Source organism: Dromaius novaehollandiae, unplaced genomic scaffold (assembly GCF_036370855.1).
Source record: "Dromaius novaehollandiae isolate bDroNov1 unplaced genomic scaffold, bDroNov1.hap1 HAP1_SCAFFOLD_31, whole genome shotgun sequence".
In the NCBI taxonomy this organism is placed as follows: Eukaryota; Metazoa; Chordata; class Aves; order Casuariiformes; family Dromaiidae; genus Dromaius; species Dromaius novaehollandiae.
In genome coordinates, this window is record NW_026991289.1 from 1,713,526 (window position 1) to 1,783,530 (window position 70,005).

Genomic DNA, 70,005 nt, shown 5'->3' on the forward strand with positions numbered 1-70,005 from the left:
GCCGAGGAGCAGGACCAAGGACACCACAAAATCATTCAGCTCAACAAGCCGGATGTCCGTGCAAGCGAGGTGCAGGAGAGGTGCGCTGGCACAGAAGTAGTGGTCGATGATGTTGGGACCACAGTACGGCAGCCTGGCTTTCAGGACCACTGATGGCAGGATCAAGACCAAGCCACCCACCCACGCACCCAGTACAAGCTGGCTGCACACCCTTTCCATCATGATGGTGGGATACCTCAGGGGGTTGCATATTGCCACATACCGGTCATAGGACATGATGGCAAAGAGGATGAACTCCGTTGCAGCTAGGAAGAAGTAAAAGAAGAGTTGGCTAAAGCAGCCAGCAAAGGAGATGGTTTTCTTCTCTGACAGGATGTTTGCCAGCATTTTTGGCACAACAAAGGAAGTCATGGCAATCTCAATGAAGGACAAATTAGTGAGGAAGTAATACATGGGAGAACGGAGGCAGCAGTCTGTATAGACCAGTATAATGATTAGAGCATTTCCCAGGACAGTCACTACATAAGCAAGCAGGAACACCACAAAGATGATGATCTCCACTTCATGGCTATTAGGAAATCCCACCAGGACAAACTCTCACAGCTGTGACATTCCCCATCCAAGTGTGTTCTCTGTCATGGTGAGAGTAGGAGAGCAACATAGTGTCTTTGAATATTGAATTCATTGATTTCAAAAAGATCTTTCCTCCCCACTTGGGTCTCCATTCCTCCCCATCCAGCAGTCACAAATATTTGTTATAGCTCTTCACTTAAGAAAGAAGATGGAATAGGCAGGCCTTTGCAGCCAAGCTCCTTTAATCTCTCTGCTGCCATCAGTCAAAATTACCATCAAATCACAACATACGATGGATTATTTTCATCCTACATTTCTTATGTCTGCATTTCCATGTCATGCATGCATGCACAAAGTAACCAAAATTTATATTTGCAAAGGAAATACCTTTCCTCTTACGTCTGCGCTTTTGCACCTACCTTCTGCATGAAGGGCACCCCATGTATTTATTTTTGGTAGCTTGCTGAAGATAGTTGTGTCCAAGTTCCTGATGAGAGCTTCAGTTCCAGTAAGCAAGATGCAAGTTGTGGAGAGACAGAGGGAGCAAAAGTGGATCCTGCATTCCCAGTTTATATCGTAGCATCAGAGGAACTCGCCTTCTAGCTGAGTTACTGCACAGCCTGCAACAGGACAAATACAGAGGAGCAAATATAAGATAGAGCGAGTGATAAGACTCAAAGTATTTGAATAAAAAGAAGTTTTCACTCCTGCTGATGGCATAACCATGGCTATGCTGCAGGCTCTGATAAGCTGAACTCCATGTCATGAGAACTGAGCAATGCTTTCTGTGGTCTGTGTAAGCCTTGGCTGCTGATTGCCATGGGAATGAGCCTAGTCATCACAAGAACACCTAAGCAATTTATAAATGCAGAACCTCCCATGGAAAGAGGTCCAGAAAGTAATGTTCAGGAGAGTGCCAGAAGTCTTTTTTTTTTTTTTTTTTTTTTTTAAATGAAGACAGCACATTTCACAGTGGGCCAATTATACTTGATAGACTGAGAAATGACGACGAGAAGAATAATTGGCTGCCTTACAAGCATTTGCACCTTGAAAGCTGGTGATTTCTGACTCAAGGGATTCAGGCAGACGAGTCTCACCTCAAGTTTACACAAGTAGGGAACCTTCTCATTTTGAAACTCTGCAGTGCCAGGGACTCAGGGGGGCCTGGGGGAAGGAGGGAGCTGGGGGGAAGACATGCAGGAAAGGACAGGACTGAGACTAAGGTATCATCAAAAATTTCAACTGTGTAAAAACTCATCAGGAAAATAAAGAACACGCTGACTTACCTCAGGACATCGAGCACCAACCTTCAGCATGAAGGGGTGACTTCTGCGTTGATGGTGCCAGACAATGACGATCAAGGTCAGGGTTTCACCCTCTGCCTCTTCCCCACCACACCCTTCTTTTCCATGAACTCTCTGCAAACCACCACCCAGGACTCAGGCATTACTCTGCCCTTGCTATTTTCTTCTGGCAGCACCTGTGGCGCATGTCCAGCAGCAGCTGAATGTCCTCTGCCCTCTGGTGTGTCCTGAGGTTTAAAGCACTAACAAGTCTCAGAAGGCTCCTGCTGCAGCTGGTCTCTCCCTAGGGACTGCAGAGAGTGAGCAATGCATAATTGTCTCTCAAAGGAGACTGAATCCTCTGAACCGCTGGAAACTTTGCAAGTTCCTTTGGCAAGGCTTTCTTTTCAAATAACTCTGGGGCATTTCAACTTTGGGTTATACTCCACTTGGAAAGGAAACCGAGGCAGGCAATGGCTAGCACTCCTCCAAACTCACAAAGTAGAACCAGTAGAGATCCATGAATGGGATTCCCCTCACCTCCCTGCAGACGACTGTCTGTTCACTGACTCACTCAGGTTGAGAGCGCCCTGCTTGTCTAAGCTGGTCCCTCCAGCCTCTTGCGATGGTCAGGGAGGAGGAAGAGGCCAAGCCACATTTCCTCCCAGCCATGGAGACTTGCCCTGGGTGATGGGGTGAGTCCACCTTGGGTGCCAGGCTCTGTCCCCTGGGGGGAAAGGGCCCCAAACCTCTCCCTGAGGCACAGGGGCCTGGCGTGTCGGGGGCTGAAGGGAGCAGAGATACCGATATATCCTTGTGGTTCAGGTCCATATCTCCTCCCTGGGAGGTGCTCTGGGGCCTCCTTTGCTCCTGTTGTGGCACAAATAGGTGCCATCGGGCATGATTCCTCTTGGCCCTGTTGGACTTGCATGTCATGAAATGCTGTCTCCTCAGCCTCTTCACTATCTGGAAAAGCAGGAGAGGGCAGCCCAGTGGACACAGACATTGGTGCTGTAGCTTCTAAGGACAGGAGACCTGAATCTAAGCGGGAGGACTGATTTTTTTAGGACAGTCACTGTCATTTCAATATAAGTGACAACACAGAGGTGTGCGCTTTGGAGCTTGACATGAGCGCTCCTCACCCCCTCAGAAGTGCTGGTGTGTGGGAGGCCTTTCCCTGTGCACGGGAAGGCAGTGCAGCTCAGCTCTTGTAGTGTGTCTCTGGCCTCCAGCTGCCTTTTTGAAAAGATGAAAAGTCACCTTGAAACTCCATGTCACATCTCCACACTTGCTCAGTCTTTCTCAAACACCCAGGATGATCAGAAAGGGCCCCAGACACAAATATCATAAGATCAAAGGATAATTCCTGTTGGAAGGAACATCTTGAAGCTTCTACTTCCAGCTCCTGCTCAAGGCAGGGTCAGGATGACATCAGACCACTTTGCTCAGAGCTTTATCCATTGGGTCTTGAAAACCTCCAAGGATGGAGACTGCGCATCCTGCATGTTTAGACAGCCTGTTCCAATACTTGACTATCCTCATGGTGAAAAAATATTTTCCTGCTCTCTGTTGTTCAGTCTGCACCACTCTTCATTCAACTTCTCCTCTCTCTTTTCCACCCACAGAGCACCACTGTGAAGAGCCTGGCTCTACCATCTTTATGACCATGTCATAGGTATTGGAAAACTGGTATAATTTCTCCCCAAAGTCGACTCTTCTCCGGCCTGAATAAGCCTCATTCTTTCACCTGTCCTCACAGGGAAAATGCTGCAAACCCCTGAGCATCCGCATGGCTCTCCACTGAACTCACTACAGTTTGCCAATGCCTATTGTATATTGGGGGCCCCAAACTGGACACATTAGATGTGGCCTAGCAAGCACTGAGTAATGGTGGATGACACCTTCCCTCAATCTACTGGCCGTGCTCCTATTCATACAGCCCAGGATGCTATTGGCCTTCCTTGCTGCATGGGCACTCTGCTGGCTCCTGTCCCCATCGCTGCGCACCAGGACCCCCAGGACCTTTTCTGCAGCACTGCTCCCAGCTAGTCTGTCTCCTCCTTGGATCATTGCAAGAGCTCCTCCTTCGCAGGGGCAGGATTTGGCCCTTGTCCTTGATTGAAATTCATGAGGATCCTGTTGGCTTTTCCTGCAGCCTGTCTAAGGCCTTCTGCATGGTTGCCATGTCCTTGAGCATAGTGACTGGTCCTCCTGATTTCTTGTCATGTGCAGGCCTCTCCCAGGTGACTGCTAAAGATGTAAAACAGGTCAGGTCCAAGGATATGCCCCTTGAGAGACTCCACTTTTTAATGCCTGCCAGGTTTAGTATGACCCATAATCTCTCTGTTCTGAGCCCCATCACCCAATCAGTGTTTTATTCATCTGGGCATCCACCTGTCTAGGCCATCACATCCTGACTTGGATACAAGACTATTGTAGGAGACTGTGCCAAAGCCTTGCTAAAGATAAGCGTAGTGAGAACACCTGCAGGAGATCTGGCGAGGAGTCAGGGGACTGGCAGAGTACATGAGAGCAGCCCCAGAGTGTGTTCTCTACACACTGACTGAATTCCCATCAAGGCCAGACATGCACATTCCGTTTTGCCAGCAACGTCTAGCTGCTTCGCAGCCAGCAGCTACTCAGGCTTAGCACAACTGATATAAGGAAATAGTTCTAGTAGCTAAAAGGGCCCTTAGGATAGACAGAGTGAGTCTTGCTGGAGCTTCCAACCCGTGCGTCCAGCAGCCTCCCATCAATGGCCCCTCCACAAAGTGCCTGGGCTCCCCGCGCAGTTTGGAGTGTAAGTCCTTTGTTAAATCTACTCTGTCTAAACCGCTCATGAACCTTGAACCATGACCCCTTTCCTGCCTTAAGCTCACATTCGGTGTTGTTGGCAGGATACCAATGTAGAAATGCCTCTTTGGGGGCGAGAGGAGCAGGGTTAGATTGGAAGCTGCATTCCGGGGTGGTCCATGGCGGGTTGGTGGGCACCCATGGCTGGCAAGCTGATGGGGTGGGTCTCCCCCACAACATGGACAGAGCTAGAGAGTGAGCCAGGGGCATCCTCAGAGTAGCTCATGGAACTGATCTCCAAGCTCCGGCTGAAAAAAATCAGGGCTGGGGGATCAGCAGGGGATCTGAGGTGGATCCTACTGACTGCGCTCCTCACTTTGGACAAGGTGTTGCTGACACAGTGCCAGCGAAAAAGGCAGTTGGAAAGTGATCTTCAAGCTTCTAAGGAGGCTTACAAGGTGACCCAGGAATCTGTGACTGCAACCATGGATGGAGCTGAGAAGCTGAAGCACCGATGTGCTGATGTGCCATTGTGGCTGCCTGCATTGCAAATTGCTGGCAGTGAGGGTGGGGAGGGGGGCAGCGAGATGTCCGTCCCCTGGTGGTGTGGGCACTGGTGCAAAAAACGGACTGGGAGCTGGAAAGTCGGGATGGGACTATCTGGAACCCCAACCAACCCCCCAGTTCAGAGTCAGACACAGAGCCTTAAGGGTGGCAGATGTCCGGCCGGTGTCAGAGCAGTGGCTCACTGGACCGAACACAGCCACTTTGCAAGGGACCACAGCTACTGGCGATTTTAAAGCATCAGAGCTGCAGGATGTGCAGGGGCACTGCAGGCAGCCACCCTGTGAAGGGTTATACGAGTGGCTGTTAAGGCTGTGGGACGACGGGGCAGAGGCAGTTTATTCTACTAGAGAGAAGCTACTAGAAAGGGTTTCTAGGTATCTACTAGAGAGGATGGGGGCTCTGCCCCAGGATCCCAGGAGATCACAGGTGGTGACCCATGACACCCACTGCCCTGCCAGCAGTGTGCACAGAGGGGGAGCTGCCAGAGGCACAAACAGAGGCCAGTCAGTGTTGCCCTCATTGTACTCACTTAGCTCCACAGTGGTTGCAGACCAAAAGTGTTATATCCACAGAGGGCAAAAGCCTGGGGAGGTGTGGCAACTTGATTATACTGGACATTTCCTGGAGAACCAGCAGCACAGATACGTCCTGACCACTCTGGTCCATACCTGCTCTGGTCTATTGTACACCCACTCCTGAGCCACAGCTACTCAGCTGGTAATTCCATTAAACTAGAACCTCCTTTTATTACTTGGGGTGGCCTGCAGTTCCTCATGCTGTTATCTACTTAGAGGCACCACAAGTCAGGGGGAGCCATCTGCACACACACCCATTAACAGCTGACACAAGAGAGCTTCAGTCTGGAGGACCTTGAGAACCTTGGGAATTCGGCCAACAGGAACCTCAGGAAGTTTTACAAGGAGAAGGGGCAAGTCCTGCACCTGGGGAAGGATAACTCCATGCATCAGGGCAGGTTGGGACCTTACCGGCTGAGGAGTAAAACTGAGGAGAAGGGCCTGGGCATCATGAGAAATGTCCTATGAGCCAGTGGGGCGCACTCCTTGTGAATAAGGCCGAATGACTATGGGCTGCATCAGGAGGAGTGTGGCACCCACACAAGGGGAGCCATTATCCCCCTTGACTCAGCACTGGGGTGGCCATAGCTGGAGTAGTGTGTCCCAGGGTGGGGCTCCCAGGAGCTTCTCTTGGTAGTGGGAAGCAGCACAAGAAGGGGAAACAGTCACAATCTGCAGCTTGGGAGGTTCAGACTGGACATCGACATGAATCAATGTCACTCCAGGAGTAGTGCTGTGGTGCAAAAGGTCACCAGAGGGAGTCTATGATCAGCCCCTGATTCTGTGTTTCAAGGAACAGCCAGTGAGGATGGAGAGACACCAGTAAAGGGAGGGAGATCCCAAGGTGAGAGCAAGGTGGGGAGCAGATTGGGTGTCTACAGTCTCCAGGCACCCAGCAGCAGGCACGAGACAGTGTAGAACAGTCTGTGGTGGACACAGCCAAGGACACTGGCATACTGTAGGGCCTGAAAGAACAGAAGCCTTTGTCCTATGGCTGTTGTCCCTGTCACTGAGGCCTGCCAGGAGACACCAGGGCCTCACTGTCCCCTTGCCCACCAGGGCATCCCAGGAGGTGTTGTGGTGTGATCCTGCACTTGGCATTGCACACCCCCACCTGCACACTGCCCCCAGGGATAGTACTGGGCAATGCATGGGGGAAAGGATCTCCCTTCTCAGGAGCTGAGTGTCTGTGCTTGGCCATTCTGCTTCATAAAGCACATCGAGGGGTGACTTGGCATCACAGGCACCTGCACATTGCCTTCGCCTACCTGTAATCAGTGCCTCCAACTTTCTGCTCTAATCAGTCCCCAGGTAGCCTTGTTGCTAATTGTCCTCAGTGGGACCCATTAATGCTATATGGAACTTTGGGCTCTGCCTCTGACTTTGACTTCTTGAATATTTTCTTCAATCACCTTTCACTAGCTGTAGTTCATGGACTCAGCACCAAATTCACCATGGGGCTCATTAAAAGGCAGAAATCCCTGATAAACTATGTCTCTCCCTACAATTTTCTGCAAGTCTTGTGTGGCTAGTGGGAGAAGTGTCAGGGGTGTAGCTGAAAGATGGAAACTTCAGTAATATACAAGCATTTCTGCTTTTCAGGTGTTTTTTAGGATTATTATTATTCAGCTTTCCAATTCTCTAGTTGATATTGATCCAGAGTGTCTCCTAAGGAAGTCAGGACATGTAGGAAAAGCAGTGTCCCGGAGGTCACACACTGTATGGACAATCTTCCTCCCCATCTCCCCAACCCTGCCATTGCTCTCCTCAGCCACCTGGGACTTGCATCACTCCTGTTAAAAGCTAACCTCATTCCACTCAAGTCTGCAACTGAATGTTACAGCTCATAGGCCCCTATTCCCACCTGCTTTCCTTAGACAACTAGCTGCAAATAGACACAGAAAGCTTTTCATTTAATTGCAAACATGCAAAAATAAAGCATGATACAGTTTGATTAAAAAAAATGACACCCCTTAACAGTATGCTAAGTCCAGCCTGCCTCCAATGAGGTCCACTTTCCACAAGGGATAGCCTGACTAGAAACCTTTTGGATAGCTAGGAAACAGTAGATATAAACACAATAAAAGACTTGGCTAAAGGGACAGACTACTGAAAGACAGATCAAGCTTTAAACTCCCTGAAGTGTAAACCAGCAGCTCAGTATGGGAATAAAGAAAGGGTAATGAAGGGAGGCACAATGTGACAACATCCAGCTAGTGTGCTGTAAAGGTGAGGTTAGAAGCTGTCAATTTAATCAGGACATGTGGAAATACAAGAGAGAACCATACAGCTCCTGGGGGTCCCAGGCCGTTCCATGGGCCATGCTGCTCTTGGGGATCCTGGACTGGGCTGTGTTCCTGTACAAAAGTCTGGAAAAGCCTTGACGCGAGGTCCTAGAGAAGAGGGACTTTCCTGGGTGCTCAGAGACACCCATGCAGGACTCAGGACATGTTGAGGGAAAACCCATCCCACATGCACCAGACCCACTGCTCTCCTTCCTGGGACCTTCCTGGGTGCTTGGGAATGGAGCAAGAGGGAGTGTGGGGCCACAGCGACATCCCAGACTAGCCTCCATCAGGCCTTCATCTCCACAACATGTCACAGCTTCAAGTGAGCTCCCTAAAGCAACTTTTCTGTCATTTGAAGCCATGCCCTGGTGCGTAGAGAAGACTTTGGGTAGACACACAGGAGATGGGAGAGAAAGGGCAGCAAGCCAGAGTGCAGAGCTGGGGCTCACAGCATCACAGAGGGCAGTGCCTGAAAAAGCAGCCCAAAGAAGGAAACGAGTCCCTCCTTTTACAGGGACTCAGAAAACCCCATCTTGGACAGTCTTCAAGGGGGATGGGGGTCTTCCTTCTGGAGGAGTCACCCCAGAACTGTGCAGAGACTAGGAAGAGCAGGAAGGCTGGTGGTAGGGATGTTCTCAAACTCCAGCAGCTGCAGAGCTGGGACATGGTCATCTCACAAACTTCTGAGTGAGCCAAAATGCGGAACCTGAGGCATTGCACTGCCTTCCAGGCTCTGCACCAGAGCCTGCACAGCAGCACTGCAGTGTGCGGGCATGTCCCGAGAAGCCCAGGGTCCAAACTGTGGGACATCCAGGAAGCCAGGGCTGTACAGCCCTGAAGGAGAGCCAGGATGCCAGGGACTGTACCCAGGGGAGAAGCACTGCCCCAAGATGATCCTCAACAGCCCAAGGACCAACTGAGGGCCAAGATGAGAAATGGCTTTCCCCAGGCTCAGCATGAAGGAAAGCTGGGCAAAATGAATGGGAAATGGGAAAACTTCCCCAGATTTTCTACCTGGTCTGGCCTATGGCTTTGGAACCTGGCAGGAACCAGGGTCCCAGATAAAGCCCTCCAGACGATGTGTGTTCAGGGCACGTTTGCTCTTTCTCGGCATCTCATCTCTGTCTTAAGCACCGCAAACCGAGAAACTTCGCTGAGGACTTCTAAAAACAAAGAGCCTGCTTTGGTGCCTCAGGGAGGAAGACTGCGCTCTCTCCCATATGGTCCTACATCCCCCTTCTACAAAAAAAGCAACTCAGAGTAGAAATCAGTTTTGAAGCTCACCAAAGCATCTGAGCTCTGGCCCGGCTTTGTGCTGTTTCATCCCACACAACTTTGATCTCGTCTTTGAAAAATGCCAAACCCCAAACCAACCCCCATACCCCAGCTTCCCACACAGGTCTGCCCAGTGCAGAGACCTGACAGTGCAGGGGCACAGAAGTGACCTCTCCAGGGCCCCCTTTTGATATTTCACAGCCTTTACCACATTCTGGAGATATTCCTGAAGAATTTATCAGCAAGTTTTTGGAAAATACCTGGGGTGAAGGAGGGGGAGGGGAGGGGAAATCTGTCTGCTCTCTCCCTGGCTCTGCCATCTCCATGCCAGTGTCCTACTGAGCCGCCTGATGACACGAGCTGAGGTCACAGTGGGATGTGCCGTATCACAGGGACATCTCCGCAGTGCTGCAGCAGTGTCCTCACTTCCCTGCAAGTCCCAGGAGCTGCTGGGCACTGCTCACATGCTGCCCACTGCTGCCCTTTGGAGCTGCTCCACGGCAAGGAGTGGGGACAGGAGGCAGCGGGGCCATATTGGGTCCCCTCGCTGAAAGGCAGAGGAGCAGGCTGGAGAGGAGTTTGGGTTATGAGTTGTGAAGAGCATCCTTTTTCCCCAGATGGACAGAAGAGCTGAGCGCTAGGGATCAAGCAAGATGGGGGACTGCTGGACCAAGACCATCAGCCCAGAATGCAGTTCCTGGTTCACAATACTCCTGCAGCTCTCCACCAAGGGTAAGGGCTTCAGGAGCTCCTTGCTGACGGGTCAAACAGAGACCGTTAACTGCAAAAATGGCTGTGGATCCTGGGCTGTGGGGGTGGCTGGAGAGGGTGGGGGCTTCCATGAGAGCCCTGCCTGAGCATCCTGTCTGGCTCGGGGCACAACGTGGCAGCCAGGACAATGGAGACATAGGGCTGAGGCTGCCCTGAGCCCCAAGGCTCCTGTGGGGCTGGCTCCATCCCCTCATGGCAGGGGGCAATCCATGGCCAGGCTTCTCTGGGAGTGGGTCCCCCTTTGGGATCTGGCTCTGGCAGGAAAGGGGTCCTGTGTCCTGGAGCTGAGGTGTCCTGCAGCTCCCGTGGGGCTCTCAAGAGCCTGCTGGAAATGCCCACATGGGAAATGAACCCTTCACCCTGTAATAACCCCAAGGTGTCTACTTGTTTGGGAGAACCTCTGTTCCTTCCCGCTGAATCCTTTTATGCTTCCAACTTGGCAGAGCATGTTTTGGGCTCAGAGATGTTGTCCTCCGATGGCCACAGCCCCTGTCCTCCTGCAAATGAGGGTCCAACCTCTGCACCCAAAAGACAGCCTGTTTGGGGGAGCAGCTTGGAAACAGGTGGGGTGCCATCGCCGTAGACCAAGAAAATTTGCTGAGGACTTTTAAAAGCTTAAGAGCCTGGTCTCTTGCCTCAAGGAGGAAGGCTCCGTCCTGTCCCATACTGTCCTACATCCTACTTCTACAAAAAGAGTGGCCCACAGTAGATACCAGTTTTGAGGCTCACCAAAGCATCTCAGTGTGTGGTCATGCTTTGTGCTGTCATGTGGGTTGCCATGTGACTTTGATGCTGTCTTTGAAAAATGCCAACCCCCAAACCCCAGCTTCCTGCACAGGTCTGCCCAGTGCAGAGACTTGTCGGTGCAGGGACACAGAAGTTACCTCTCCAGTGCCTCCTTTTAAGTATTTCACAGTCTTTGGCACCATCTGGAGATGTTCCAGAAGGATTTAAAAGCAAGTTTTGGAACATAACTGGGAGCTAAAGGGAGGTGGCTGCTTTCCAGAACATGAGGGAAAATGGCTCTGCTCTCTCCCTGGTTGTGTATCTCCATGGCAATGACCTACTGAGCCCCCAGATGACACGAGCTGAGGTCACAGTGGGATGTGCTGCATCACAGGGAGGTCTCCCCGGTGCCACAGCAGTGTCCTCACTTCCCTGTGAGGCCTGAGTGCTGCTGCACACTGCTCACACACTCCCCACCACTGACCTCTGGAGCCGCTCTATGGCAAGGAGCGGGGACAGGAGGGAGCAGGGCTGCGTAGGAGCCGCTCGCTGACAGGTGGAGGAGCAGGGACATGTTGGAGAGGAGTTTTGGGTGACAAAACGGGAAGGGCGTCCTTCCTTCCTGGCTGAAGAAGCGAGCCGAGAGCAAGGGGTCAAGCGAGATGGAGGGCTGCTGGAGCAAGACCATCAGCCCGGAACACAGTTCCTCATTCCCAGCACTCCTGCAGCTCTCCACCAAGGGTAAGGGCTTCAGGAGCTCCTTCCCAAGGTGTCGCCCAGAGACTGTTAATTCCAAAAATGGCTGTGGATGGCGGGATGTGAGGGTGGCTGGACAGGGCTGGAGGCTGCCACAACAGTCCTGCCTGAGGGTCCCCTCTGGCTCAGGGGACAAAGTGGCAGCCAGAACTCCTGGGCCCTGAGCCTCAGGCTGGCCTAAGCCCCAGGTGGGGCCAGCTCCATCCCCTCATGGCAAGGGGCAATAAAGGTCCAGGATTCCCTGGGAGTGGATCCTTCTTGGGGATCTGGCTCTGGCCAGAAAAGGGTCCTGTGTCCTGCAGGATGGGGTAACCTGCAGCTCCCGTGGGACTCTCAAGAGCCTACTGGAAATGCCGCGTTGGAAATAGATGATTTACCTTGTAATAACCCCAAGGCCTCTACTCATTGGGAAGAACCTCTGTTCCTTCCCGTTGAATCCTTTTATGCTTCCAACTTGGCAGAGCATGTTTTGGGCTCAGAGATGTTGTCCTCCGATGGCCACAGCCCCTGTCCTCCTGCAAATGGGGTCAAACCTCTGCACCCAAAAGACAGCCTGTTTGGGGGAGCAGCTGGGGAACAGGTGGGGGTGCCATTGCCACCCCACAAGTCCCTGCTGACCCCAAGCCTGTTTCTCTGAGCTGTGGGGGGCAGTGCTGGGGGGAGCCCAGCAGGGCCATCTCCCCTGCCCCCTCCCAGCCCCACACCTCCGCTGCCCAGCACCGGCAGTCCCAGAGCTGCTCTGGCCCTGGCTGCCCCATGGGCCCCGGGGCTCCTCAGCCCTGCAGAGCAACGCGCCAGGGCCCAGCCCGGCCCCGCAGAGAGCAGCCCCTGCCTGGCCGTGGCCCAGCCCTGCTGGACGCAGCGCGAGGGCTGCCGAGCCCTGGGGCTGCCACCCACAACATGGCACCCCACCGAGGGTTGGTGGGGGGGGGGATCCTGCCGGGTCATACAGGGCCACAGCGCTGCCATGGCACCTCCCCCAGTGCTGCCCTCCCATTGGCCAGCAAGGGGAGGAGGGCGGGCTGGCCTTGACTGATGGCTCCTTCAGCCAATGGGAGTGCAGCAGGCTGGGGGGGCCTCGCCAGGGCCTTGCCCCAGCCTCACTTTTGTCCTGAACAGTGCGTTTCCCAGGGCTCACAGAGAGGCTGTCCCCGCGGGTCCTGCCGGGCCCCAGCCGCTGCGGCTGCTCCGTGCCTCTTGCTGGGCTGCAGCCCTGCGGCCCTGGCAGCAGCCAGGAGGGTGTTTGCAGAGCAGCTCTGTGCTGGGAGCTGCTGGGCTCCTGCAGGCCTTGGCAGCTGCTGGGCGGCCAGTGCTGCCCTGGCCGGTGCCATTAGCCCTGCTCCCAGGTGGGGCTGCAGAGCTGCTGGATCCCGGCTCTGCTGGTTCCACCCGCTGAGATGCCCTTGCCGCAGTCCTTCCCCGTGTCTCAGAGTGTCAGGGCCCCAAGCAGGAGAGTGCTTGTTGTCCTGGGTGTGTGGAGGATTTGCTGGGTGTGTTCAGCACTGGGGCAGGAACCAGACTTGTGAGCTGCGGGAAGGCTTCTGCCTCTGCCTGGGCCATGAGGCCCTGCTGTCTCCAGCTCCATGGTCGCTGCTCCCATGCAATCCTCCTGTTAGGAGATGTTGCCCAGAATTACTTGCAGGCCTTTCTGCAATTGCTAAGTTTCACGGGCCAGGTGGAGGTGCTACTTAAGCAGGAGGTGATGTTTTCTTGGGGCAGTAACTGGTGCGTAGTGGGTGTTTTGCTGCATTGTGATCATGGTGAGGCCATGGGGTGAATCAGGGTGGCTGCTCAGGAGCTGGCTGAGCCTTAGGGGAGTCAGGGGCAGCTGCAGGTGGCAATAGCCGTGTGGCCGGGCTGTGGGCAGGGAGGTCGTGGCTGTCTGCGAGAGCTGGGCCAGGAGATCCCCTGTGTGAAATCACCTCTTGGTCAGTAGCTGACAGACCAGCAGAAGGCACGTGGCTCAGCTGTTGATGATGAGGTCAGTTCTGCCTGAGTACCTGGTAGGCCAGCTCAGGAGCAAGGCTTGGATGTTGATTGTGAGGTAATCACTTCTGACTGATGAACTGATTGGATAGCAGCAGAGCTGTGGCTGGAAAGGTGCTTGTGAGATCACTTCTGGCTGAGCAGTTGATGGGGCGGCAGCAGGTGCACAGCAGGGATCTGTGCTTTGGAGCTCGCTTCTGCCAGAGCAGCTGATAGGTCAGCATTTGTGTCATGGCTGGGGAAGTTGTCATGAGAGTATTTCTGTCCCAGAGGCTTATAAACCAGCTACAGACACATGGCTGTGAAGTTGACTGTGAGGTCACCTCCTCCTGAATCCCTGATAGGCCAGCAGCAGGCAGATGGCCGTTGATTGGGAGGTCTCTTTTGTCAGAGTACCTCGTAGGCCAGCACTAGCAAATGGCTGGGGAAGTTACCTTGAGGTGCCTTCTGACTTGGAAGCCCATAGGCCAGCAGCAGGCACATGCTGGGGGTACGCGCTTGTGAGGTCACTTCCATCTGAGCAGCTGATAGGCCAGGAGAAGGCACATGGCTTGGCTGTCGTTGGTGAGGTCACTTCTGGGTTTGCTGCGTGTGCCCAGAGGAGGGATTGATGCCGGCAGAGCTCTACAGCAGAATAGAAATGCAACTAATAAATGAAGCAGAAGTAGATGATAATGTCCCACACTATCATCTGACACAAATGTTATTCCACTCCGTCGTCATGAGTTAGTAGTGCTACATTTAAAATGAGGACGATGTTCTCTGGTAAACATAGACACGGAGTTTGACTTTGTACTTCTTGCTAGCTGGAGGCTTACAACCTGCTTCCAGTGTCCAGGGAGTTCAGCTCAATTTTTTAGGCTGCTGAATGAATCTAGCACTGGTGTGAGCACTGAAGTCGGTAATCTCTGATTTCCAGTGTCTGTGTGCTGTAGAAATTCTGCCACATCAAAACACCAGGGGTTGTGAAATTTCCCTTCAAGGTCTGAACGGCATCTCTGTGCTTTGATTCTTCAATGGGGAAGCTGAGGAGGACTGAGGCCATGAGTGGCTGTTCAGAGGAAGTGCCTGTTGCAAGGCCTTGGAGGACTAGAAGGGAATGGAAGGGCTGGAAAGTTGGCCTTTGTGTCTTTTGGGCCCTTTGAGGGTGGCCTGGCTGCTGCCATGTGTGGTGCTGTGCCCTGCATGTCTGTGATGCAGTAGCACGTGTTGGCTGGCCACCTTCTGTGAGGTGAGGGGCAGGGGGTATGGGGTGTCATACTGGCCAGGTCCCCTGCAGTGGGGACGAGTGTGACCTCAGTGTTTTGCTGCTTGGCACGGGAAGATGTTCCTGGAGAGAGCAGTGCTGTGCGGGGAGTGCTGCCAGGCTGGGGAGCTGGTGAGTGGGGCGAAGTGAGGAGGTGAGTTGGATTGCAGGGCCCAGGCTGCCCTGGTGGTGTGGGTCAGGGGTGCTGGCAGCCTGCTGCCTTCTGTGCACTGAGGTTCAGGCCTTGAGTTTCCTCACCTCTTGCCAGGATCTGCAGCCAGGTATGCCACACAGACTGTGAAATACATAGAAATATGCAGCTTAGAGTATTTGGAATGGTCACCTTTCCAAAAGGCTTTCTTTTTGGAGATTCTTGAAGTTAACGCTTCTGGGATCTGTCCAACCACAAGTGTTTTTAGGCTAGAGGCAGAGCAGTTGCCTCTCTCTCCTATTAGCGAAGGCTATGGGGGGATACTGCCCGTATACAGAATTGGTGCAGACACTCTTTTCTTCTCATGTGGCAGGACCTTAGAAACTCTTTGCTTATAATGCAGTAGTATCCCCCAATCAGCCCTTAATTTAACCTTCCAATTAACACCCCTCCACTCCAGGGAAATATAAGAGGTAGGAGAAGGTCTTCAACTCTTCCTGCTGCTCTCTGCTGCTCCCTGCACCCTGCGCACTGCCCTGGGCTCTGACACCAGACATCCAGGGTCTGACATCCAGCAGGAGCAACAGAGAGCAGTTTAGATCATGTGGGACTTTTTTCACCCCCACAGTTAACAAGGAAATGGTCTTGCCACAGTGGAGCGCTCAGAGGCACCCTTTCAAGTGGCAGTGCCACAGTCATTAGCTTTTCAAATGGGCAAAATAAGGAAAACTTCCACTGACCAAGTATTTCTTCAGCAGATAGTTGGTCTTTAAAACCACTTCTCCCAGATGCGCAGTGATTACAGTGAATTGTGATGCTCAAGCACTTTCCCACCTTAAAATTGATGAGCTCTTTCCTTCCCTGAAGGCAATATTAAAACCCAGGGCTCGCATCCTGGATCTCTGATCAAGCAGCTTCCTTCAGACTGCCTTCCTTGCATAAACCGAAACACTGCCCCGCTGCTGTTGTGCTGCGGCAGGATCAAAGCGAAGAGGAAAGGTGGTGGGGTGTCAGTGCGGGGCCAGGGCAGGGGTCTGGCCCTTTCCTCCCTCTGTACTGACTTCTGTCATACCGCTGCTTAATTCTGGCTTCAGCACTTCAAGTGCAGCATGTTCAGTTTGGCGGAGGTGGGAGAGGACCAGGTTTGGCGAAGTCCCTGCAGGTACCAATTTACCACTAGCTCACGGTCATGTGGTGCCCATCCCCCAGTGCCCAAACCTCTTCTGCTCCCTGGAGCTCTAACGGGGAGTGAGGGCTGTGAGCCTGAAGCGTGGCCGTTCCCTCCAGCAGCTGCCGGTGCATCCATCAACTGCTCATAGCTCACTTCTTAGGTACAGCCACGGTGCTTGCTTCAAGTGTTGGCAGTGCTGTAGCCCTGCATCATGCTCCACGTTACACGGCTTTGCCATGGGCTCGCAGGAGCGGGGGCTGAGAACAGTACGGCAAAACAGACAGGGGCCTCACGCTCGGCCACAGCTGGCAGGAGGATACATTGCTCCAGGCTTTGCTTGGCTTTGGCTGCCACTGCTGCTGCTGGAGGCCTGGCTCCATCATCTTCAAACAGGGCTCTCCTAAAGTACTGTAGAAAACTAGTACTACTTCTAGAACCTAGTACTAGTTTCTCCTTTTTTAGGAGCAAGTCTGACACCTGGTGGGGGGGGGTTAAAAGGCAAAGTGTTGCTACCTTTGCCAGAGCAGGGCCAGTTTCCGAAGATGAGGATTTTGCTGGTTAATGGTGCTAACTTGGCCCCATGATTGGCTCTGCTCTCATTAGCCCTACCCCTCCTCTTCCTCGCTGTGCTGCCAGCTCCCTTCTTAAAGCACACAGGCTGGCTCTGTTTCCAAGGAAAGCCTAGCTTTCCCTCGCACCAGTCCAGCCTAAGGCAGAGGTTTCCTGTTCAGCCTCAGATGAGCTGCAGGAGAACCTGTGTAGCTGCTATCACCTTCCTCTGTCTCTCTTCTCTCCCCTCCCCTTTTTCTTTTCCTTCTTTTTAATTAAAAGTTATCTCCTGTCCTGTGCTGTTGAGTCTATCTTGTGGAAAGATATCCACATCTCCAGCTCTTGCTACCTGCACAGGAATGTTCCCAAACATCTGTATTAAAGATAACAGCATTGTCCATAATGCTGCTCTACTTGAGGGAGTCCAAAAAAACTTGCTAAGACTGTGTCTCTGCTCATGAACAAGCTGCTGCCCTTGCCCCAGCGGTGGGAGAGGGACCTGCCTTACAAACTAAAGTAAGTCTTGTCCTGTTTCCCTGGTCCCTGTGGGGCCTTTTGGCATCCACGGTGCATGTTGCAACGCGTGAGCATTGTTTCTCCTTCCCTGCTTTTTGTGATGAAGTAGGTCCCCATGGAGCTGGGAGGCTGGGGAGGGAGAAGGGGCAGGAGCTGTACTTGCCTGTATTTGTGTGTCCAGTGTTCTTTGCTTTTCTTTTTGTTTTTAAATGCTCTGACCAATAAATCCATCCAAATCACCTGCTGTGTTCTCTAACCTCGCCCTGGCTGCTGGCATCAGCCCTTGTATCAACTTTCAGAGCTGTCTTCTCTGCCAGCCCTCAGCAGAGGAAGAGGAGACCGATAGCTGCTGTGCTTCATCCCCAGTGAGCCTGAACCGTAGCAGAGAGGGAGGTATCTCAGGGCCATTTTTAGTGCCCCCAGCTGCAACGCTGGGGCTGGGGGGGAGGCTCCGAGCCTTTGCTGTGCTGCAGGACTACGAGTTTCCGCAAAGCCTGTCCTGCCGCTGGCCAGCCCCCAGGCTAGGTCACAGCAGCTCACCTTTCAGCATCTCCTCTCACCCAGCTTCGCCAGGCACCCATGCTGGGTGCCCACTTAACCGGGGACCGTGGGGACATTCAGGGTGCCTTTGGCATGAGTCAAAGGCTGCCAGGTTAAGTAGACCGAAGAGGCCAGGCATGGAGGGCCCAAGTCACCATAAGGTCACAGTAATAGCACACGTAACCACACGCAAGTCACAGCTTGCCCAGCCAAAGGAAGACTTAAGTGACACATCTCTGCTCTCTCTACCCCACCTCCAAGCTCCAGGCAGGGAGGACAAGTGGATTCACAACTCCGGCTGCCCCTGCAGCCTGGCCTTCCCTCCAGCCCACCTCTGCTGGGGCCCGGGCAGCAACAGGGCAGGCTTGAGCCTGCAGCCACCCTGCCCTTGGCTCTGCTTACTGTGGTACTGGCACGGCAGTGGTACGTCTTCACCGTAACAGCTCTCACTGGTGAGATGAGCATGGTCATGGCACAAGGAGCAGCTCGTCCTACATCCTAATCACACTCTTCACTCAGGTGAATTTCTGCCTGGGGAACCTCTTGCTCCACCAGAGCAGGGAGCAGGTCCTGCTGCACACGTGCCCCATGACCGCTGCAAAGCTGGGGATCTCGCCACACTTGGGGCACGCGCCACTGGGTAACTCACCATGACGAAGACTCTTCCTTCAGTAGCTTCTTCAGCTCAGGTGACACTTGGAGCAGCACAGAGTCAGGAAACTGCCCCAAATCCCCACCTCACTGTGGAAGTGAAGTGCTGCAGTCTCAGCAGAGCCCAGGGCCTCTTTCTCCCTACCCCCATCGTCCCACTGCTGCAAGAAGGGCCCTCTCTTGTCCCCTGGAAGTGTGACTGAGGCTGGACTGGGCACAGCCTTTGTCCCATCTGAAGCAAGTCATTTCTGCACTGCAGGTTTCAGGATCCTCCACCACCCTGCTCTGCTCCCAGGGACACTGCTCCAAGCAAGCCACCACTGCTGCCCACCTCCTGCTCTGCAAGAGCCAGCCTTGGTGGGCACCAAATGGCTGTCCCACCACCAAGACCACCACTAACCTTGCTGCTGGGCACCCAGGGGCCTCCCACCCCAGCCTCACTGGCTCAGAGCAGCCAGCCCTGCTCCGTGCTGAGGGGCTTGGAGAGCTTCTTACCTAGTGTGGTCCTGCTACAACCCTCAGCAGGGCTGGTGGCACATGCACAGAGGGGGAGCTGGCTACCAAAGGCTCATACAAGGAAAAGTGAGCTTATTTCCAGTTTGTACAAAACTGCTTTAATGACAAAACAGCTGCAAGAAAACGTTTGGTGTGTTTCAAGTACCATCCAAAAGCCTCGTGTGATCCTGTGGGAGAGAGTCCCCTCCAGGCCTGGGTTCAGGCCCTGGGGAAGCAGGGATCGCCTCCAGCTTGGAAGGGCAAGAGACTCTTCTCCGGCACCTTCTCCCAGTGCAACACTTCTCCAGGGAAGGGTCTGTCCTCAAGTCCACATGGAAGCCTCCTTGAAGACCCTCCACTAAGGACCATTTTCCTTCCATCCACACACATGTGCTGGAAATACCTCTGTGAAGTGCTCTGGCATTAAGGCTCCTTCTTGGTTCAGGAGTGCTCCTGCTGCCACCACCTTTCCCAGCATGGACATTCCCGTTGCACCCCACCGCGAGAGCTGGGGGAGACGACAGCGGCAGACTCGTCGCAAGCAACACTTCCAGACTGGAGCCAGCCCAGCCAAGTCCCTGAGACACGAGATGCGCCCTGCGAGGCGCTGACCCAGCAGGAGGGCTGGAGAAAGCAGAGTCCAGGCCTCAGCAGCTACTGGGTGAAGGTGCAAAGAAATACACAGCCAAGAGGATGAAGTAGACCATCACCAGCACAGTGCCTAGGGCAGAAAGACCAGTTTGGAAGGGGATTATTTGCTGGAGCAGGAAGGGAGTTTGCATTTAAGCCCTTAAGAGGGAATAGCAGTGATTTCCCCCTTGGGAGCTGCTCCCTTTTCCCACCGCGAGCTAAGCCCTGCTCTTGTATTTGGTTGCAGGGTGGCAGCTCCAGCCCTGGCCCAGCACCACCTAGATTGTCATCAAGACCCCAGAAATGGCTAAAGTCACCACCAGCCAGGAGCTACAGCAAGTGGGTGACCCCAGGGCTGTCTCCAGGAGGCCCCCTGGTCCTTGCAGGGAAGCTGGGTACATCTGGAGCCCCACAGCATTACCTTGGAAGTAGTCACACTTGCCATTCATGAAGACGTAGTTCATGAGAACCACACTGAACATGCTGGCATAGACGTGCGGGTCACTGAAGACCGATGTGAAGTTGGTGGGCTGTGAGGCAGAGAAAAGCTGTGTTCATGCCTGACCACTGACTTGCATGTCACCCCCCCTCCCCAAGCCCCACCACCACCACAACATGTCCCTCAGTGTGGGAGCAGCATCAGCCCAGGGAGGAGATGTCTGATCCCGCTTCCCCCTGCAAGTGGCTGTGTTGGGCAGAGGGTGCTAAGCCAGCAGCAGAGATGATGGGGACAGCGGCTGTGCCCTTGCTGTGCCTGGGCAAGCACGTGTGCGTGGTGTGTCCCTCGCCCAGGGCTCTCCTGGGCACCACTTACGTAGAAGATGGTGAAGCGCACCAGGATGGGTATCTGCAGCATGCACACCTGGACAGCAATACAGTTCCCGATCTCAATGCTGGGGAGGAGCAGAGGGGTCACAGACACCAAGTGCTAGATCTCCAGCCACAGGAGCACCAAGGATCTCACCCGGGGCAAGGTCAGAGCCCCGGCAGCCCTTGGGGCACCCCGCAGGAGATGGGGGACATTGTCCCACTGGAGCATCTTAGATTTCACTGTGTTGTAGCTGTTTCACAGCTGGGTTAAGCAGCAGTTTGTACCACCTGCAATGCCAGTCCAGCTTGGACAGCTCAGCTCAGGGTGTGGACAAGGCTGCCTTTGAGGACCAGAGGAGCAGAATCTGCTTCTGGCCCCATTTTCCAATGATTTTTAAGTCCAGTCATGGCCAAGTACCAAGGCCACAGGGCTCACTGCCTCGTCACTGCTGCAGGCTGGAGCCGAGCAAAGGAAAACTTGGCCCCGTTGTTGCACACCGGGGCAGGGGGACCACCCTGAGGAGGACAACATCAGGCGCCGGCCCATCTGGGCCACCTCACCTCAAGCTCAGGTTGTTCTGCAGAGCAAACTGGATGTCGTTGACGATTTCAGGCAGCTCAGGCACCATGACCAGCACAGTGACCCCGATGAAGTACTGCCAGGAAAACGGAGGCATCGGTGCATGCATAAAGCCCCGTCCCGGCCGCGTCCCGCCTGCGTGCAGAGCATCTCCCACCGAGGATCAGCTCTCAGCATCCCAGCCCTGCTGGGCAAGGTCGCCCATGGCCGGGGTGGCTTCCTGGCCCCAGAGGGCAGGTCTTGGCCTCACCACACTCACCTGGGAGATGGTGGAGTTGGTGAGGATGGGGCTGATGTGCTCCGTGGCCAGGTCAGCGCAGGCCGACATGCAGAGTATGGACAGCAGGAGGATGACCAGCGCCCTCCACTGAGACCAGTGGACCACAGCGCTGTGGTGGTGGCCGGGCACTGGGGGAAAGGAGCAGGGAGGTGGTCAGAAAGCCTGCGTGGGCCTCCCGGGGTGCGAAGGGGAGTGGGGGACTCGCCGAGCCGAGCCGGGCCAGCACTCACTGTGGCAGTCGCTGATGTGGATGTTGTAGATGTGCGAGCGAGTTTTCAGGGTGAAGAAGAGGCCGATGAGGTAGGCGGCGGGGAGCAGCAGGGACACTGTGTACACCAGGGGCCTGCAGGACACAGTGCTCAGCCCCACATGAGAGGCTTTTGAAGGCCGTGGTGGCTCCACCGTGCCCCATGGGGCTGGGAACACCGGCGGCTGTCCCGGGACGGAGGGAGATGGACACTGCATGGTCCAGCCTTGGGACCAGGTGGGCACAGCAGTGCCATCCCCAGGCTGGGGGACACCCTGCCAAGGACCAGGCAGCACCCTGAGGAGCCACAAGCCAACCCAAGAAGATCCACCTCAACACGGGGACCGGGGCCACACTGGGACACTCACTGGACATGGCTGCAGTAGAGCATGCCATTGTTCTGCATCTGCAAGGGAGAGTCCATCAGTGGCCATGCCCCAGGCACCCGCTGCCACCCATCCTGCGGCACCCTTCGAGGGCTGCTGGTGAGGAGCCCCATAGGCTAGAAACACCCCCGAGCCCCACATCCTGGCACGGGTGGCCCTGGCATGGACCCACCAGGAGCACCGCGGTTGGGGGCTCACCAGGTCGAAGTGGCAGCTCTGGCAGAGGTAGCGGCCCAGCAGGTTCTGGGTGACGTGGCACTCGCCACACACCAACTTCCCGTATACCTTGGAGAAGAGCGTTGGGGCGAAGACGCCTACCGACGGGAGAGATGGTGGTGGGCACGAGGCTGCGGCACGGGACGTCCCCCACCACCAGCATCGCGCCCGGGGCGCTCACCTCCCACGGAGAGGAAGAGCAGAGCCGAGCTGATGCCCGCCGAGCGGCTGTTGAACCTCTGCTCCTGGTGCCGGATGCCTCCTATCACCATGCACAAGCCCTCAGAGGGAACGGGGCCATCAGCACGGCCCCAGCGAGGAGGTCCGGGTCCCCCTCCCCACCGGGCTCACCGGGACGAGGAGGACGCAGCCCACCAGGGTGCCAGTGAGCGCGGCCTTGATGATCTCCTCGTAGCAGTTGTTGCCCTCACGGATGCCCTTGATGAGCTCCGTGATGTAGAAGGTGAGCTCCGTGATGGAGCCAAAGGTGGCTGGAGACAGGGCGCTGGGGTGCGCAGTGTATCGGGGTGCCAAGGAACCAGGAGTACCTGGTGCATCGAGGTGCCCAGGGATCTGGGGTGCGCGGGGGACCGGGGTGCAGCGGGGGGCGGCGGCCCCGGCACAGGGCGGCTGCTCACCTGGCGATGGCCATGCCGATGTAGTAGGAGAGGGGCATGATGGAGAGCAGGGCCAGGGCGAACTTCAGGGGTGAGCTCGTCAGCCGGTTGCGCCCATCCACGCAGCCCAGCACCAGCGTCACCACCACCAGCGGCAGCAGGTCTGCGGCAGCCGTCAAGGATGCGTCCAAAGCATGGGGTGGTTTTCTGGGGGGCAGCACCTCGGGGAGGTGCCCGGGTTGGTGCATCCCCCCCCCAGAAAAGAGGGATAAAGGATACTGACGGTGAAGACATTGATGCCATCCACGGCGTACTTGTAGTAGTAGGCGTTCACGGCACGGTAGCAGCACAGGATCACCTCCACATCCAGCGGCACCTCTGTCTGCGGTGGGGCAGGGACACATTGGTGACACTGCTCTGGGCATCCCCCCCCCCCGACCCAGCCCCCCAGGAGGGCCCGGGGGCCACCCACCATGCACAGGCGCCAGATGCACACCCGCTCCGGGGGCAGCAGCAGCACCCGGCAGGCCGTGCGGGCGCTCATCTTGGCCACAGGGATGAGGAAGATGAGGAGCCAGGCGACAAAACAGACCAGCTCGTGGGCCAGTGCCAGCACCGGGTAGCCCAGGCAGAGCCAGGCCACGGCGGCAGCGTGCTGCTGCAAGATGGGGGGGAGGTGGCACTTTTTTGGGGGTGGAAAAACCCCAAAGAGGAGCTCAGCTGAGCTCCATCCACCCTGGGCTCCATCTGTGCTGGGTGCTCACCCGGTGGCCGGGGTCCACGGGGTGCCAGTGGCGGGGCGCCGGGCCGCCGAGCAAGGCCGAAGTCTCCTGGGCGCCGGCAGCCTCGGGGGACGCCCGGGGGCTCACTGTCACCTCCACCCGCTGGATCACTTTGCCAAAGGGCCAGAGGAAGTAGCCGGCCAGGTCCCAGCAGAGCCGCCCTGCGGCGAGAGCGGTGTCGGGCAGGGATGTGGGGCGGGAACCCGTCGCCCCCCACCTCGCGCTGGCTCAGCATCTGCCGATGCAGGTGGAGACCCACTCCGGGAGGACCTACCGCAGGGAGCCGCCACCACGGTGAGGAACATCACGGCGGCCACCAGCAGGTAGAGCAGCGCCAGCCACCAGCCGAAGAGCAGCAGGTAGAGCACATTGCCGCACGTCACCGTGGAGCCTGCGGGGAGCGACGGGCCCTGCATCACCACCGCTTTCTTCCCAAAACCCCACTCAGGGCTTCCCCCAGGGGTCAACACCACTTGCCCATGGGCTTGGCCAAGGCAGAAGCGGCCGTGTCCCACCAGCGGCTGCGGGATTTAAGCGGATGCCTCCAGGCTTTGCCGCTGGTGGAGCCAGGAGCCGCTGTCTTCTCGGTGCCCGGTGGCCACCCACCTCCGGGGCCCTTGATGACGTTGAGGTCAGAGTAGAGCTCCTTCACGATCTCCAAGCGGTCCTCCCACGGCCAGGCCGTCACGTGGCTCTTCCGCTTCTTGAAGCCGAACTGGAGAGAGGGGAAGGGTGGGAGCGTGTGCGGGGGCCAGCACAAGGCGCCCGATGTCCCCTGCCCCAGCTGGACCATGGTGGCCCCAGAGGGGACAACCCGGGGGGGCTCCTCGCCATGCATCTCCATCCACGCCAACATCTCCGACAGCAGCCCGGGGCGGAGATGCTCCCCTCCAAGACGCCCCCAGGGGCCGTGGGAAGGGGGCCGGGAGGACCCACCTTGTAGTTGTTGGAGAGCTTGTTGGCCTCCATCACGTTCTCGGCCGTCAGCCTGGTCTTCCCCGGGCAGCTCTCGCAAGCCAGCGCCTCGTCCGAGTGCTGCTGGCAGGCGCCGACTGTGAGCGAGAGGCGAGTGGGCGCTGACGGGGGGGAGGGGAACCCCCCCCAGCCCATCCCAGCCCCCGGCTTTGGGGAGCGACCTACCGGGCAGCAGGCGGGGGGCGAGGAGGCCATGGGGGTGGGAGCCCGAGGGCAGGTCACCCAGGTCGCCCTGGGCATTGTTGATGGCGGCGCAGCGGCGGTCACAGAGGGAGCCCCGCTGCGGCCCCGCGCCCCGCACCTCCGCCTCCGGGGGGGGGGTCTGCAAGAGAGGCGGTGGCCCGCCAGGCGCGGGGCCCCCCCGAGCCGGCACGCGTCAGCCCCGGAGCCTCCAAGGCGCCCACCGGCACCACAGGGCCTTTGTGGCCTGAGGAGGCCCCCAGGAGCGGAGGTTTGGAGTGCCGCCTGGGGGGGGGTCCCGCAGGTCCTGGGAGCCCCCAGCCTGCAGGGATGCTCGGGGGGGGGGGAACAAGGACACCCCCTCCCCCAGGCTTGCACACCCCAGCCCCATGCAAACCCGGTGCAATGCCCTGGGGGGGGGGGGGGGCAGGAGGGACCCCTCCAGCCCCTGGTGCAATGCTCAGTGACACCCCCAACATGCAACACCCTCCCCCCAGTGCAAAGCCCAGGAGGGACTCCCCCCCATGCCAAGCCCCCCCCCCTCCCTTGTGCAAGGTCCAGGTCCCCCCCCAGGGGTGCAACACCCAGGAGGGACCCCCCCCGATGCAATACCTCTCCCCCTCCCTAGTGCAAAGCCCAGGAGGGCCCCCCCCCCCATGCAATACCCAGGAGGGACCCCCCCCAGTGCAACCCCCCCCCCCCGGTGCAATACCCAGGGGGAAGCCCAAGGGGAAGCCCAGGAGGCCCCCCCCCCCAGTGCAATGCTCAGTGCCACCCTGCCATGCACCATCACCCCCCCCCCCCCGGTACAATATCCAGCCCCCTCCCGGTGCAAACCCCCCGGTGCAAGGACCGAGAGGGCCCCCCCGCTGCCCCCCCCCGGCGCGGCGCTCACCCAGCGCCTCCTGCATGTGGCGGCGGCGGCAGCCGGGCTCGCCCTCGCTGGCCACGGGGGCGGCGGCGCCGGGCTCGGCGGTAGCGCAGCGCCGCCGCCGCTTTTAACGGGCGGCGCCGGGAGCGCGCGCGGGGCGGGGCCGGGGCCCGGGGTGGAGGCGCGCGGCGGTGGGGGAGGGGGGGCCGCGGCGGGGGGCGGCGGTGCAGCGAGCACCGGGGTGCGCAGGGGTGCGGGGCGGGGGGGGACCGGTGCGGACAGGGCGCTGGGGTGCGCAGCGTATCGGGGTGCCAAGGAACCGGGAGCACCTGGTGGATCGAGGTGCCCAGGGATCTGGGCTGCGCGGGGGACCGGGGTGCAGGGCACCCACACGGACACGGTACCGGGGTGCACAGGGATCTGGGGTGCGCAGGGGACTGGGGTGCAGGGCACCCACACGGACACGGTACCGGGGTGCACAGGGATCTGGGCTGCGCGGGGGACCGGGGTGCAGGGCACCCACATGGACACGGTACCGGGGTGCACAGGGATCTGGGGTGCGCGGGGGACCGGGGTGCAGGGCACCCACATGGACACGGTACCGGGGTGCACAGGGATCTGGGGTGCACGGGGGACCGGGGTGTGGGGGGATCTGGGATGTGGGGGGATCTGGGGTGTGGGGGACCCATGTAGACACAGTACCAGGGTGCATGGGGAGTCGTGTGCACGGTGTATGGGGGTGCTGGGGGATCCAGGGCCCGGGACACCCATGTGGACACAGTACCGGGGTGCACGGGGAGCAGGGTGCACAGTGTATCCAGGTGCAGAGGGATCCAGGGTGCAAGGCACCCATGCGGACAAGGTACTGGGGTGCACAGGAAGCAGGGTGCACGCTGTATCAGGGTGCAGGGCACCCATGCGGACACAGTACTGGGGTGCATGGGGAGTAGGGTGCACAGTGTATCAGGGTGCAGGGGGATCCAGGGTGCAGGGCATCCATGTGGACACAGTACCGGGGTGCATGGGGAGCAGGGGGCACAGTGTTTCGGGGTGCAGGGGGCTCCAAGGCACGGGGGACCCACATGGACAGAGTACCTGGGTGCACAGTGCATTAGGGTGCAGAGGGATCCAGGGCACGGGACACCCACGTGGACACAGTACCAGGGTGCACACTGTATTAGGGCAAAGGACACCCCAATGGACACAGTACCGGGGTGACAAGCCCTAGCACACTGGCGACAGCAGCACAGAGGGAAAAGCAGGCAGGTGATTAAGGGGCACAGAGCCTCTTCCTCCCTCGCGAGGATGAAACCGCCAGGACATGTTAAAAACAGCAGCTCCTGTCCTTTTAGAGACGCTGCCTCAGGCAAGAGCCCACCAGCCCCTCACCTCCAATGCTAAACCAGGGCCAGGAAGCAGTTTACGAAGAAACAAAACTGCTTTTTTTAGCCGCTGATGTTATAACGTGGCGCCACACAACACGAGCGCCAGCGAACCGTCACCTCGCCGGGGCTGAGCTGCAGCCAGGAGTTGCCCAAATAACCAGCCAGGGCCCGTTCACAGCAATACCATTTGTGCAAAGATGATCTGGGCCCGAGCGATGGAATTGGGGCCTCAGAGCAAAACACACTATAGTGTGTAAAATGCTGCAGTTTTGGTTGCTTTAGCTGGGGATGATTCAGGAAACAAGGCAGGCAGCCAGCTGGGGCAGGCGGGCGTAAACAGACACCGTTAACACAATCCGGCACTCACTACCCCCAGGAAAGACCCAACCGCATGCTTGGTAAAACAAACCAATTTAATAAAGGGACAAAATAAGCTCTTGTTAACAGTCACCTCCCCACGGAGATGGGATCTCCAGTAACATTCATTTCCTCTATACATATATACACATTTGGCTCATGCCAAAACATAGCGACCCGCCAGAGATTACAAAAATGACAGCACCTGGTTTGAGCACAGTGAAATGCCTTAGGCAGGCAAACCAAAATCCGGTACAAAAACACAGTACAAAAATATATCGTCGTAACAAAACTACTGCACACGGTGCATTCTCCACCAGCAAGGAACCAGTAAGATTTTCAAGTTCTGGATTTTTTTGGCAGTTTGCAGTGACACTAAGAGGTTCACCTTTTTGCTCCCCGAGAATCCCTGAAGGAAACTGAGCCAGCACCCTCACCTGCAGCTCACAAGTCCTTGGCATCTCCGGATTTACGCAGTTTCACCCCTCTGTTTAAAAAAAAAAAAAAAATTTAACCACATACACTTCTAAAACCTTCTGGATTGCCTGAATTTGCAATGGATTCCCCCCCCCCCCCAAAAAAACACCAAAGCTTCTCAGCAATATTCAAGGGCCTATTCTTTGAAACAAGTGCAAGTGTTTTTCCCAAAAGGGGACTCCCCACAAGCGGAGCACCCACTCACAGGGGCGGGGTTAACCACCCGCATGGGGTTATATGAGAACAGGGACACCCCGCTGCTGCCCGAGCTTTTAATAAAGAGACCGGCACTGCGACGTGAACCGCAGGCTGGCCCGTGGTCCCAGGATTTGACTCTTCCTAAGGAATAATCCCTGCCACTGCAGGGGGCAGAGCCTAAGAAGCCGGAGGCTCAGAAGCTGGGCTCTGGCCACGTGGCATCCACTTGCCCTCAGGAAAAAAAAAAAAAGCCATTTCTGGTCACGCTTTGGTGAGGCAACAGGAAATTAGGGATGTTCCTGTAAATCCCTGGGACGTAGGTATATCCACCCTGGTTTCCTGCAGGGATGCTGAAGCCACATGCCAGTCTGCAAGGCCCTGAAAACAAGTTGCTAGCAGAAAAGCTGATGTGAGAAATAAAATAAATAAATTTTAATAAGTTAAAAAGCAAAAGCAGGGTAACACTGTAGTACTCAATTCACCCACAACATCTTATAACTCCTAAGACAGTCACATTTGAATTTTTTTTTTTAAACCTATCTTATAAACATATACTGAAACTAGCAAGTCAGTTTTCTCTTTCCCTTATATTTGCAGTGGAGACACCTGAAACATCTAATGAGGTCATAAAATCCAATTATTCCAACGGGCAGGGATGAAAGATAATGCTCTTTCTGATCGCATATAATTAAATTAACCGAAAAACAGTGTAAACTTACTAACTTGGCATCTGTTATGCCCACCTGGAATATCTTGGATCTTGTGAACCTGGCAGTAACTGCCTTTTCCAGGGACTGTGAGCGAGCGGCTGCGTACGCCCGTGGGAGCTGCCTGCGGTCCGTTAAGCTCTTTAGAGCGGCAATGGCATTGAAGGGTAAATGCAACAGAAATAGCAAGGGTCTTTTTTTTGTTTGTTTGTTTTTGTTTTTTTTTTTTTAAATAGGATTCGTTAAGGTGAGGAGCCAGAAAGAGAAGACCTGCCTGGAGTTCCTATTTAGATGCATTTCAACAGTGAAATATTTTAAAGAGTATCCTCCCAAAAACTATGGGAATTACAAACATTTCCCCTCTGTCCATAAAGCAGAGTTTAAATTATCCCTTTTCATAGTCCATGTTTAAGACAACAAGTGTAATGACGCTGCTCAGTTCATCTCGTCAGAGAAGCAGGATCATTCTTCTTCTGAGCTGGAGTCTTGCTAGAGAAGTTATTCTCCAAAAATCCATAGAACATTGACTCCTGATACACCAAGATTTACCCGCCTGCAAAAATAACATTGTAATGACAAAACACAAGTAAGTTAAAGCTCCTATTTAAAACAAATCTTCATTACAAGAAAAACTGCCAATTCGACACATCAGCATTTTAACCTTTACGTAGGTATTGTGTTTCACCTTGAATTATGTACAGCTCTTCCAGAACAAAAAAGTCCGGACATTGCTTTTGTGTCAGTGCAGCTTTCAGTGTGCACTCCAAACTCCTCTCGTTATGCCGAAAACAAGAGATTACAGCACAATGGCAGTATCTGTCTCCTGTTTATAAATAGCACAGGACTTTCATCAAGAAGGTAGCAGGCTGGTTGTCTGGCCAAGGCCACTGCTCCACAGCATGGACCCCACGAGATTTTCAATCAGCACAAGACCAAAGAAAAGCACAAAACATTTCCTGTGCGCTCACGTGCACAAAACTTACATGATCTTGTAAAAAGGCTGTCATTATTTAAAAGGAGAAGATGATTTTAACTCCAACAATATCGTTCTCCTACAGCAACTTCAGTTACGGTATTTCAAAACAGAAAGCTCCTGTTCAGATCTCACGCGCGGCGCAATGGTACATAACGTTCGACACTTACCCAAGCATCCCAGATTCTTTTGTCTTTATGATGTACAGAAACATAAGCAATGTATGGAACATGTTGTTTCTGCCCTGAATCCATGGGAAGAGAAAAGAACTTGGAACTGAAGTCATGTACAAGCAATCATACCAATATCTTAGACAGAATGTCTTAGTTAAAACAACTGTCATGTCCTGTCCTTATCTTAGGTAGAGCAGTACAATTTTTCCTTCAAAACTTTTTGCAAGATTTTTTTATATTATATATATATATATATATATATTTATATATTTATATATATATATTTATATATATTTTTATATATATATAAACACACACACACTGCAGCGTGCGCCATGCTGGCCTGTTAAATAACTTGAGATGAGAAAAAACTACAATAGAGAGAGACATTGTGAAATGGTATTACAGCTTGGATTGCTGGGTTTTTGCCTCAATACTTACCCGTCAATTAGGCAAACATCAGAAAAAGACCAAACTTGTTTTTTGGGAGGATTATCATCCTCAAATACTTATTAATGCTTTTTTAAAGAGCCTTTCTGAAATTAGAGATCAGGTCACAACCAGGGCTCAATATAAAGTTAAAATGTGCAGGAAAAGTCTAGTATTTTGATAGTGAGACTAGACATTTCCCTCCAAAAAATCCTATAGACAAGCATCAGGCTTGTTGGCATTGAGGAATAACAACTCACACCAGAGCTTATAAAAATTAGGATTTTAGAATAAATCCTCAGAAAATAAACAACGGGAAGTACTGCCTGGGTACTGACGTACCTAACTTAGGCATTGAAGCTATTATTTAGTAGCAGACAAAATACCACACAATGGTCAAAGATCAAGGTAACATTTGCTTTCTGCACTGAGCCAGCCTCCATATAAATATTCAACAGAAGTGGCTAGTTCCAAAAAAAATTACCCTCAAATCAGGTCTGCTCAAGATTTCTTGCCAGCAGGAAAAAACTAACACGATCATACCTCAGGCAGATTGTAGACATGGCGGTGGTAGATCAGCTCATAGTGGGGTGGATTGATGTTGCTTTGGTAGATGCAAAATACATTTTCATTTGTAATGTCTGTAAATCAAAGTTTTTAAAGAAAATAGGGATTTTAAAAGTGGTGATGTGATCCAAGCAGTAAACAGCAGCTAAACAACCAGTCCAAGAGTGCCAATACCTGGTTTATCTGGTGTTTGAATGAAGTGTTGCGAAGTGAAGGTTCTGCCATCAGGATATTTGGGGCTAGGTGGCAGTCTGGAGTCGAGGTAAGTGCAGAATATGTGCATAAGGATCTGTGCAGACAAAAACAAACCTCACTTTAATATCATTAAAAAGACTGAGGAACAAAGTGCTACAATACAGAGTCCGTCATTGCATCATGGACTTAATCCCACTATGTTTAGAAGCCCAAGGCAGCTTAATACTTAAAGCACTGAATTCAATGGTCCAAGGCATGCCACTGACGGCAAGGCAAGTTTATTTTTCCTGTAAATAAAACAGTTTCAGTCACATGATAAAATGGTGCCGTGTGTGAACTGAACTCCTGACAGACAAGTAACTTTATCTTCACATCTTACAGAATTTGGCAAAGTCGCAGATCTTAATAGCATATACAGGACAAACTACAAGCTATCTGATTTAATGCTGCTTTTCATACTAGCTGCAAGGATTTGCCTTAGAAGGGCATATCCGATCTAATTATAACTTTTCCAAACACTACACCTATCTAGCAAGTTTCTCCTCTCTCATCAAGAACAGCAAAACAAAATCACTGAAAAAACTTGAGCTGCCCATGAACCTTACCAGCTATGCCAAGATTTTGGAAGAAAGTCCTAGAACAAGTATCTTCTTACCTCACAGTGAGAAAATTGCAACGCTGCATGTTATATGTTTTAACCCTTACAGTAGAGCTCTCAACATTCTCTGTGTGCAACGTGACCAAATTACTCTGTAATATGATACCTCATGTGTTCAATATATAAAACACAGTTTGTGTTGCAGACAAAACAAAAGAATTTCTATGGGCTAAATGCCCAAAGCCTCAAGAGGTCTGGTGGAAATCACTGCTTTATGTTGCATATAATGAGACTAACATTACTGTAAAAAACTCTTCATTTTGCATTTATTGTCTTGAGTAAGTTAATGCCAAAGTTTCAAGACAAATGTTTATATTAATTTCATCTTTTATATCAGAACTTCCTTCCCAGAATCTTCAGAAGTTTAATATGTTGTCCAATACCACCTCTCCTAGTTGGTTTTGGTAAAAGACAACGAACTCAGGGTGTGATGTTCTGTGTTATGATCTTTAACACTTTCAAGCTGTTCAGCTTGCTGTCTACCAGGACAGCCAGAGCTGCTTCCCAGCTAGTCAGTCCCAAATATTTAGTCATCTTTACAACTAGAAAATTTAAATCCTATTTCAAGACAGATTTTGTTCAGCTTTAGCTTCCAGCAATTCAATCTTTTTATCTTTGTCAGCAAAGTTGTAAAGCTCTTACATACGGATCTCCTGTTTCTTCTTCTCCCCAGTAACTGAATATCTCTAGAGTGAAAAAAAAAAATCACCCGGACTCTACTTTCAAATACAGAGTTCAACTGAAGAGTCACACTGTAAAGCTTGTTTTCCACTCCCTGGATTATGCTGTGGCCTTTCTTTTAATTATTTCAGCTGAATTTTCAAGTCACTGTGTATACTGAAGTGTTTTTCTCCTAACCTTTCTCATTAATTGGCTAAGCATGACTACAAGTCTGTTCTCAAGTAAGATAACGCAACACCTGCAGATTTTTCAGGAAACATTACTCAATTAGACATCAGACCTGCCACTCAATCTATGTTTGTTCCTCTATCCGCCGCAGCAAAGGAAAACTAGAAGAAGGCGGAAGGTTTTCCTTGCATTAGAAATTATGAGGTTTGGTTAAGGCAGACTCTTTTTTTTTTTTTTTTTAAATACGGTAAGAAAATTGCTCTAGCAAGATCCCTACGTGTCAGGCTGCTCCCCACAGTTTCCTGACTGACATCTCAGATGAGTCTAAATAAGAGGTTGGCCTAAGACTAAGACATGCAATTGCATTTTTGTGATCTGCACAATGTCCAATCCCATTTGCATTATTCCTCGCATAATTTCACTGACTACAATGGGATTATCAGTAAGTGAGGCAAACAGGATTTTGACCACGTTCCTCAAAAGACTTCTCTGCTATCACCCACAAAATCTATGCTGAAAGACCCGCTTTAGGAAGTTATACCAAGCCATCTTTGAAAACTTACAGCACAGTCAGTGGGCAAGTCAGTGCCCCATTTACGGCCTTTGAAATCTCCTCCTCTGTTCCACCGGAATGAGCTCATGCATCCTCCCTGAGAGAGCTCTGAAAACAACAAAATTTATTCAGCTACTGGGGGTTGAAGGTGTAAGAAAGACATATTTGACACTAGCTTTGAGAACATCGCATGTATTTCCAGTACACAAAATAGGAAGAATTCAACTAATGAAATGCTTGTAAAGATATACATTTAGGGGAGTTGAGTTTACAAGGTAATTTTTATTTGTAACTCATGAAGGGATTAAATATGACACTTCATACCCCAAACTGAGTGAAATGGGAAATAAAACTTCTAAAAATATTCCAAGTCCCACATCATTATATTGCTATGAAAAGAGAAGGCTGGAAAAAAATCTCTCTGCTACTTGAAAAGCAGCTCTCCTCCCTGCTGTGACTGTTTCAAACATCTTAACTGACGGGGCATCTGACGCCACCGACACTTGACCCAGCTAACTGAAACGTTTTAAAGTCAGTATGGTGACCACGTACCTTTGATCCTTTCAACCAAATACTCTTGGTTCGGTGTAATATCCAAATACTGCTCTATACCGTTCAGATTTGGAATGAGCGGAGCTTTAACCATCGCTGCCTCTTTCAGAGTGCTGATGCTGGCATGCAAGAAGAGCCAGCACGCCATCTGCGCCCACGACAGAACTTTGAACAGTCTCCCTTACAAGGCGTTAACAAATGCACTGTTACAAAGAGGAACTGGCTTTTCTGTCTCACTATTTACTAAGCTCCTAGACAAAGTTAACATCTTATGCAGTACCCCAAATGCTCATTTCCAATCCCAACGAAGCACTAGCTGTCTCCCTTACACCACAGATTATAAATGCTACACAGCATTGTGCAGTCACAAAAGAAGACAGTCCCTTATCCGAAGGACTTGCATTCCATAAGAAAATAGAAACATAGGTAGCGTGAAAAAGGGAAGAACTAACATCCATTTTGAAGAGCAGCAGGAGAGCAGCCAGGTGGAGATGCGGCCAGTAACGATCAGTTTTTCATAGGCATCACGACAGATGCAGATCTTGAGGGGAGACTACAAAAAGGCCAAAAAAAGTAGGCTTTGTTTAAATGCAACATATCAAATCCTGCTCTTGGTTAAGGGGATATACAGGTAAGATGACAATGGAAGTAGTTCTTTCAGAGTTGTACCATGACATTGTAGCTAGAATTCCAGCTCATCAGAATGTTAAAAAAAAAAAAAAAAAAAAAAAAATACTGCACCCCAAAAAAAGATAATTTCTTCTAATGCTCGTAGCTCTCTAAAATCCACCCGAGATTGTCCTCCCCAACCCCAACTAGTGCTACATTTAGTACAAATTATCTTAAATGTAAATGATTAATAGCCTATCTGAGATAACAGAATTATTTTAGGTTAAAAAAAAAAAAAAAAAAAGAAAAAACCCACTTCCCAGGTCTGTAGATTTATTATTATCTCAGTCATAACAAGACTTCTCAGTTCTTAACAGTATTTGCATACAATGCATCACATCTAAGTTTTCATGAAACGTTTTGTGGCCTGACTGCTAGGTTTTTCAGGAACTAGCTGATTTTAAGGAAGAGTTTGGAAAGACATGTACTAATGTAGACAGTGAGAGCTGATAGGCAGCTATCCTTGCAATGTGCAATAGTTTTCTGACAGTTTAAGATATAATAAGGATGCTAATCTGAGCCTTTAACTCTCCAGGAATAAATTCAGAGAAAACCAGAGCTTAAGAATTGTATATTGTATTAGCATCAGCAAGCTTTCATCAATATTTCCAGAAATCTTATGAAGAACCCTTCCAGTTTAATAAAGTGCATTACATGCAACAAAGATCACACAAATTCAGAGAGGAAATAGACTTGTCTTCTATAGTACCTATTCAGTGCCCTGCTATGGGGCAGCCCTCCACCAGCCACCACAGGGAACCCCACCGCTACTCTGTCATCCTACCTCCAATCTGCATTTCTGGGTACCCCATTCTTCTCAGCTGAGTGCTCACAGACTCAATCTCTTGTACAAGTGGCACTAAAATAGTCTCATTAATCCACTAGGAAAGAGAAATGCAAAAATTAAAGAGGTTAGAAGCAACAAAAATGTGAAAAAAAAATGTTTACACCCTAGTCATCATCACCACCATTACAATCACAAAGGAGCTTAACAACAGAAACTTTGAAGCCAACCAGGAAGGAAAAGCAACTAAATTAGAATATCCGTTTAGATAGGGTTTAATGACTCTTTAATACCTTCTAAAGCACCAGAAATTCAATATAAAGGATTTGGGAAAACAAATCTCCAGAAAGCATTGATAAAGCTTTTCTGGACAATGAGAAAAGGGGTATTCTGAAGCACCACACACCATTCATAAAGATAATTTAAACTTTCATGGGTCCACTCCCTCTCATATCTGTTTCAGGAAATCGAGGGTCTGATAAACACAATATGTGATACTTGTATGTGACAGGATATGGGAACTGAAGCCAAGCTGCCTGCAGGTTTATGAACAGATGCTTAAGAATCTGGTACAGAACAGTCATAATCCAAAATCTCATAAAAATCTTTACTTTTCAGTCACCCCACTACTTAAAAAAAAACCCAAAAGAACAACAACTACATGCATGACAGTTGCTATGACTGAAGGGGTAATTCAAAGTTAGACTTACAAATTATTTTGCCATAGCACGCAATTTTATTTCCTTTGCTGTAGTGATTCCTGCTCCTAAAACCAAAATTTTCTTTTTGTTTTTTATTGCGCTCCTCAAGACTGTCAGAAAAAGTCAACGGGCTGGCACGTTCCATGCTTTACTTCAGCCCAGGAGAATGAGTTTGAAATACAGGAGAAAAAAAACAATTCAGAAATTTGGGTTGTAGAAAGAAAAAACAAGTCTTATCACATCCACTGCGTGTTAAGATGCTTTTGTCTCCATTCAAAGGTGGGTGAACTTTACAATTGTAAAGTCTTCAGAATACAAAACACCTAGGTCAGCAAGTGCAGAAGTTCAGGTTGAAAATGTGTCTTAATACTTGTTACAAGCGTGCTGTTTTAATCTCCTTGTCCAAGCCCACCTTAATCCTCAAATGGACTCAAATATGCAATTCTTTTCACTTCCCTAGGTATACATGGGGCATTGAGGTACTTTTTCATTCTGCTGTACCTAGTCCAACAGCAAGGACAGGCAGTCTATAGGGACAGGACTTACACTTCTGAACCTAGCGGTCCAGGAATCCATGTGATCAAGCTGTCGTCGATTCACAATCACCCTTGCCCAAACCTATGGAAAGAACATTATTACCTACATACAGCAACTTAACAGAAAACCAAGACAGTTTTTAGGGCCTAAGATGTTTTCTCATCCCAACCACAGCACATAATTCAAATTGCATTTGTCCCAGCACTCTCATACATCTACTGGCTGTATCATCTGATTTCTACAGCAGCTTAACATACTAGACTTCTACTTTCTTTTCACAGCACACCAAATCTCGCATGAGTCCAAATTCGCAGCTTTGAGCTCCCTGCTTTATGAGGATAAAATTGGTCCAAATTGTCGGATAGATTAAAGAGGTACTTGAATAAGAAGCTTCATTAGGTTAACGTATGAAATAAAGAAAATGCATCAAATTAAATTAAAGCTACATTAATGACATTCCTTTGAATCAGACTTATTCCAGACACAAGTATAAGGGAGAATGTTTTACATACCTTCAACTATGTGACCACGGCAGGTGCAGGCCAGCTTCCAGTCAATTTTTGTGTCACAAGTTTATTTTACCCAGAGTACGAAATGGTAAAAGAAAGTTCCGCAACTGCCATTCTCGAGTTTAACTCATAAAGTCTGTCTATTCTCAGATTACATAGTAATATTAAACAACTTCAGATAAAATATTTCTGAAGAGTTGGCCAAAACAACAGAAGGGTTTCCTGCTTTCCACCGTGGCCCGCACAGTGAGTATCAGTGAATTACAAAGACCACAGAGCAAGAAAACCTGAAATTCTCTCAGGAGCCACTTTTCTGCCTAAATACAGGTATCTTGCTCTCCAAGGGAGAAATCATTTTCCCATATGAGAATTCATCTCTCTCTCTTTCTAATATTGTTGATGGAGCTCAAGTCCAAACCTTTGCATGAAGCTACATGTTTTAGAGCCCTGTTTTTCCCTTTTGGCCCCTTTGGTGCTGAACTTACTTCTTCTGCAGCCTGCGGAGAGCTCAGATAGGCTTCATCCTTGTTCGCTGATGGAACTTGGGACCTGCAAGCCAGCTGATACTGGAAGTTTCTCAGCACCTGTGCTTGCTCTACTAAGCAACGGCTGTAGTTCCAAAAGCTGGAATCTGAACTTCCTGAAATGACATTAAACAGTCACGTACAATTAATCACAAGAATCACAGAAAGGAATCACAGAAGCAACAGTACAGACAATAGCTCCATATATTAAGGTTTTGACTGGAGAGACATGCTCATGAATTATCATGAATACATACACCAAAGTCTGTCTGCATAAACACTGATTTCATCTTTATGTTAATAAGGTATTATCCCTATCCGGGACAAAAACTGCCTGCAGGTGATTCACCACCTTTATCTGAAATGCCTTCTCCACAAAATATTCCTCTCATTAAGGTGATAAAGCCCACCATCTTATCACAGTCCACTACAGCCAAGAAATGCTACAGATAGAATCTATCAGTATGTATTTCCATAAGACTTATTCCTTGGGCCAGTGACAGCAGCATATTTCTATCCAGTAGAAGGAGACGGAGGAGAATTTTCTGAAGCTCCTCAGCCACAGAGATGTGTAGAAATTACCGAATTCTGCCTCATGTCTTAATTACTCGGTAGAAGACTAAACTGGTCAGCAGCCACCTTTACCAATTTCAGAAGTGATTACCGTATGTATGAGTTAGGTCTATTTACTAGTACTTCAGCAGCTCTCTGTCCTTGCTGGAATCCTTTCCAACTTTTCTCATCCACAAAAGCAGCTCTCAAATAAAACCAACATCCTCTCCTTGACAAACTTTTCAGGCCAAATAAAGTTATTTACCCAATTGAAGTCTACGCTGTTTCTCTTCTTCACTTCGAAGGTACTTTTGCAGTGACTTCAGGTCTGTGATTTCATCGTCTTGACCAATACGGGAATTACACAGAATTAGTGAAGAGCGGTAACGAGCCCTTAGCCTGCTGCTTTCCACTGGTCCAACGCTTGTGGGATATGGTGAACCAGTAGAAGGGCTGAAGCTGGAAAGCTTTGGGGAACAAAAGCAAACAGTTGGGTCATATGAGGAAGATAAGAGTTCCATTTTGATTTTATAAACTATGTGAATTGATTGACTCAACAAAAAAGAATTTACTGCTCTGCTGATGGCTGCTACAAAATATACTCTGGTTTTGGGGAGGGATTTTTGTTATTTTGTATTTACATTTTAGTTTCTTATTTTTGCTTTGGTCTGAAACAAACTAGCTACTCTAAAACAAATAAATTAACACTAGGGAAAGAGGATGAATACTGACAAGACAAATTTTCATCTGCTCTGCAAATGGAGCAAACACACACATGACCCTCCAATAGCTTATGGCACAACACAAGGACATGATAAGTAAATCCAAACCGTTCCCCTTGAAGCCACCTTGGTCATTACCTTACTGTAGCTGCTGCTTGGTGAATAGGTTAAAGCACTGCTGTAAGAAGCACTGTTGCTTGACGGAGCCTGCAGCTGAGGGCTGTACCCCGCGATACAACCAGATGCAAACTTTGGACTGGCCCTGGGGGAGCGGGTTGGGCTGTAACTCAGCACACTTTGACCCTGGATCGTAGGAGAAGGCGTAGAAGAAGGGACCTTCTTTGCTGCCAGCTCATGCGGTGGAATTATCTGTACCGCTGCAATAAGCGGAAAAACACAATTAGCACTGTAGATGCAGCAGCCCAAAACTCTCCTCCTCACTTTAAATACACAGCAAGACACATACACACAACTCTATCTTAAGGAAATTCTATGACGCTAAAAAGATTATTCTAGTCTGACCCCTAGAGAATTCAGCAGCCAACCCCACTGACATAAAAATCAGAAAACAGACACATGATCACAATTCAGTACAAATTCTACAATTTAAAATTTCAGTTAAATGCTACCGGGCACTTTACATAGCCTGGGGTAATTATTTAACTTATTTGGTCAGCTGCTCTGACTGCTTCATGCATCTTTAGCACATCTATGTCTTAATTTACCTGCGCAAATACAGACATTATGCCCTTGAACTTTGGTGATACAAACCTACTCCCTTCTGCTGCCCTTTTTCCAGAGTCAGCCTAGTAGTATGTAATACACTGTACCAGCATTTTGCTGTCGCTGTATTTGTCGGAACTTTGTCAAGTTTTTCTATATTTTACAACTTCATTTAGACATTCAAAAGCTGTCAGAGTGACTGCTCTCTAGTTTGTCCTTTTCAGACCACACAGTAAGGTCTGCCTGACTCTTTCTAATTTCCTCTCTTCACCCAGTGTGATATTAGTAGGATATCAAATTCAAATACAAACCTGCACTCTGCCTTGTTCTCAGTCTCATGTTTAGGTTACAAATTCCTTGTCCAGCTTCACAAAGTTTGAGTCTCTCTCATTGCCCTTTAACAGCCCACCATCCTGTCCTTTTTTGTTGCTTGTTTCCTCTCCAATTCTCCCCTCAATCACTCATTAATTTATCACTGTATTTTGAACTTTAATATGCTGCAGTTAATTCATCCTACCGCTTTTGTCAGCTCAGGTAATTGAGAACTCACTTCACTAAAGATTCATGGACTTGAGAAAGATGCTATCTTTTTTTTTTTTTTTTAAAAAAAGACCATAGGTATTATAACACCTACCTGCATTCTGCATCCCTAGAAGGATCTGCTGCCTACGAGTCATGACCAAGGTAGTTGGTGCCATTGTGTATTTGAAGTACATCCAAAAATCAAATAAGGCATTCAGGCTGAACAGGGATGCAAATGCAAGCTCTGGAACAAGCAAAAAGGTTTTAATCCTGCTAGACAGCATCAGCATGAGTAATAGCAAAAGTAATTTATTTGGAAAAGCAGGTTTATACACACATCAAAAATAGGTTATTATCAGTGCTACCAATAACTGCCAGCCTGAGCACAAATGTAAGACTTCTGAACCTTTTCATGCAAGAACCATTAGAGATTAATTTCCTTTCATATTGAAATTAATTTGTGTGGCTAGAAGTGTAAGGTATTTTCCAGACTGGATACAAACTACTGCAATCAATTTTCACACTATTTATCAAGTGTCTTCTGCCAAACCTTCTGTCACTCATCTCCTGATTTTGCTCTCACTCTTCCTTCTTTTCATCCTCTAATAGTATTTGATACAGCTAGTTTTGAGCCTACTCATTTGAAACAAACTTTATCTGGAAATCTCATGCAGCCCTACAATACAACACAGCCCTATAATCTCAACTATTCCCCACAGCCTTACTGCACACACTAAACAGATCTAGGGTATGTCTAGGGTATCTTCACACCCTTTCATGAGACATATTTAAGACAACCGTTAAAATCCTCTTACCTGTCACTAAAGTGATGAAATTCCAACAGTACCAAGAGGGATAAAGGGAAGCAAAATGAAGTTTTGTTTTGCTTTTTTAAAGCTGCCTTAAAAATGCCTTCCCCAGCAAGGAAACTGAAGGCTGAAACCTTCCCTCCTCCCCAAAACTAATTTACATGCTGTGGCAACTCACCGATATACCAGAGTGGCCAGTATGTGATGTTGTAATACGAGCTTGTAAGTTTTCCAGTCCTGAAAAGAAAAGCAAAAAGTTATCAACTTACAGTAATTGGGTTCTGGGAAGTATTTAAGCATATACAAAGTAGGACGCTTTACTTATTTGAGTCAGATGTAACAATCAACATACATGTCAGTATATATCATCCCTGCAACAGATATATTAAGGAGTCCCCAGGCCCAGACCACTTTCCGCTCCTCAGCCTCCTTCCTTATCTTCATGGTCCGGTCAATGAGGGAAGCTGCTGAAATCTGTTCTGCTGCCATTGTCTGTAACACGAAGCAGAGAAAGACAAAAATTGAAAATTTTTATATAGTAAGATTCTCACTCAGTACAAGAATTAAGAAAAAACAATAATCAAAAACAAATTATATAAAAAGACTTCACCTTTAGGTACCAAATCTTGCGTGGTGTTTTTTTAAAAAAAAAACATTCTTTTTACCAGTAAAGAGAGGCAACGTTTCTCTTATAAACTCTGTAAGCACTGTCACCTCTTTACAGTTAAACAGTGTCTGTTTTCTCCATTGGGGCGCAGAGGAGAGCGCCAGATTCTGACCGCGCTTTTGAAAAATAACATTCTTCGGAACGTTGAGGCAACATTGCCTTCTCCAAGCAATGAAACCGGACTGAGGAAAGACCTTGCAGCTTTCCTACTGAAAATACCTCCGCCCAGTTCTGCAGGTACCAGGACACTTTCAGACTGCACAGCCATCTCCTTCTATCAGCTCAGGACAGCTCAATATCCTCCACACACTGCCTCACCTTTATGCCCCAAAAAGCCATACACGACAAAAATAGCGCTTGTGACTTTTTCTGCTCCTCCCATCACCACAAGAAACTACCATGCCCTCCCCCAGCCACACGTTTAGAAACTTCTCAGTACTTCATCGCTGAATACGAACACAAACCATGTGCTTTCTGGGACAAACAGTTGTAACTATTGTCAGTTCAGTTCAGTTGTAACTGAACTAACGGTACTTTGTACCAAAAAAAAGAAAATCACACTGCTCCCACCCCTCCCCACACGCAGGCCGCCCCCCCACACACACACCCTCCCCGGCCTCCCCACACAGACCCGCTGCCGCTCACAGCCCGCCTCACCCGCTCCCAGGGCTCGCTGCCAGCCGCTGCCCCCCCGCAGCCCCGGCTCCCCTCCCAGCCCACCCCCCGCAGCCCCAGCAGGCGCCCAGCCAGGGCAGCGGCACCCCCGCCCCGCCCCGCCCCGCCGCCGCGGCCCAGCCCCGACCCCCGCCCCGCCGCCGCGGCCCAGCCCCGACCCCCGCCCCGCCGCCGCGGCCCAGCCCCGACCCCCGCACGCCGCCGCCGCAGCCCTCACCGCAGCCGCCTCACCGCCTGCGCCTGCGCCAACGGCCCGGTCGCGCGGACGTGACGTCACAGGCCGACGCGACGCCCGGCGCGGCCGCCTGTCGCCACGGCGACGCCGAGGACGCCGCGGGCGCTCGCGCAGGCGTCGTTGCCGCCCCGCGGCCGTTGGGCGCCCGCCCTCTTTGGGCGGGAAGCGGCGCGAGGGGGGCGCCGCCATGGCGGCCGCGGCGCCGGTGTGGGATTAGCTGCGACGCCCGCAGCGCTCCTGGGTTTCTGCCCGCTCTGCTGGCAGCTCGGCAAATACCGTGATACCGCTCGGGCTGCCCCAGGGCAGAGGCCGATCAGACGTGTTATTCCCTCACACAGAGCTGGCCGTGGGGTGCACGTAGGAATAAAAACACTGTGGGTTGGAGAACGGGAGGAGACAAAATTAAAGCAGATGGTCCTGTAAGCGCAGGCCAGTGGACAATGCTGGCTGCTCTGAACGCCTTCTTGGCTTTGCCTCATTTCCCAAGCATGAGAGTGAAAGCAAGAAAAGCCTAGAATGGAGATAACATGGAAGGAGCGTTAGAAGTCTAAACCCTAACTTCCTTGCAGCTCAACTGAGATGGGATGAATCCCACCCGCGATCCCCTCAACGCCGTAGCCCACAGGGACCTGCGGGCGCCCTGGCCTTCCCTGAGCCGAAAGCCTTCCAGGAGGTCAGCTTTTCCCTGGGAGGAGCCCGGAGCCGGTGGTTTCTGTGGCTCTGGGGCCGGGTTCTGGCGTTTCCGGGGTGGTGGGTTCCCGAGGTTCTCACTGGGACAATGGGTCGCCCAGACGCCGTGCGAACACAAGTCCACGTGCCCCTCACCCCTCCGCCTTGGAGAGGGCCTGGGGCTGCGGCCCCTCATAAGCCACTGGCCTTCATGGGATTCCCCTTTTTCCATTTTTGGCAGTGTTTTTCGGCTCACGACCCCTTGCGCTCCGACGCCGGTCAAGAAGGGGGATCACTGGGAAAATCCTGCTTTGCTCCTTTATCGGCATTTTGACTATCTGTCTTGTCTGCCACGCTCAGTGTTCAAGTAAGATATTACTTTATTTTGTGTTTTGTGCTGACACCTGGTGGCCCTTAGCAGAACCTTGCTGTGGGCCATGTTCAAAACTCTCCTACCTGCAAAGATTTCACAGCCTCAGAAGTTGCTGTTATACCGTTATTGTTGTTATTATTTATAAATACTATAACCTCATGGGCTGATGTCACCATCGGTTGCAATGAGTGTTTAATCTTGAGGTATAGGGGATTGGTTATACTTCTCCCCGTACCCTTCCCCGTCCTTTCTTTACTAGTTAAATATAACCAACGTGTTCGGTGTCCTAAAATGCAAAAACGCAACGTGATCCAATGGAGTGTGTGGTGCATTGTGAACTGCTACGTGACTCAGACACATGAAGTCCTGGGATGGCTCTGGAAGGCTGAAGATCTTGGTTTCCTAATTTTGCTGCTGAAAATTTAAGTCGTTAATAAGTAGCTCCACTGTGGTCGGTGTTACGGCATTGGTGTGTAGCTGTGAATGTTCCGGAGATGATAAAATGAGGATCCTGATCCTAAAATGATGCTAGTGATGTCTACAAATACCGAGCAACGTCCTGAAATCCCTACTCATTCCTTACTCAGGGCGTTCCTAAGGTGCCTTGTGGATTAGGGACATGTAAATAATCTATTACTTACCGAAAATAATAGTTCAGTCACCAGCAATGCATAATGAATTGTGTTATAGGGAATTGCATGGGATTAACTTCCATAATTCAGGAGATGAGTTACACATGGAGCCCCTTGCCATTTCAGTGCTACGGGTTTATCCCAAGATTGTGAGAAAAGAAACATTTCTATCCAAAGGTGCCCTATGTAAAAGGAGCAGCATTTCCGAGGAGCATTGCCCTGTTGAAAGGCTCAGCAGAAATGCCAGCAACTTGAGTGCTCCCCCACACATAGTATTTATACATTCTTCTAAGTAACAAAATCTGTATGATGTGTCTTTTCCTAAAACAGATTCTCCGAAAAAGCCAAGAGAAAAGATTATCTTGTGACAAAAGGGCTAGCGATTCAAAAGGTAAATATGAGTTTTATAAGGCTATGCATAGGGTTCAAAAAAATGGTGCAGAAAATGCCGGGGGCCCATGTGAGAGTGCAGGAGGAGATGCAGAACTGCTGAGAGGGCAGAGGAGACAAGCAGGGCAGCAGGAGCACAAGGAAAGCTCAGGCCAGCGTTGGTCTTTTCCCCTTTCCAGTCTCTCGCTCCCCTTGAACAGTCCCTTTCATGGCAGTCTGGTGAATTATCCAGAATTTATTTTGAGCCACACAATACCAGAGGACAGGAGACAAGTGGGGCCACAGACTGTGGGCTCAGGGTTGGACATGCTCTATGTGCGTGGCAATGACTAATGGCTAAGGAGAGGGTGTCTCTTCCTTCATAACCCTCGTCCCTGCCATGCCATGATGAGAACCTACTTTGCTGTATGTTGGTTGCAAGAACTTTTTTCAGACAGAGGCTCCAAATTTTACAGAAAATGACCTCCTCCATCTCATCTTGATGGATTTTGAGGCATTTCTAGTTGGAAAGGGGACAGGTCACATCCGTTCTGGTCCCATGCCAAAGAGCACAGGCCGCATAGGCAGGCTATCTATACTTACGGTGGTAAGAGTGGCAATTTTAAGGAATGGGACAAATTTAACACAGTTTGGTTATGCAAGATTCATGTAACCTTTCACTTGTTAGGGTGTCATTATGGTCTATTCATGATTCACTGCAAAATACCATGTCCTCTCGGGATTGTGCATAGTGTCCCCCACCCTGCCTGCGTTAATGTGCCCGGGCCCTGAGAGCGCTAACTGCCCTGACCAGCCTCATGTGGATCCCCCACCCAGGTACCCGCTGCCCATTGGCCCAAGAGTTGGTTTTAAGCTGAGGCTCTCAGCCCTGACCTTTGCGTGAGCTACAGCGGGTGTATGGCACACTTGGTCTCGTATCTCCTGGCCTTGCCAGTGTGACTTCCCGGCTTGAATTTGGACTTGCCTGGTGACGTGGACTGTGGCTGTCCCTGGTTAGTGTCACCAGACCTGCTCTGCTCCTCTTGTTTGGGTCCTGTGGGACTGCACGGCTTGTTGGTAAGGTCTCTGCCCTGCTTGCCTTGCTGTCACCTTTGGTTTCTGGCTTGTGGCTGTGCTGCAGCCCTGTTCTTGCTGCTCCATGACTTGCTCAGGCTGTTTTGAGCCCTGCGCTGAGCACTGCGGAGCCTGACTCTCCGCCTGTGCAGGACCTTGCCCCAGAGCTTACCCTGTGGTTCAAGGCTGACCTCCAAACCCTGTGGTTCAAGGCTGACCTCCAAACCCTGAAGGACATTATGACCAGCCTACAGAGGGAGGTCACAGCCCTGTGGACTTCTGTAACACCCCCTGCAACACTCCCCTAAGCCCTTCAGTGGGGATTAGGAGACAGCACAAGGCTTTGAGTTTAAATGCAGTGCCCGTGTCAGTGGGTGGAGGTCCCAAATGAGGCTGGTCAGGGCGATCAGAGCCTGTTGGTGTACTCTGGGCACTGACATAATGTTTGGTGGGATAACTTGGCAGCCTCCAAATCCATGTGGAATGCAGCATGAGTAATGAAATGAGCTATAATATTGCCCTAAACTAGGTCCCTCCTTCCTGCTTTAAAGGAATGAATCAACAGGAGGTTGTGGACAGTCTATCAGTTCTTTACAAAACTTTGGAGGATATAAGCGACATTGTCTTGTGTTTGGACAGATTTGTCTTCTGTTGGAGTTATTGTAGTGCTTGAAGCAGGGAATTCTCATGATGGTTTGTCTTCTGGGAGAAACTCCTGCCATCTGATTCATTTTGAGGGGAATGGAGACTCCTTGTTTCCCAAGGACTGGAATAGGTTGAACCTCAAAGACCATAATTATTTGGAAGACTTGAATCTAGTTGGAAGGGGACACAGGGCCCATTTTTATCTGCCTTCCCGGCCTTGTGAATCTTTGCTGCAGTGTCACAAGTCAGTTATTAGACATGATGGGGGTCCCTGGCTGTGTCTGCACTGTGAAGAAGCCTGTTCATGGCATTTCCCACCAGAAGCTGTTGTGGGTGGGAGAAGAGGTGTATTCCTGCATGTCCCTAGGACTGAATATTGCAGAGTGTATGCTCTCCATGGTGTGCCCCAAGGTACCACCATCGCAGGATGACTAATTTTTATGTGCCAAAACAAGCAGAATCCCTGCTGAAGGCCCCCTCTGTTCCCAAAAACAAGGGCCTGGCCTTTAGAGAGAGACTACAGGAAGCCACTGCCCTAACTGCGGAAGGGGCAGCTTAGGAGTGGCTGTTGGGGGAGGCTCTTCAGGGAGGTGCTGTCATATATTTTTAGAGCGATATGGGTGAGGTCTTTATTAATGGCTTCCTCTGAGGATTGTCAGTTTTCCTTTCCTCAGCCTTCCTCTCCTAGATTTTCAAAGGTGTTAGGGTTGAAGGTGTGGCTCCGTGGAAGTGAAGCCAGAGGGTGATTACAGCATAGAAGTGATCACTGTCTCTCTTTGGTATTAGTTCCTAGGAGCCCTGTCTGCATGTATTACAGCAGGTTGAGCACCTGGCTCTCCCGCAGTAAAATTTTTAATGGCACAAAGTGTATCCAACAGCCCTATGACTCTACCCTTCCTTCTGGGGCAATTGCAGCTGGGTACTCCCAGGACAAAAGGCAAGAGAGACAGTTCCCAAAGCTCAGCTAGGAGAGTGCCTGTCGCCGTCGTTCCTTGGACGTGGACAGCATCGACAAAAATATCTGGGCACCTGTATGGAAGGAGAATGAGGCAGAGACCATCCTCCCTGTAGCACGATGTAGACAGAGACCAGCAGAAGAGCAAAGAGACACAGAGAACTACTGGATCAGGGACCAGCCCTGCCCTCATTGTAAAGCTGAGAGGACCAGGCAATGGCTGTCCCAGCACTTCTCTAAACCTGTCTCACCTCCCCCGGGACAGACACTTCATTAGAAGAGGACTTCTACCAAGGAATCAATCCGTGACTTGCTTTCATGAGAATTTTATTGCAGCCTTATTTTTACTTAAAGCCCAGGAAAGGCTGGCTGGATCTGTATGAAACCTCAGCAGCTGAGGATTGTGGGGGACACTATACTTCAATAAAAAACAAATTTAAACCATCTAACTTCTGCCTAGAAGTGCGTAATTTATACATAAGAGTGTATATATAGCATTCCATAGGCACAGTCTGTTAAAGACAGCTTGTGCTGTGGCAGGCAGGACCCAGAGCTCATTCTTCAATGTAGTCACTCAGATTAATCGAATATTTTAGCCAGTGTGAGATTTTTCTGCTGGCTGCCTCTTTGTAACAAGGAGTGGGTTACTAGAAAACTGTAGTAGGAGAAATATTAGCATGGGAAAACCCATGGCCAAGAGTCTACTGGTAGAGCTCCACTGCACCCCGCTGAGAGTTAGGACATCCTTCAGTTTGACACTCATTTTCTTCTACCTAGAAAAAAACTTTACTACAATGCCAAGGAGCTTTGTGGGCAAAGCTTTGAAAGCAGCTCCTCTGTTTCAGTTCTGAATGTGTCAGTGGAAATATTCTGAGGTGAGATCAGCCTCCTATCTGTTGATTACTTTGAAAGCTTTGATATATGTGTGAATTCAGTCACATGGAGTTCAGATATGTTTTATCTGAAGGAGGGTTTCCTAACAAGTGCTGTAGAAATTCGCCTTTGCTAGATCGATCTGCTGTTTCCATCAAACATGAAGCTGATTTTGGTCTTCAGTGCCCTCTTCGGGGCTGCCTTGTGCCTGGAAACATTTGTGGGGTGAGTTATACTTCTGTAGAAGACCTTTCTTTTCAAGACCACATTTTTCAGTTACTCCTTTTTTTTCATTACCTTCACTTTACAAAATCTGTTTGGGGCATATTCTTTTCTTCTCAGAACTAACTTGTCTCCAAAATGTGTTAACTTGGCTCTTTTGTGCATCGCAAATCACTTGGAGGTGATGGGAATCTGGCTAAGCAGTTCTACCAAAGAGTATCATAGGCTTAATACTGCACTAAATCATACAATATAATTAAGCCACTAGGAAGTTGGTGGTTTCAATACTTCAAGATTTGAATGAATCCTCCTCTTTAGCTTGATCTGGGTTTTCCAAGGAGATGGGTCTAGCTGCAAAGTTAAATTCATCTTAAATTCATGTTCACCCAAGGCTTTTTTCAGCTTCTGGTAGAGCTACAGAGCAGCCTCAAAGCCTAGATCTGGATCTGAACCTCACTGCAAAGCTTGAATATCCAGCCTAACAGATCTTGTCCAGAAAATGCCAGAAGATCACAACCTGGCTTCATATCCAGACAAGTCCAGGAGTTGGTGTTTGAGATTCAGGGTTTAAATTCTTTCTCAAAGACCTTTGAATGTTTTGAGTTATGAGTAATCCCAAAAGATAAAAAGTGAAGCTCATTTGAAGCTTTCATGCTCAACATGATTTTAAACATTGGCCAGAAAAGAAATTCAGGAGTCCCACTAAGACTTCTATTTATGCTGTCTTCCTTCTGCAGAGAGTGTGATTTTATGTACCTGAGTGATTCTGTGCTATCTCTCCATAAAGTTTTATTTCCACTTCTGCTTTTAATACATTTGCCTGAAAATTCACTCAAAATTATGTGCAGAACTACTCCAGGAAGATTCATGATCCTAGAACTAAACTTTCAATAAAAGTCAGACTCTGTACACAGCTTCTGCCTCAATAAATGTTGTTCCTTTCAGTCCTGAAATTTCACAAACCTCAGGCTTGGATCATTATTCAAGAGATCTAAAAAGTACAATGTCTAGTCTAAGTTAATCGCTGAGGTTACCTCTGTAACCAGTGGAGGGAGGTCCTTTCAGAAGGTGATTCATTCCACCCGTCTGACTGGAATGGTACAAGCCACCCTCTGATGCTGTCAGCTTCTGGTAGCAGAGGGAAGTTAGTCGACAGTATTCGCCTAAACAACTAAAGAAAGGTGAGATGAATCCCATATTTAGTGTCTGCTCTTTTTTATATCATACTCCTCAAACATATGCAAACTCAACCAGAATTTTTTTTGCAAGTTGTTGACAAAAATAATAAATAGATGCAAGACCGATCCTTGTAACCAATTAAAAACTCAGCCACTTGATGTCTTGTTTCCAGTGAAACCTTAGGAACTGCCATTTAACTAGTTATTAATCTGAGGCACATGTAGCAGGTTGGATCTGCAGGTTGTTCGTCAAACTCTTGGGTAGCACTAAGTCAATTGCATTAGAGAAGTCTATACTCATTGTATCGATACAAGTGACTTTTCTCCAAATCCATAATCCTAATAACAAGCTAGTTCAACAAGGTCTTTTCTCAAGACTGTTTCTGAAGGCTTATTGATTTACTGCAGACACCAGGTTCTCCAAATCAAGGCAAGCAATGAGGAACATTGAAAAATTGCAGCTTTTGGAAATGCTGGAACATCTTCAGGTATGTTATTACCATCAAGGCATTTGTTAACACTTCAGACCATGGGTTCATTGGGGTAGGACTTTGCATCATGTTGGGAAGGTTTTCACCATAATGTGGCAGCTGCCATAAATAAATAGCTGTCACAGTAGTTGGTGTTTGATCTATAAGTTCTAGCACCAGCCTGGCAGTCAGGAGCGCCTGCATTCAAATTCCCTCTCGGCTGGGTTTACGATCATGCTTGAACTGATCTGCTCTAAACCTTAGTATCAAAACACCTGTTTTTAAAATGGGGGTGCTGATATTTCTGTATTTGTCTCCAAGAGTGGTGGGAGGAATTTATTAGTTAGAGTCTATATCATACTGAAACAGGAAAGCACACTATAAAATTCTAGGTATTAGAGTTCTTATTGCCATTACTGAGAATTTTTATTTTAATTTTCTTTAAAAATATTGGTTTGAAAAATATATAAACCAAAATTTAAAAAGTTGTACCAATGGAGAAATAAAAGCAGTGTTTCACATTACCTAATAATGGAGCTTTTTTTGAAACTATGATTGGTAAAAAGGAGGACAGTAAAATAATCATAATAGAAGACTAAAATCTCCTCCTGCTTATACAACTGAAGCTCTGAAGTCAGTAAAAATGCTGACTTTAACCTCCCTCTGGATCTTTTTTTCTTCCCCAAGTTGATCACACCAGCTGGTACAAGATTGTGGTGAGGCCAAGCTGAAGAATGGGATGTGCTGTAAGCATGGCGTGGCATGATGCGGCCAGAGTTGTACAACTTGGGAGAAATTAGTGTTTCTAGAGCTTCAGGGAAGCTGTTTGCAGAGCGTGCTTTCTCAAAACAAATCCCTTTTCCTTCTTTTTAGCTGGATTTCTGGTTAAACCCCTCGACCCCTGCTCACCCTGTGGATGTCTGAGTCCCGTTTAACAGCCTCCAAGCCATCAAAGTCTTCCTGGAGTCCAACAACATGAGTACTCTATCCTGATTGAAGACCTGCAGGTAGACAATGCTATGGGCATATGATTAGCTTCTTTATCCAGTGGAAACAAATAGCCATTCATGATCTGGCCTCTTTCATTAATCCATGCACTGTTCTATATTCTGCTTTCCATGAGGACTTTCCCTTCCTTTGCTTTTGTAGACTGTGGATTAAGTTACTGTTTCCCCAGAGATGGTCTGTGGACCACTGATGCCCTGGGAAGCTGTGGAGATCACTCTGCAGATGCTCTCTGAAACCATTCTGAACAGTGACACTATTAAACTCATTCGTTCCATAGGGCTGTTCTGATAAGTGAAATTTTGTGTGATCTTTTGCCGTCAGAAGTTTGGGAATCACTGCAGCAAGTTATCCGTAATTCAGTAAGGTGGGATATGAACAGCTCTGGACATCATAACGCAAAAGAACTGTACCACACAGCATGAGGGCAAAAATCACACTCTTGGGCACTAATCTAGTATTGCTTCATGAGCGGTAATTCCAAGACGTCATCTAAAAACTAACTTAGCAGAAACACTGCCCGTTTTCAAGCTTTCCAACACTAATCTTGTTCATCTTAAGTGTTTAAAGTTTAATACTGACCATTTAAATACTAGTGATCTTGCCTTCTTCGCTACAGCTAAGTCCAGCAGAAACATCGGTTTGCTCCGTAACTGTGTGAAGCTTGGGACTGTGTCCAGAGCCAGTACACAGCGGCACCATCTCATTGTTTGAGGCGAACATTGGGTGAGAAGTCTGCCAAGCAAGCAGGCTTTCCTCCACATTTGAATGGCTTGTTCTAGGTCATACCAGATGAAGAAAAGCAGGATATGGCCAACAGTCAACAATGGGAGCGCAGCAGCAGCACTTTCAACTATGGAAGTTACCATTCTTTAGCTTCGATAAGTAACTTGAATCCAACTTTTGGGGAAGGTGATTCTTATTTCTGGCTTTTTTTCACTATCTTTTCACTATCAAATCCTATACTAGAACCTGAAATTCCTTTCTGGCTTCTTCTGGTACAGGGTTTTGTTTTTAAATGGATTTTTTTTTTTGAGGTCAGCATACTGGGACAACACTCTCCATCACAGAGTGTTGCAACAGGCCAATGTTGATCACACTTTTTCTTAAAATTTTGGACAGAGCTCTATCAAAATACTTCCTTCTGACCCCTCAGAGATACTTCAGAGGAGAGTGAGAAATAAATAAATCTCAAAATAGAGAAATACAGGAAAGGTATTTTTACTATCAGGAAGTTCTTTAAGTGGATTTTGAACTTGTTCTTGGAATAAGTGGATCTTGAAGATATGGCAGTATTTCTCCCTGCATCTGAGAAGCTGGGAAATAGCGCTGACCACACTAACATAGGGTGAGCTGGGGCTTTGGAGAGGCCGTACGAATACAGGCAGAGGGGGACAAAGTGGATTTCACCAGATCCTACAGAATTCATCAGATCCTACAATTGTTCTGGGCAGCATAATACACGGATGGAATATAAGTGTCATCCTGACTTTTAATTTTAGATTTATGAAGAACTGGATAATCTTGCATATGAGCATAGCAGCATTGTCAGTAAGCTAAAGATTGGGGAATCCTATGGAAAGCAGCCTTTGTATGTGCTCAAGGTATGGTTCCTGTGTATATAACATATTAAAGAGTGTATGTCTGTGTGTAAATGTATATGTGTGTGTACATACATATATCTATATATGAATATATATACACACATATACTACTATACAGTTATTATAGATTGTATTATATTATAGATATGGTACAATTCAGTCCCAAGCATCCCAGTCTATATGGGATGTTTGAGTAAGAAGTGTCAGTAAGAGTTTTACAAGTTTCTGTTTTATTTTACAGTTTCTGTTTTATTTTACAGTTCAGCCCTGGAGGAACCAACCGTTCTGCAATCTGGATTGACGCTGGTATCCATTCCCGAGAGTGGGTTACCCAAGCAAGCGCAATATGGATAGCTAAAAAGGTCACTTCAGCAGGGATTGATTTTCTTTTGTCTTGGGAATGCCATTGACTCTTTCAAAGTATATCTACTGCACCTGTATGTACTTAACCAGGTCTGCTGCCTCTGCTTCACCTGTCTTAAAATGCAGCTGACTCCAGGCAGAATATGGCAACTATTTAGACACAGAACTGAAATATTACAACAGCAGGGAAAAATTTAGGTAGGCAAAATGTGATAGTCCAGGTGGAATTGTTGAGGACTCCAGGGCTGATAGCTTTACGAGTGACTGAGGACTTTCAAAAAATTAAGATTAGTTTGAGAAAATTATTGTTAGTTTGCTACTTCAGTCTGCAGACGCAGAGGAGCGCTGTGTGGTTACCTTTCACAAAGCTCTATTCAGATGAGCATTTAAATTCCACTGAAAATGAGTAAGCCACCAGAGAAGTGCAGCATAATTATAGATTCTCCAACTGGGCCAATTCATCTCAATCCTAGTGCTAGCTTTGGTGCGTTCTTGGGGACTTGCAGGAGAAAATTTTGTTGCCCTCTTCCATTAAATTCTTGTCTTCTGCATAAAATAGTAGAACAGATTCAGTGCTCTCTCCAAGCCCCAGGTTTAACAAGGAGTGTAAACCTGAGGGAAGGAAATACGCTGATCATCATGGTGTGCCATCCTTTATCTCTGCTTAGATTGCTTCCGACTATGGCAGTGATGCATCCATCACCTCTCTGCTGGAAAAAATGGATGTTTTCCTGCTGGCAGTCACAAACCCTGATGGATATGAATTCACTCATACCAAAGTGAGTAAGCACACTGCCTCTAAGCTGATTTAGAAAGCTGTCTTGCTCTTCCAAGCCAACAATAAATGTGAGGGAAGTAGGTTGCAAAAGTCCATTTGTTAATGTTGTAACAAGGAAATGCAAAAGAGTCAGGCAGCCAAAGACACTGGTTGTTTGTCTAATCCATCTTTCTTCACTGTAAATTCACCAGCCTGTTGATTGTTTCCACTGGCACATCTTGGCAGTTAGCCCATCAGAAGTGATCCTAGGCTTGCTCCTAGGATCACTTCCTAGTGAACGGTAACCAGTTCTGGGTGGTAGGTGTAATGCAAGCCCTGAGCTTTGTTCCTTTGCAAAGCCACAGTGTTGCTTTGTTTTAGAATCGCATGTGGCGGAAGACACGCTCCAAGATTCAAGGCAGTCTGTGTGTTGGAGTTGATCCAAACAGGAACTGGGATGCAGGTTTTGGAGGTAGGAACAAAGTTTCTGGATTCTGGCTGTCACTAAGAAGAAGGTTCCCCTTCACACTCCTGGATCCTGTTACATGGGAACAGCAATTTCCTTAACATAAGGGATTCAGAAAGCAAATGGTCAAATATATTAGTAGCTGCCTTTTGTAAAGATGATTTCTTACTGACTAGTTGCCAAAGAGCTGAAGATGGGAGAAGTAACCTATACCTTCTAGCAATAAGTCTCTTCAGCATTCATACTCCAGGCTTTGCTGAAGACCTGTTGTTAGGAATCGCACAACTTTGTGTTGGTCTGCTTTGTCCTTCCCTGAATACTAGTTCCTACTTTGCTCTCCTTTTGTACCAACAGGTCCTGGAGCCAGTAGTAGTCCCTGCTCTGACTCTTACCATGGGCCCAGTGCCAACTCGGAGGTGGAATTAAAATCTATTGTAGATTTTTATTAAGAATCATGGAAAGATCCTGGCCTTCCTCACCCTCCACAGTTACTCTCAGCTCTTGATGTATCCCTACGGCTATAAATGCACTGAACCAGCAGACTATGAGGAGCTGGTGAGACACATTGACTCAACTCTATCTTCCTCTGTCCTTCCAGCTGGCTTTCCATACTTGAGTATTATAGTGAGATAGCAGGATAAATGGACTGAATTCAGCCATCCTATCAGAACGGTAACCATCCATGGGAGTGAATGGGAACTGCTGCAGTGCAATGCCTTTAAAAGAGAAGTCTGGGTCGTATACAAACACATGCCATTGCCACCCATTGTCAGCCGTGTTCACTCACTCTGAGGCTGCTCCACATTTCCTTCTTTAGCTTAAATGTCAGTATTGATATCTTTGAGGGGATATGAATCATACCATCATAGGACAATTCAGGCCTGGAGGCTTCTGGTCCAACTCTCTGCTCAAAGCAAGCCAGCTTTGAAGTCAGTGGCAGCTTCAAAGTTGGATGAGGCTGCTTAGAGCCTTGTCCATCTGAGTTTTGAATGTTGCTGGAGACATAGATTCCACAGTTTCTTTGGGCCCATTCTGAAGTTTTCCATGCTCATGGGCATTTTCTTTTTCCTAATATCTCAGTGGAATTTCCTGTGGGGCATTTTGTTTGTTGCCCCTTGTCCTTTTGCTGTACACCTCCAAGAAGAGTCTGGCTGTGTTTTTTCCTGCAACCACACATTACAGAGCTGAAGTGAGCACAAAGCTGACCACTAAGTATTGGAAGATCTCTGACTGCCTTGGGGTTTTCTTGCATCTTCTGAACCTTCTAGTGACAAGACAGTGAGTGAGATGAAACACCAGGTGATTTGATATGGAAGCTTTTATGTTAATTTGCCTGTAATATCACCTCCTCAAAATATTGTGGAAGGTGTGATTGCTGTCACTAGTATCCAGTAATGAAGAAATTCATTCATTTGGCACAGCTGGTTTTGGGCAGAGTGAAAGTAGGTTGCAAACCAGTTTGGAGACTTCCCTAAATAGGGTTCAGGATGGTGAAATCTGAATATTAAGTGTCACTAAGCATGGCTACTTTCTGACTCTTCCTTCATCCTCTCCTCCCCAGGATACCTTGGGGAAAGCTGCTGTCAGTTCCATCCATTCCCTATATGGCACCACCTATAAAGTGGGGAGCATTTGCTCTATTATCTGTGAGTATTTCACCATTCTGAGCTTTATGGGCTATCCCAGGGAAACATGCCACGCTCTGGTTTCCCCCCAAGTTCTCTGACCCACCTGGTCCTTCTTGGAAGTAGTGTTGCTTCAGCAGAGCGACACCACCAGTCATGTTGCCAGCTGAGTGTTCACGTGAAAGCCTAATACTTGTCCCTCACAAATATTACCACGGTAAAGCTCTCTTCAGGATAGCATCATCTCAATGCCATATGCCCCAAACCAAGAATGCTTTCACATACTTGGGTATGGCCTGATCCTGAGAAGTTCCCAGCATATCAGCACAAATTGGCTATGGTAGCTGAGAGTGCTGCATGGAAGCATAACCCAGACCAACCCTCCATTCCCAGATTGACCCTCTGTTCATCCCTTGTGGCTCTTTCTCCCTTTCTCTTTCAGACCAAGCCAGTGGAGGCAGCATTGACTGGAGCTACGATTATGGCATCAAATACTCTCTTGCCCTTGAGCTGCGAGACACAGGTAAGTACGGTTTCCTTCTGCCAGCCAGCCAAATCATCCCAACTGCAGAGGAGACCTGGCTGGGTCTGAAGACAATCATGGAGCATGTGCGAGACAATCCATACTAAAAGTCAGGATGGGAATCAACCATCTAAATTCTCCTCCCTTGACATGCTCGAGACAATTGTAACCGTGTGGCATATGGCTGAATAAAAAGCTTGTGTGTGTTCCTCCTGCAGCAATATGTGTCTGTATATAAAGAGCATTTTGTGCATATCTTTTTGGCTCTCTGCATTTGTGTTTGCATGGTAGACTCCTTGCAAGGCGCTACAGATTTTAGGCCCCAGTCAAAACTCTGTAGCAGGCCCTATTGCAGTCTGCCTCAACAAGACGCAGTAGGAGCTGTGATGGAAGGAGAGGAGGATGGAAGATGTGACTGCTCCTGTGACTAACTACTACTGAGATTTTACAAATGACCTGCAGTTAGAAAAAGAAAACAGGCCTTTTCCCACCTAGATGAAGAGGTCATCATCCAAGGGGTCTTCCACCAGTGCAGAGGCTGAGGAGAGTATTAGGGTCTTAGAGAATTAGAATTTACTGGTATAGACAGACTGTGAAACTGCCGCACCATGAGTCGCTTTTGCAGTTCCTCCTTTGGATGATGTGCTTGAGCTATTTTCAAAGCTGATTCTGCAGATCTGGCACCGTCTTCTCATCTCTTGCAGGAGCAGTGGTCAACACGTTGCGGGGGGAGAGGGTGGGGTTGGCTAAAAAAGCCTTTGTATTTACAGTGGACAACAGTAGCCGTTCAGCAGCACTTTCTACCTCTGCAAACCTCTTGGTCCACACGGTAAACAGGTTAACAGTAGATGCAAATACTTCTCTGAATAAAAAACAAAGAGGGCGGAAAAACACATCTTTTCTATCCAGACATGGCAGGACACTTGCTAGCAGCTGCTCTCTGCTGGAAAACGTCCTTGGACCTTAGACTACTCAGGGAGCTCGACTGGGTTTACTTATCATCAAAAGAAATGGTTGAGAGTTTTTAGTTTACAGCCATATTCTCCCTTCTGCCCCCAATCTGGCAGAACATATAAATGACACAATATCGAGGTTTTATGAGCCCTCCAGCCAAGGAGACCATTAGCAATGTCACAGATATTAAAGAAAAAAAAGTGTTCAGAAAAAAATGAAGATCCTGGACTAAGGCTTGGTGTGTTTGTGTGCGCACAGGTGGGTTATTCCCCAAGGGCTGACTGCACCGAGGAAGAGCGTGCTGCTCCTCTCCGCAGGGTGGGAAGTCCTTCTTGGAGGGGCTGGTGCTCTGGGTGCTGAAATCTTGGGTTTCTTCCCTTCTAAGTTTGTCTCTATTACTATCCTGATCCCTGCCCCTACAATCAGCCCACTCCTGCTTACCCTTAACTCATTGATGCTGTTTTGGTTTCTCTCTCTCTCTCTCTCTCTCTCTTTTTTTTTTTTTTTTTTTTTTGATTTGTTTGTTTTTGGTTTTGTTTTGAAACAGGAGGAGCTTCAGTCCAGAAGGAGCTTGAGGAACTCGGGCAATTAAGACAACAGATACCTTATGAAGATTTACAAGAGAAATATCAAATCCTGCACATAGGTGAGAATAACCCCATTCATGAGGAGAGGTTGAGGGACCTGGGCTTCTTTAGCCTGCTGAAGTGGAGGCAAAGGTCAGTATAGTAGTTGCCTGTGACTGCTGGAAGGGTGGTTTCAGATATGCTGGAGCTTTTCTTGGTAGTGGGAAACAGCACGAGAAGGGGAAAGAGCCACAAACTGCAGCTTGAGAGATTCAGAGTGGACTTCAGGTAACAAGAATGTCACTCATATGGAAGTGCTGTGCTGCCACAGGTAACCCAGAGGGAGTCTGTGATCAGCCCCTGGGCTTGTGTGTCAAGGAAAAGCAAGTGAGGACAGGAAGACATCAGGAGAGGTCGGGAGATCCCGGAGTGAGAGCAAGGTGGGGAAGCAGGTTGGGTGTCTACAGTACGCAGGGAAACAGGCACAGGCATGGGAAAGCATGGGACAGCCTGTGGTGGAGGTGGCTGAGGGCACTGACAAATCTGAAAGCTCCCAACACAGCTAGATCTTTGTCCTCTTGGCTATGGCTGGAGTCTCTGCCACCAAGGCCCACAAGAAGACACCATTCCTTAAAGCACTGTGGCCTTGCTGCCTCCTCGTCCCTTGGGAGCCCAGCAGGTGCTGTATCATGGTCCTGCACTCGGCATTGCGCACCCCCACCTGCACACTGGCCCCATGAAGAGCCCTGAGCAATGCATGGTGGAAAGGATCACCCTACCCAGGGGCTGGCTGTCAGTGCCTGGCTGCTCTGCTGGATAACACACATCCAGGTTGACTTGGCATCAGAGCCACCTGCACATTGCCTTTGCCTACCTGCAATCAGGGCCTCCAACTTTGTGCTCTAATCAGCCCCTGGGGAGACTTTCTTGGTAATGGCCCTTGGTGGGACCCGTTAACCCTCCAAGAAACTTGGGATTTGCTTCTGTATTTAACTTCTTGAGAGGTTTGTTCAGTCTCCTCTCAGCATCTGCGGTTCATGGGCTCATCACCAGATACAGCCAAAGGGGCATTAAAATGCAAAAACCCCTAAAAGGAGCCATGCCTCTTTCCATAATTTTCTTCAGTTCTTCAAGTCTTGTGTGGCTAGCTAGGAAGCTTTCAGGAGAATATTGAAATTAGGCAGATTTCAATGAGCACCTAAAAAGGAAAGATGTCTGCTTTTTAAGCTTTTTTTATTCTTCAGTTTTCGGAATAAACGATACCCACATTCTCCAACTGATACTGATCCGGAATGTCTTCTAATGAAGTCTGGGCATGTAGGAAAAGCAGTATTTTTGATAAGAGAAATGTACAGACAACCTTCCTCCCCAGCTCCCCAGCCCTGCCAGTTCCATCATTAGCCACTGGGGACTTAGGTCACTGGTTAAAATCTAACCTTTTTCCTCTCAAGTCTGTAGCTGAATGTTACAGCTCATGTGCACCAATTCCTACCTGCTTTCCTTAGAGAAGTAGCTGCAAACAGGCACAGAAGGATTTGTCTTAATTGCAATCAAACAAAAATAAAAATTGAAACAATTTAATAAAAAAGATACTCCTCAATTGTATGTTCATTTCAATTTAATCAGGACATGCGGAAATTTGTGAGAGATCACTGAGATTACATCCACAGACTAATAAACAGAGCAGTGGAAAGACAAGGTCAAGGGCAGATCAGTATTTCTTCTCCTGATATGCAGACTCTTCCTCAAAATTTCCATTATGTTATCATGGGAAAACACTGACATTAAAATTAGCCAATCATGTGAGCTGATGAAGGTGTGCTCATATTTTTTCTAATGTTGAAAACAGTTCTTCACCTGTCCAGGCAGAGCTCAGGTGTCCAACCACAAGCACCCGGTGGCACTTGGAGAGGCCCCAGTGTCTCTGAGGCACCTGCCTGGGCCTGGCAGCTCTCACAGGGGACCTGCGGGAGACCGGAGCCCCTGGGAGCTGCAAAAGGAGGCTGGGCAGAGGGGACCAGGGCACCTGCAATGGCACCAGCCATCCATGACCCTGTGACTGCATCCCAGCCCAGGTCTGAAACATCACTTTCCCAGGGCAATAAGAACACAAAGAAGTTTCAAAAGCTGAAAGGTGTAACAAAACTTTTTTTTTTTTTGCTTTAGATAATTTATTTAATTTCTTTCTTCTTTCATTTCTACTGACCGTTTCTAAAGATTTCTTTTATAATAAGGCCTACATTATTAAAAATGATATCTTTGTGTCTTGCACAAGTCCAGTGCCCTCAAATCACTCCCTGCCCAGGATCGTCCTTGCCGCTCTTTGCTCTTTGCACACAGCGAGTAGCACCATGAGGTGTGGAGCTCTCACAACTGACAGAGGAAAGCAGGCTGATCAGCTTCAGTGAAAATGCTCTCTATTTATCCATGGCCTAATTTGCACCAATCTCAATGCACCTGTGTGACAGTGACGTCTTAAAGGAGTCCCTAAACATCTAGCCACTCTCCCTTTTCATTCCCTGCATGGTCATAAAGTATGACTCCATTTCAGGCGACAGCAGGGATGGGACCCCTTCAGTGCAGCTGTCTCTGGCTAACCCAGTTGTCTGGACTTCCCTTTCTAGTCAATGGAAAGAAAAAAGTTGTCCCACTGAGAGGTCGGGAGATGCTTCCTCTGGTGACCAGCCAATGCTCCAGAAAGGTTCCCATAGTTCCTGGGTCACGTTTCCCAGCACCACATGGGAACACAGCTGCACAGGGCATCTCAGGCAGCAATAGCCTCTGTATGTATGTATAAAGGCCTGAATGTAAAGTTCCCATCACTGAGTGAAATCTATGCCAAAAATAGCTCTATGCAAGAACTGAAACAAATCTTTGTTTTCAGAACTTCAAACATTCTTTATCAATTCTCATGGAAAACTTCTTTCCTTCTGATTGGCAGCACCATATGCATACACTACAATAATTACTCTGCATGAGTGTATATATTTATATAAATGTATGGTTATTCAATGCGAAAAATTTCCTACCAACACTCTGAATGGAAAATCTCTGTTGTGAGAAACTACTGTATTCAAATTGACATGTCTCCTCTCTCTTCTTCTGCCTCTCTGTCCTCTCTTCCTCTCCCTAGTCTGTCTTTACAGAGGCCTCACGGCCCTTCTGCCCCCCAGGGAAGTCTCCTGGTGTATCCTGCCAAGGACATCCTGAATTAGCTGAAATCGGCTCTCCTGCAGCCCTGGGCTCTTCTTCGGCTTTTTGTCTAATTTCTCCACCGCCTCATGATCATTGCAGCCGTGGCTGCCCTCCACCCTTACATCCCCATCTAGGTCTGTTCTGCTTGTGACTGACAGAGTCCAGCCGGTGTTGGATCACTGATTGCCTGTGCCAAGAAACTGTTCTCAGCACTCTCCAGGAATCTCCTGGGCTGCTTGTGCCCAGGCCCACTGCCCTTCCAGCAGATTTCAAGGGGGTGAAACTACCCTGTGAGAATCAGGATCTGAGACCATGAGGCTTCCCCCAGCTGCCTGCACAAGGTTTCAGCTGCTTCCCTTCCCTCCTCAGGCAGCCATTAGCAAACATTCCCAGAATGTCACCCAGACTGCTGTGTCCTCTCATCCTTCCTACAAGGTCTTGACTGGCTCATCACCTGCTCCAAAGCAAAGCCCTGTGCACTCCAGCCACCCCTTTGCACAGAGCACACCTGCACCTCCTTGCCACCCCAGCCTGCCTTCCTCAGCAGCCCAGTTTCATCCTGCCACATGAGCTGTCCCACCACGTGTATGTAATTCCATGGGGATAGGGGAGAGGGAGGTGCCAGTAAAGGGACACGGCTGGGATGTTGAATGTGGGGCCCAGAAGAAAGGACAACTCAGAAGAGGGACAGGGGAGAAAAACATAGAAGTGACACATCTGCAGTTTTGATGGTGAGGTCATCTCTTGTAGAGGAACCTCATGGGCTGGATTCTGGTAGGAACCATTTTGAGGACAAGAAGAGCATTACACCACTCTCATCCCACCAGAGATGATATACGGATGGGAGGACAGGAAGAGGCAGGCAAGGGGGACTTGGCTGCAGTGTTGACTGTGAGGTCACTTCCTCTGCAGCAACCGGATTGGCCCTCAGCAGATGTGCTGACCAGCAGGCTTTATGATGTCACCCGCTGCCTCAGAGAGCCCACCCAGCAGAAGTGACAGCCCTGGGGAGGGGAGGGGGTGATGCAGGTGACAGGAACCCATCCGGGTGCTGATTGTGAGGGCACCTCTGCTGCAGCCACCCCACTAGCCCATGGCCAGCAGGCAGGCAGGCACGGCTTACAGCCACCCTGCTCAGGACTGGCCCTCTGGAGCAGACCTGCCACCAAGCAGTGCATAGCTCCTCACCTAGGTCTCCTCAAAGGCAGTGTGCTGCCCCTGTGGCCCAGAGACACCATGGACATTATGTGGAGGCTTCCTTTGACAGCTCAACCTTCCCAAAGTAGCGCATGATGGATTATTACCAGCCAGAGAGGTATTTTATAGTGTGCTACCAAGAAGGAGTCATCCTGCAGGCTCCAATGTACAGTTTGATGATGGGTGGGTGAGCTGAACTGTGCAAGGCCTCCTGGGACAGCCCTGCACCACTCTAGAAGGAACTGACCCTCACTTGCTTTTATCCACACCTCACTGCCAAGAGGGCACCTTTGTCCAAATTAGCTTCAGATCCACACTTAGGATGTCATGTCACAGGGGGTTCACTTGCAAAGAAGAGTCCACAAGTGAGCTACTACCCAGGCTGTGCCCGAGGTGATCAGGCAGGAGCTTCAGAACTGCAAGCCTCAACCAGCTCAGTGGCACACTGCAAAATGTGCTCAGCTGAGTTGGACACCTGAACTGTCAGGTCACAAATGACTCACTTAGAGAAGAGAGGAGCACGTGGAAAGGTGAGGAACTTAATGCTGAGGAGATTTGCACAAAACAACTTCAGCTTTGCAAGTTGGTTCTCGACTATGACCCCTGAAGTATTTCCTGCTGACTTGCAGGAAAGTGCTTGAGCATCACGACTCACTGCAGCCACTCCACATCTGGGAGAAGTGGTTTTAAAAGTCAATTATATTCTGAGGAAATACTTTGTCTTTGGAAGTTTCCCTTATTTTGCCCGTTTTAAAAGCTAATGACTGTGGCATTGCCACGTGAAAGAGCGCCTCTGAGCGCTCCACTGTGGCAAGACCATTTCCTTGTTAACTCTGTGGGTGCACAGAGCACGTCTTGAGACACAATGACCTCACCATCATCACCAGAGCCATGTGCATGAGGCTGTCTCTCAGGTTCTCAACATCCTCACCAAGACAACAAGCAGTAATGTACCCGACGCTGCCCTACCAGGTATGGATTGAAAAGGGGCCTCACATTAAGTCTTGCAGCCATGTGCCTGCAGCTGCCCTATCAGGTACTGAGTGACCACTGACCTCACAAATGCAAACGGCAGCTCTGTGCCTGCTGCTGGCCTATCCCGTACTGAGGCACCACTGACCTCACACTCAGCCTCAAAGCCACGTGCCTGCTGCTGGCCTATCAAGGACTGACACAGAAGGACCTCACAATCTGCACCAACAGCACTTAGGTGCCTCCCCCCAGCCTAGGAGCTGCTGAGGCACAAGTCACCTCACAGGCAGCACCCAAGCCAGGTGCCTGCAGCTTGCCCAGCAGGTCCTGAGGATAAAGTGACCTCACAAGCACATACCCTCCCCATGGGCCTGCTGCTGACCTGTCAGGTACTCAGGCAGAAGGGACCTCAAAGTCCACACTGAAGCTATTAAAAGGTTTCCTGCTGATCAGGAGAATACACAGAGGTGACATCCCAAGAACCTGCACCAATCAAGACCCTGCTGGGCAAAGCCTTTTCTCTACAGCAAGGTGTTCTTCCACAAAATTGTCCCATGGGGAGCTGGGAACCTCCACTGGTTCTTCAGGCATGAGAAACATCTCTGGGCCAGCCTGTATTTCACAAAAACACACAGGCGTTGAGGCAGGCTTCTCTGATGCCCTTCACAGAGGAGAAGATCACCTGGGTTGCCCTCATGTGCCTTGATGTCACTGTCATCATTCCTTTCATGACACTCCTCTGCAAACGGCTCTCATCTCCTGGCAAGACTCTCTGTAGGTCATGAAACATCTCCACTCTGTCACCCTGGCGCCAAATCACAAAAGGGAACAATTGCACTTGCTTTTCCTTTTCCTTTACCATCGAGTCCTAGCTGTGAGCAACTTGTTCTGTAGCACCTACTAAACGACAGCAGGGCACCACTTCCATTTCCAGTGCCTCGATAAAGGGATCAGCTCAGGGAGCAGCTGCACTGGAAAGGGTTTCTGACATTGTCAGACCTGATGACAGATCTTGGCTGTGGCAACTAGTCTACAAACACACTGCCTCTGCCCCACAGAGCTGGCCTTTCTGCTAGATACAACCAAGTGCCAGCAAGAGGAGATGGATGCAGGCACACTCCCCAGGCACTGCTCGGCTCACTGCCTTCCCCTGGCTCCTCAGCTCAGACACACAGGGAAGCTCTTGTGGTGACACCAGAAGGTGGCCAAGGCACTCTGGGCTCACAAGCTGCGTGGAAACACTCAGCACAAGATCCAGGCCAGAGCTGGATTCTTGGGCGATGCTGCTGCTTTCAGAAGGAAAGATGCTGCTCCCAGTGGGCACAGCAGGCCGTTGCCAACCCCCAGGACCACACTGGCTCATGAACCTCCATCTAGGGACATGGGATAGGGGATTTGTTTTGTTATACAAACATTACAGATACAACAGTCCTGTAGGTCTCCTGAGCTCAAAGTAATCTCTGCCCCTTTCCTTTCACTGCTTGGACAAGGAGCCTCTGTGAAAGGAAAAGGAATGTGGAGGCTTTGAAACAAGGCCCCAGCAAGAAGAAAGTCCCAGACTGGAGGTCTGGTGAAACGCCTGCTGTCCTAGAGGTGCAGGGTCTGCAGCAGGAGCCTGGGCTCCACACTTGGGTTTGCAGCACACCGATGGCTGGGTGCCACAGGCAGCCTGGCCCTGGGAACATCTTCACCCCTCAGAGAGCCAGGAGCCCAAGAGCTGAGAGACTTCTTCAGTTCAAGCTAAGCAGGCTTTGGGGCACTCAGACAAAGGTACACAGGTGATGCTGGCATTTGTTAGAAGGGTCTTTGACTCATCCTACATGGCACCACAACCATCTAGGAAAAGGAGGGGGCACTACAGCATTTGCTGAGCAGGCAGGCACTAACAGCATTTGTGGGAGGAGGAATTTGCAGCACAGCAGAGGTACCAGGAGGTGAACCCACACTCCAGGTCACCCATGGAAGCCAGCACCGCTTTCCCCGCCCCCCCCCCCCCCCCCCCCCCACGGTGGGTCGCCATGTTGTGGCTGGCAGCACGGGGTGCGGCAGGGTGTGGCGGGGCCTGGGGGCAGCTGAGCGCCATGTGCCCGGGCAGTGCGGGTCCCCAGGGCCCGGCCGCTGTCCCGCAGGGGCTGGGCTCTGCCACAGGGGCCCCGCGGGGCTCCTGGCTGCCCTGTACCTGGGGGGCTGTGCTGAGTGCGAGGGAGCAGCCCCGGGGCCAGTGTTCGTGCCGGCCGTGGCGCCGGTGTGGGGGCCCTGGGCATGGCCGGGGAGCCAGAGCCTGCAGGCAGCGTCCTGCTGCCCCTGGGCAGGGCAGGGCAGGACCCTCTGGCCCCTGGGGCCCCGATCCCCTGCCTGCCACAGCCCCGGGGCTCAGCAGCCCGCATGCTGCGCCCAGCAGTGCTAGGCCGCGGCCAGGCAGGGGCTGCTCTCTGCGGGGCTGGGCTGGGCTCCAGCAGTCGCTCCAGAGGGTGAGGAGCCCATGGGGGTACAGAGCAGTGATGGGGGGGCAGCGATGGAGAGAGCAGCTCTGGGCCTGCTGGTGGTGTAGGGCCTGGAGGAGGGCTGGGGTAGATGGCCCTGATGGACTCACCCCAGCACTGCCCACTGTGGCTTAAAGAAGAATGCTTGGGATCAGCCAGGACTTATGGAGTGGCACTGGCACTCCCACCTGTTCCCGAGCTGCTCTCCCAAGCATGCTTTCTTCTGGCTGCAGAGGCTTGACTCCTATTTGCAGGAGGACAGGGGCTGTGACCATCCGAAGATGGCATCTCCTTGCCCAAAACATGCTCTGCCAAAACGAAGGCAGAAGATGATCCATGGGAAAGAACAGAGGTTCTCCCAAACAAGTAGACTACTAGGATTTGTTACAAGGTGAAGGATCCATTTCCAACAAGGGCATTTTCAGAAGGCTCTTGAGAGCCCCATGGAACTGCAGGCCACCCCAGCCTCTGGGATGCAGGACCACTTTCCTCTCAGAGCCAGATCCCAAAGGGAGACCCACTCCCACAGAAACCTGGCCATGGATTGTCCCCAGCCCTCACAGGATCCTTGGGGCTTAGGGCCGAGCCCCAGGACCCAGGAGTCCTGGCTGCCACAGTGTCCCCCCAGCCAGTCAGGACTCTGCAAAAAGGCTCTCGTGGCAACCCGCAGCCATGTGCAGCCATTCCTATAGCCCGGGATCCACAGCCCATTTTACAGTTAGTCTCTCTGCGACCCCTCAGGAAGGAGCTCCCAAAGCCCTTATCCTCAGTGGAGAGCTGCAGGAGCGCTGGGAACAAGGAACTGTGGTCTGGGCTGATGGTGGTGGTCCATCAGTCCTCCATCTTCCTTGTCCCCTTCCCCTTGGCTCGCCTCTCCAGACGAGGAGGAAGGATGCTCTTGCTGTCTCATTACACAATACTCTCTGATGTGCCCCTGCTCCTCTGCCTCTTGGTGAGGGGTCCCAGTGTGGCTCCCATCCCCTCTCCTTGCCACGGAGTGGCTCCAAAGGGCAGTGGCAGGCAGCACGTGAGCGGTGCCCAGCAGTGGCCAGGCCTTGGAGGGAAGTGAGGGTACCCCCGTGGCACCAGGGAGACCTCTGTGTGATGCGGCACATCCCAGTGTGACCTCAGTTCATGTCATCAGGGGGCTCAGGAGGTCACTGCCATGGAGATGGCACAGCCAGGGCGAGAGCAGAGAGATTTCCCCCTCACATCCTGGGAAGCAGTCACCTCCCTTCACCCAGGTTATTTTCCAGAACTTGCTGATAAATCCTTCAGGAATGTGTCCAGATGTGGCAAAGGCTGTGAAATATCTAAGAGGGGGCACTGGAGAGGTCATTTCTGCACCTCTGCACTGACATGTCTCTGCCCTGGGCAGACCTGTGCGGGAAACTGGAGCTTCGGGGCTGACTTAAGGTTTGGCATTTTTCAAAGCCAGGATCGAAGTCACGTGAGATCAAACAGCACAAAGCGTGGCCACAGGCTGAGATGCTTTGGTGAGTCTCAAAACTGGTTTCTGCTGTGGGTCGCTCTTTTTGTAGAAGTAGGATGGAGGACAATGTGGGACAGGACAGAGCCTTCCTCCTTTAGGCACCAAAGCAGGCTCTTTGTTTTGAAAAGTCCTAGACAAGGTTTCTCCATCTGTGGTGCTCAAGATGAAGACGATACGCCAGCAAAGAACAAATGTGCCATTAACACACATCACCTGGAGAGCCAGGCCAGGTAGCAAATCTGGGGAAGTTTTCCCATTTCCCATGCATTTTGCCCAGCTTTCCTTCTGGCTGAGCCTAGGAAAAGCCATTTCTTCTGCCTGGGCCTCATTTGGGCCTTGGGCTTTTCAGTGTCCCCTCAAAGCAGTGCTTCTTGCCTAGGGGGTTGCTAAAGCCTCTGGCACCCTGGACATATCCAGCCACCACCCAAGCTCTCCTGGGGGGTCTGTACAGCCCAGGCAACCTCGATCTCCCACATTATTGACCCTGGGAATCTCAGGACATGCCCACACACCGCAGGGCTGCTGTCTAGGCTCCAGTGCAGAGCCTGGAAGGCAGTGCAGTGCCTCAGGACCTGCATTTTGGCTCTTTCAGAAGTTTGTGAAGTGACCAGCTCCCACCTCTGCAGCTGCTGAAATTTGAGAACGTCCCTACAACCAACCTTCCTGCTCTTCCTAGTCCTAGGGTGACTCTTGCAGAAGGGAGACTCCATCCCCCTTGAATACTGTCAGAGATGGGGCTTTCCAAGTCACTGCAAAAGGAAGGACTCGTTTACTTCTTTGGGTCGCTTCTCGAGCCTGTGGCACCCTCTCAGTGAAGCTGTGAGCCCAGCTCTGCACCCTGAGGTCTCTGTCCTTTCTCTGCCCTGTCTCCTGTGTGTCTACCCAAAGTCTTGCCAATGCAGCAGGGCCATGGGAAGTGTTGCTTTAGAGAGCTCACTTGAAGCTGTGACATGTCATGGATCTGCAGACCTGATGGAGGCTAGGCTGGGATGTGGCCATGCCCCCACACCTCCTCCTCCTCCTGGTCCAAGGCTCCAGGGAGGTCTCTGGGGAGAGCAGTGGGTTTGGTGTGGGTGGGATGGGTTTCCCTTGACATGCCTGAGTCCTGCTTGGGTTGCTCTGAGTGAGCAGGAAAACCCCTCTTCTCTAGGGGCTTGCATAGAGTGTTTTCCAGACTTTTGTACAGAAACACAGCCTGGTCTGAGATGCTCAAGAGCAGCACAGCCCCCAGCATGGTCCCAGACCCCCAGGAGCTGTATGGCTCTCTCTTCTTTTTCCACAGGTCCTGATTAAACTGACAGTTTCTAACATCCCCTTTACAGCACACCCTCTGGACATTGTAACATTGTGACTCCTTCCATTACTCTTTGTTCATTCCCATACCACACTGCTGATTTGCGCTTTGGGGAGTTTAAAGCTTTCTCCATCTTGCAGTAGTTTGTTCCTCTGGGCAAGTCCTTCATTCTGTTTCTATCTAGCATTTACTATCTATCCAAAAGCTTTCTAGTCAGGCTATCCCTTGTGGAAAGTGGACCTCATTGGAGGCAGCTTGGACTTAGCATGCAGTTGAGGAGTGTAATTATTTTTAGGAAACTGTATCACGCTTTCTTTTTTTTTTTTTCTTTTCTTTTGCTTGCAATTAAGAAAAAATCTTCTCTGTCTATTTGCAGCTGGTTCTCTAAGGAAAGCAGGTGGGAACTGGGGCATATGAGCTGTAACATTCAGTTGCAGACTTCAGTGGAAAAAGGTTAGGCTTTAACAAGAGCAATGCAAGTCCCAGGTGGCTGATGAGGGAAATGGCAGGGTTGGGGAGATGGGGAGGAAGAGTGTCCATACAGTGTGTGACCTCTGGGACACTGCTTTTCCTGCATGTCCACACTTCATTAGGAGACACTCTGGATCTCTATCATTTGGAGAATGTTGCTGTCACTTATTCTGAAAGATGAATAATAATACTAATCCTAAAAACCTTAAAGAAATACCTTTATATGATGTTCTAACTGAAGCCACCATCTTTCTGCTACACTGCTGAAACCACTCCAATTAGCTGTACATTACTTGAAGAAAATTAGAGGGAGAGACATGGTTCATCAGGGCTTTTTGCATTGTAATCATCCCCATGGTGTATTTGGTGCTGAGTCCATGAACCTCAGCTATTGTGAGGAGACTGAGCAAAATCTTCAAGTCAAAGTCAGAAGCAAATCCCACACTGTTGTAGAGTGTTAATAGATCCCACTGAGGGCCATTGCCAGCAAAGACACACTGGGGGCTGATGAGAGCAGAAAATTGTAATCACTGATTACAGGTAGGCAAAGGAAATGCTCAGTTGGCTCTGATGCCGAGGAAACCCTTCCTTTGTTCTATTGAGCAAAATGGCCAAGCATGGGCACTGAGACCCTGGGAAGGGAGATGCTTTCCCTCATGCATTGCCCAGGGCTCCTTCTGGGGGCAGTGTGCGGGTGGGGTTGTGCAATGCTGAGTGCAGGACAATGACAGGACATCTCCTGGGGTCCCTGGGGGAACAAGGGGAAACAAGGCCCCAGTGTCTCCTGGTAGGCCCTGGTGGCAGAGACAGGAGCCATAGGACAAAGACCTCAGTTCTCAAGCATGCACAGGGCACAGAGAAAGTCATGTCTTCAGCTGGGCCTCTGCTCCTGAGCTGGGCCTGGTTCCTGGGACTGCAGGAGCCCATGGCAACCTGGCAGGCACTGCAGAAAGACAGCTCTGTCCAGGAGCAGCTCCTCTTAAAGGAGCAGCAAGACTCAGGTCACTGCCTGCAGGTGCCAGGATGAGAGGAGCGACTCTGAAGTTAGAGTCAGGAACAGGAGGATGGCTGAGAGCTCGCTGTGAGGAGAAATCTTCACTGCCCTTGACACTAAGCCTCTGGCTGCAGAGCAATGCTACTATGGTTCCCAGAGGGTTCTTCTGCAGCTGGCACCTTCCACAGCTGATAGGGTCTGTAAGGGCAGCTCTGCCAGCTTCTCCTGTTTGGAGCAGGTGGTGCTTTAGAGCAGAGATTCCCAGCTGCACCATCAGACTGACAGGGCATCACAGCTACATTCTTCAGGGGATGGTGCAGAGGTGTGAAGCCAGGGAGGGCACCCAGGTCTGCCCAACACTGCATTTCAGAGCACTGTCCCTGCACCCCAGGGTAC

At 50.1% G+C, this 70,005-nt stretch overlaps 2 protein-coding genes across 4 annotated transcripts; both read right to left on the reverse strand.

Annotated features, from left to right (window-relative positions):
- Positions 1-19,005: 19,005 nt before the first annotated feature.
- LOC112994261 (uncharacterized) lies at positions 19,006-27,689 on the reverse strand. Its single transcript, XM_064503655.1, has 19 exons — positions 27,666-27,689; positions 24,601-24,757; positions 24,397-24,512; positions 24,067-24,175; positions 23,735-23,851; positions 23,443-23,621; positions 23,151-23,336; positions 22,958-23,060; positions 22,700-22,841; positions 22,413-22,566; positions 22,243-22,342; positions 22,044-22,159; positions 21,828-21,865; positions 21,443-21,555; positions 21,192-21,340; positions 20,914-21,008; positions 20,357-20,435; positions 19,964-20,072; positions 19,006-19,633 (listed from the first exon to the last, which is right to left on the reverse strand). The coding sequence occupies exons 1-19, from the start codon at positions 27,687-27,689 to the stop codon at positions 19,560-19,562; spliced, it is 2,160 nt and encodes a 719-aa protein (XP_064359725.1). The 3' UTR covers positions 19,006-19,559.
- Positions 27,264-42,217, reverse strand: LOC135325522 (transmembrane protein 209-like). Of its 3 annotated transcripts, none has more exons than XM_064503649.1 (15): positions 42,171-42,217; positions 40,964-41,103; positions 40,790-40,848; positions 39,915-40,046; positions 38,696-38,934; positions 38,101-38,302; positions 37,245-37,399; positions 36,260-36,331; positions 35,013-35,109; positions 33,560-33,739; positions 33,018-33,115; positions 30,927-31,041; positions 30,729-30,826; positions 29,754-29,827; positions 27,264-29,163 (listed from the first exon to the last, which is right to left on the reverse strand). In XM_064503649.1, the coding sequence occupies exons 2-15, from the start codon at positions 41,098-41,100 to the stop codon at positions 29,109-29,111; spliced, it is 1,713 nt and encodes a 570-aa protein (XP_064359719.1). In that variant the 5' UTR covers positions 41,101-41,103; positions 42,171-42,217; the 3' UTR covers positions 27,264-29,108. The 3 variants fall into 3 exon arrangements, with proteins under 3 accessions (XP_064359719.1, XP_064359718.1, XP_064359720.1); XM_064503648.1 differs by having other exon boundaries at positions 42,143-42,206; XM_064503650.1 differs by lacking the exon at positions 33,560-33,739 and having other exon boundaries at positions 42,143-42,206.
- Between the last annotated feature and the right edge of the window lie 27,788 nt (positions 42,218-70,005).

What these genes read in the sequence shown, in the direction of transcription:
- LOC112994261 (XM_064503655.1), bottom strand. Translation starts at nt 27,689, where the DNA reads ATGCCAAGGACTTGTGAGCTGCAG. An exon ending in CGTGGTGGCGGCTCCCTGCG is followed by an intron (nt 23,622 to 23,734) that starts GTAGGTCCTCCC and finishes CTCTCGCCGCAG; the next exon opens with GGCGGCTCTGCTGGGACCTG. An exon ending in GCTCTTCCTCTCCGTGGGAG is followed by an intron (nt 22,160 to 22,242) that starts GTGAGCGCCCCG and finishes TCCCGTCGGTAG; the next exon opens with GCGTCTTCGCCCCAACGCTC.
- LOC135325522 (XM_064503649.1), bottom strand. Translation starts at nt 41,100, where the DNA reads ATGGCAGCAGAACAGATTTCAGCAGCTTCCCTCATTGACCGGACCATG. An exon ending in CTCCGCAGGCTGCAGAAGAA is followed by an intron (nt 36,332 to 37,244) that starts GTAAGTTCAGCA and finishes TTCTTTCCATAG; the next exon opens with GTTTGGGCAAGGGTGATTGT. An exon ending in GGACCGCTAGGTTCAGAAGT is followed by an intron (nt 35,110 to 36,259) that starts GTAAGTCCTGTC and finishes TCTCTTTCCTAG; the next exon opens with TGGATTAATGAGACTATTTT.